Source organism: Lactuca virosa, chromosome 5, assembly GCF_052849685.1.
Source record: "Lactuca virosa cultivar CGN04683 chromosome 5, Lactuca_virosa_CGN04683_v6, whole genome shotgun sequence".
Classification (NCBI taxonomy): Eukaryota; Viridiplantae; Streptophyta; class Magnoliopsida; order Asterales; family Asteraceae; genus Lactuca; species Lactuca virosa.
Window position 1 is genome coordinate 71,294,803 of NC_136430.1, and position 72,089 is coordinate 71,366,891.

Sequence of the window (72,089 nt, forward strand, 5' to 3'; positions counted from 1 at the left end):
GTTTAGCGTTCCAACGGACCTTCACGATGGGAATACGACTTTGTTTCGTTCGTTTGATTTCCCGATCCATGATTTCGACTGGTTCCTCCACGAAGTGGAGATTTTCGTTAACTTCGATTTCGTCGAGTGGTATTACGAGTGTCTCATCAGACAAACACTTCTTTAGGTTCAACACGTGAAATGTGGGATGTACTTTGTCGAGTTCCTGAGGTAATCGAAGTTTGTATGCTACTGGCCCAATCCTAGCAAGGATTCGAATGGCCCGATGTACCTTGGATTTAGTTTCCCGCGTTTACCGAATCGTATCATTCCTTTCCAAGGGGAAACTTTTAGTAGTACACGATCACCCACCTGGAATTCCAAGGGTTTGCGTCGTTTGTCTGCGTAACTCTTTTGCCGATCGCGAGACGCATTCAGTCTTTCTCGAATTTGAACGATCTTTTCTGTGGTTTCCCTTATGATTTCAGGGCCAGTGAGGGTGCTATTAGAGACTTGCCCTCTAGCTAGCTGTGTATCCCCCACCTCAGCCCAACACAGGGGTGATCTGCATTTGCGACCGTAAAGAGCTTCGAATGGAGCGACTTTGATGCTAGTATGATAGCTGTTATTGTAGGAGAATTCGATAAGCGGTAGATGGGTATCCCATGCTTTACCGAAGTCTATCACACAAGCTCTTAACATGTCTTCCAACGTTTGAATGGTTCGTTCGCTCTGTCCGTCGGTTTGTGGGTGGTAGGCCGTACTCATGTCAAGCCTAGTTCCCAATGATTTTTGTAGAGACTGCCAAAACCGTGAGGTAAATCTACTATCTCTATCGGAGATAATGGATATCGGCACACCATGGAGTCGTACAATCTCTCTGATGTACGTTCTAGTCAGCTTCTCCATCTTGTCGGTTTCTTTTATCGGTAGGAAGTGTGCTGATTTGGTCAATCTGTCTACGATTACCCATATGGTGTCAAGCCCGCCCGATGTCTTAGGCAGCTTGGTTATGAAGTCCATGGTTATTCGTTCCCACTTCCACTCAGGTATATCCGGCTGTTGCAATAGCCCGGATGGTTTCTGGTATTCGATTTTGACCTTGGCGCAAGTCAGACACTTGCTCACATAGGTAGCAATCTCAGCTTTCATGTTCGGCCACCAGTATAATTTCTTGAGGTCCAGATACATCTTATCTGACCTGGGATGGATGGAATATCGAGTCTTGTGTGCTTCATTCATGATGACATCTCGGAGTCCACCGAACTTCGGTGTCCAGATTCGATTCATGAGATAACGTACTCCATCATCCTTGACTTCTAAGTTTTTATCCATTCCCCTTAATGTCTCTCCTGCCACCTTTTCTGGTTTCAAAGCTTCTAGTTGAGCTTCCTTGATTTGTATGGTCGTGTGGGAATGGATCTTCATTGTTAAGGATTTTACTCGGCGGCCCGAGTACTCCTTTCTGCTTAGAGCATCAGCCACTACATTGGCCTTGCCTGGATGATAACGAATTTCGCACTCGTAGTCATTCAGCAACTCTACCCATCTCCTTTGTCGCATGTTGAGCTCTTTCTGATTGAGGATATACGGAAGACTTTTGTGATCAGTGAAGATAGTGCATTTCGTGTCGTAGAGGTAGTGTCTCCAGATCTTCAAAGCGAATACCACTGCTCCTAATTCCAGGTCGTGCGAAGTATAATTAACCTCGTCCGTCTTAAGCTGTCTTGATGCATACGCGATAACCTTCCCTCTCTGCATGAGCACACATCCGAGGCCTTGATTCGAAGCATCACAGTACACTACGAAGTCCTCGGTTCCCTCTGGGAGAGACAAGATCGGTGCGCTGCATAGGGCTTGTTTTAACGTTTGGAAAGCAGTTTCTTGTTTATTTTCCCACTTGAATATCACACCTTTCTGCGTCAAGGTGGTGAGTGGTTTCGCAATCTTGGAGAAGTTTTGTATAAATCTTCGGTAGTAGCCAGCAAGCCCAAGGAATTGTCGAATTTCGGTTGGCGTCTTGGGTGCTGACCAATTCTCGATTGCCTTGATCTTGGAGGGATCCACATGTATGCCTTTCTCACTTACCACATGGCCAAGGAAATCCACTTCTCTAATCCAGAATTCACACTTAGAGAACTTAGCATAAAGCTTCTCCGCTCTTAGTGTCTCTAGCACTTGGCGTAGATGTAGGCGATGCTCTTATTCGCTTCGCGAGTAGATCAAGATATCGTCGATGAATACGATTACAAACTTGTCTAGGTAGGGTCGACACACTCTATTCATTAGGTCCATGAATACCGCAGGTGCGTTTGTTAAACCGAAGGACATCACCACAAACTCGTAGTGCCCATAGCGAGTTCTGAATGCAGTTTTGGGAATATCTTCTTCTTGAACTCGTAGCTGATGGTAACCTGACCTTAGGTCGATCTTTGAGAAGAAATTTGCTCCTTGGAGTTGGTCGAAAAGTTCGTCGATTCGGGGTAGAGGATATTGATTCTTGATGGTGAGTTTGTTTAGTTCCCGATAGTCGATGCACATACGAAAGGATCCGTCCTTCTTCTTTACAAAAAGGACTGGTGCTCCCCAAGGTGAGAAGCTTGGTCTGATGAACCCTTTGCTCAAAAGCTTGTTCAACTGACTGGACAACTCTTGCATTTCTGTTGGTGCGAGGCGGTATGGAGCTTTGGCTACGGGGGTAGCTCCGGGTATTAAGTCAATTCTGAAATCGACTTGTCATGCGAGTAGTACACCAGGAAGATCTTCTGGGAACACATCCGGGAAGTTACACACTTCGGGGATGTCTTTGATGTCTTTCACGTCTTGTTTCTTGTCTACTACGTGGGCCAAGAAGGCGTGGTACTCCTTCTGGAGATACTTTTGGGCTTTGATGCATGAGATGATTTGTAAATTCGCACTAGGTTTGTCACCATAGATGAGAAGGGTTTCGTCATTTGGTAGACTGAGGCGAACGGCCCTTTCGTAACATAAAATGTCGGCACGGTGAGGAACTAACCAATCCATCCCGATGATTACGTCGAAGCTTTTTATGGTGACCGGCATCCTGTCAATTTTAAATGTATGGTTGTCTAGAGTGAGAGTACACTCTGAGTATATATCGCTAGTGCGTTCTACTTTCCCATTTGCCATTTCTACTACATAAGTATCCTTTAGTTATTGGGGATTTTGTTCAAGTAATTGTTTATATTGGTGGCTCACGAAACTCCTCTCCGCTCCACTATCGAATAGTACGCATGCATAAGAGTTATTGAGGAGAAACGTACCGGTAACCACCGCGGGATCCTCAACTGCTTCCCCATGTCCTATTGCCAGGATTCTTCCTACTCCACCAGCATTAGGGGCTTGTGCTTTGGGGCAGTTTCTTTTGAAGTGACCTGCGTCTCCACAGTTGTAGCAGGTTCGGGTTGCCCCCGTACTGGCGACTTGGTTGATTGGTCGAGCCGGCGCTTTACAGAAACGAGCAGTGTGCCCCTTCCTGTCGCAGTTGATACAGTGCATCTCCCTACAAGCACCATTGTGGTGAAAGTTGCACTTGTTGCACTTGGGTAGGGTTCCAGCATATGGCTTCGGTGGTGCAGTAGTGGCAGCATGGACAGCAACAGTTTGTTGCTTCTTAGCGGGGTCCTGTGCTGGTTGGCTCTTCTTTTGGTTCCAGAACTTCCTTTTGTTGTTTCCCCCTTTTGATTGATCAGTGGTGGTGGTTGTAGTATTATGACCGGCTCGGTGGTCAACAAGTTGTTGTGCCAGCTCTCTGGCACTGTCAAAAGTAGTTGGCCTTGAATCCAGGACACTACTTTGCACTTGGGGAGACAGTCCCCAAAGGTATCGCTCCACCTTTTTCTCCTCCGGAGTAACCATTGTTGGGCAGAGGAGAGCCAATTCATTGAATCGGGTGGTGTAGGTTTCAAGGTCGGAGCCCGTCATCCTGAGGTTCCAAAGTTCTTGTTCCAGCTTTTGAATCTCACCTCTCGGGCAGTACTCCTTCATCATCAACGTTTTTAGTTCTGCCCAGGTTATGGAGCTAGCCACTTCGAGAGTAAGTGAATTAATCCGGCAGTTCCACCAAGTAAGGGCCCGGCCGGTGAAAGTGAAGGCTGCGAACTTAACTTTGCTCGCTTCGGGGCAAGAGCACACCTGAAAGACTACTTCGGTCTTTTCAAACCATTGCATTAAAGTGATGACTCCCCCGCTCCCATTGAAGTTGTCGGGTTTGCCATTGGTGAAGTCTTTGTAGGTGCACTCTCTTGTGCGCACCCATCTGTCACCCTGGTTAGAGGGTGTAACACCTGGTCCAGATCCACCATTTCCATTAGAGACAATTTGGGACACAGCTGCCGCTACTGCTGCTGCTATTGCAGCTTGGAGTATTGCTGGATCAAATTGTGGAAGTGGCGGCAGAGGTGTTGGTGATGGTGGTGGAGGTGTCGGTGATGGTGATGGTGGTGGAGGTGTCGGTGATGGTGATGGTGGTGGAGGTGTTGGTAGTGGTGGTGGAAGTGTCGGTGATGGTGGTGGAGGTGTTGGTAGTGGTGGTGGAAGTGTCGGTGATGGTGGTGGAGGTGTTAGTAGTGATGGTGGAGGTGGTGCTGCACTGCTAGATGGTCTAGTCTCCTTCCTTGGCGGCATGGTTCTGTCATAAGTTGTAAACCAATGTACTTTTAGTACAAGTATATTTATAGGAAGAGAAATCTTTTATACATAAAGTATATTATTACGTTGTTTTCCGATATGTTTACGATACATACGATTTTATACTTTTAATTGACCCAATACATTGGGCTATGAGGTAAAATGAAAGTCTAAAATATTTTATTTGAGTTTCCTTGTTTCCAAGTATATGACCATTTGTAAGAGTTTCCCATATGCTAATTTAGTCGGGACATAATTAATATATTTATTATAGTAACACAAAATACTCCTATAGTATTTGTAAATATTTAGTTTTGAGTTCTTAAAGTATCCTTTGTAGTGTGATATTAGGTTGTTAGATTTGTTGCCCATCCTGACCATCCCCCGGTATATGCAAGTCAATTCTCGGACTGATATAGTTGATCAGGCTATATCCTTCCCAGAATTAATCCACATATACTAAGGCATACTCAAAATGTTCAACTCTTCTTCTTTTGCTTTATGTTTTCTCTAGTCATGATATCATGCGAGCATGTAATGTATGTATGTATACTTTAATCAAGAAAATCATTTATTTTCTAAAAGTATATTTATTTGAAAAATGCACAATTCAGAGACTATTAGTCCCAATTGTGTTTATAGTTTGTATATCTTATGTGGTTTGATATACTTAATTCACTATAAACTGTGCTCTGATACCAATCTGTCACACCCCCAAACCAAGGATGGCGGAAACGTCCGGGGGTGGAGGACTTCATGTATAGTATCATAACAACAATTGTAATAGTAATTCAAGCAAACACAACCAACATATATATAATTGAAAAAGTTACATCATTGTATGAATTACATGTTTACGAATCAATTACAATATGTTGACAAAATATGAAATAGTAGACGCCTTAGCGTCCCATCCTCAAAAGCACTTGGTTACCTGTTTAATGATTTCCTGAGAATACAAGTTGTTTGGAAAAGTGTCAACACAAAGGTTGGTGAGTTCATAAGCTTTTGTTTGATATTATTAAAAGCCTTTCGTTTGTAAAAGTAGTATTTGTTTTAGAAAATCCAATATTTTCCTTAAAATGTATATGTAGTCTTAAATTCAAAGACCGAAATGTATAAGTAACTTTTCTTACTTATAATAAATAATGTAAGTTTAAATCGACATAAACTCGTTTAATTTTAATGAAGTTCCCGTAAATTCCAATATTTATTAATACTTTGTGTGAGTTTATTATAACCATGCTATGACCAAGGTTGCCTAAAACGACGTTCTTCGGGCGTCGGAAATGTTATGACATTTGTCACCCCAGACCTATCGTTCTAACTGTTGCATGCAGTTTAGGTGTGGGTTTGTCAAACCCAATATAGATCTATACACAACTATCACGCTCTCCCTCAAGGAGACTCTGGTTACAATACAGGACTTAATGGTAGTTTGAAGTAAATGTCTCACAAAGTCATTAACGGAATTACGTGTTATGAAAACTTGGTACCGTATGGCCGTACCTTGCTTAATGAAAATATCCTTTGTATAAATGTACCCTTTTTAAATGTATGTGTTATCTAATGTATCATAAACTATACCTATTATAGTTTATCAACCAAGGGTAGTACGTAGTAATGTATGCAAACTATATTCAAAATAGTTTATTAAATGTTTGAATGTATCGGTTGTACTTTGATTATAATCACTTGTTATTCTTTATATTTTATATGTCCAAATCCATTTGTAAACTGATGTGTGTCTAAATATTAAGATAAAATGTCATATATTGCAATAACATATAATCACATAAAGATATACACCTTGCTCAACATGTTACAAGGTGAAATGAAATTGACAGCAACTTTTCGTTGAATACAGTTTCTGTTACTGTTCTTAGAAAATTTATAGAAAAATCATCAAAGCTCTAAATCCAAATCCGCAAATTCTGAGAGTTTGGAATATGAGTCTATTTTGTTCGTAAATTTTATCATGATTTTTAGTGATCTCTAACAGAGGTGAAAATGTTCATAATCACAGACTGGTCCGGGTTTGCCTCTGAAATGACAGGCAGTTTTGTAAAAATCACCATAAATTGTAGAAAAATCATATGGAGATGTGCAAGTAGCCATTTTAAAGCTAAGAGTTTGAACTACTTGCACCTGGAACAGTTTTGAAAACTAAAATATTTAAGTTGGCCAAAACAGTCCGTGATCGAAGTTCATCTTTTCTGATGTAATCTGATAGAAAAAGTTTAATTGTGTTCTTGATGATTTTACTTGTATTTCCCCCCTTAAAACTTAAGAAAAACATATAAATGTAGGGGTATGAACTCACCCTATGTGGTTTCAGTAGATGAAAGTGAGAGAGAGGAAGTGTTCAGCCCAAGGACACTAAGAAGATGTCTTGATGATTCGAGAATCTAACATCGAATAAGATGGAATTTGTGTAAGATATCAATGATTTGAGTAGAATGGAGTGTAATAATTATATGAATGATGAAGATACTTACTAATTGAAGAAAGAAATCCCTGAAGAAAGCCTTGAAGTTCTTGAAGTTGAGAGAAAAGATGAGAGAATTTTGGAGAGTGTCCTTTGGTTGCTAAGTGTAGAATGAAAGAACTTTATGGAGAATGAGGAGAGAGGATCAATCCTCCAGCTCTTAGAACGTGGGAAGAGATGGAGATTGGGTGTAAAGGTCCACTAAGGAGACAAGGGGTAGTGGGAAAGAGTGGCTGATCATAGAGTGAGGTGGTGGTGGTTTGCTTTTGCCATAAATTAAGGAAAAGCAAATATTCCCTCAATAATTAGTTCAACCACTAATTCTTTTAAAATATTTTTATAAAAACCCTGGAGATTTATATATTTTGGGGCCTTAGTTTATAAAATAAAGTTTTTGGTGAAAATCCCACGTTAAAATAATGAAAAATGGAGTTAAAACGAAGTCGTAGTCGAAAAACCGGTAAAAAGGGGCCGTCTGCGAGACCTCTCGCATGGAGGCCAGATTCGGACCCTCGCATGCGAGGCTGCTGTCTGATGGCTTCGGATTCGGTCTCCTGAGAGGCTTCAGCTTCGGTCCTGATGAGAGGCTTCGGATCCGAGGCCTCGGATGAGAGGCTTCGGTCCTGAAGCTTCAGTTCCAGGTCCTTAAGGCTATTTTACCCGTTTTTACCCCGTTTCAAGCGATTTTTGACCCGGTTAAGGGTCGATATGACCCAAATGATTACAAAAAGTTAAAGTAACTTTTGAGAGAGATTTGGGAGAGATTTGGGAGAGATTTCAAATAGAAAGAGATAGAGTGAAAACGATTTAGAGAGGTTTCGTTTGTGATTAATTTGAGTGTCCGGCTTCACAACGCAAGGTTCATAAACCCCGTTAAACCGTGTTTTAGTGTCGTACACAATCCCGATGATTGTGCAATAGTGTTTTATCACTTTGGTTCGTTGTTTAGCACTGTTAAGGCTAAGGAAAATCAAACACATGAACTTTCCAAATGATGATTTCTCATTAAAATAGCGAATTGTATAGTGATTACATAACGTAAACCCTAACATACAAGGGTTATTGGAGTTGACCGGTTTGACTTGTTGACTTTTTTTTGACTTTGACTTGACCGAAATTTGACGGTTGTCACATTTTCCAAGTTATTGCTCCTCCATTCAGGGTAAAGACCTAGCCCGACTGAGAGTGGAAATTATCTCTGTCGGTCTAGAAGATGGCGTCACCATACCCCACCACTCTCAAGTCATCACTCCCAACGAGGGTAAGGACCCAGTCCTTAGTCCTATGCAGGTACTTGAGAATGTTCTTTACCGCGGTCCAGTGAGCCTTGCCATTAAGGAAATCGGTTTTGACATCCATTTGCCATATTTCATAGTCATGAAATGCGGCTATGGCTAGCATAACCCTAATAGACTTAATCTTCGCTACTGGTGAGAAGGTCTCATCATAGTCAACTCCTGGAGTTTGAGTAAATCCCTTCGCAACCAATCGCCCCGTATAAGTGTGTACCTTACCATCCATGTCGGTCTTCTTCTTGAAGATCCATTTGCATCCGACTATCTTACGGCCCGATACAATGTCAACCAAGTTCCAAACTTGATTGTCATACATGGACTGAATCTCGCTGTCCATAGCCTCTTTCCATTTAGCAGACTCGGGGCCTGCCATGGTTTCCTTGTAGTTGTTAGGTTCATCCAAATTTACTAGTGTGCTATCACTGATAAATGTATCACCTTCAGTAGTAATATGGAAACCATAAAACTCAGGTGTATTTCTAACTCTACTGGAAAGCCTCAGAGGTAAGGACTCGTCAATTGGATCGACAGGAGTTTCCTCCTCGGGTTGATTGCTAGTGTTTGAGGTTCCTTCACCGCTTGACTCTTGAAGTTCTTCAAAGTCAATTTGCCTCCCACTGTCTCCTTGGACTATGAGCTCTCTCTCGCGAAAGATTCTTGTCCTCGTAACGAAGACAACATTGTCACTTGGTCTGTAGAAGAGATAACCAAAGGATTTATGTGGGTAGCCGATGAAAATACACCACTCACTTCGAGGTTCGAGCTTGTCATGAGTCTCACGTCTCATGAAAACCTCACAACCCCAAACCTTGATGTGGTCTAATGTGGGAACCTTCCCAGTCCACATCTTGTGAGGTGTTTTGGCAACCTTCTTAGTTGGGACTAGATTAAGGATATGGGCGACTGTCTCTAAGGCATACCCCCAAAATGAGATAGGTAACGAATCTCGACTCATCATGGAACGAACCATGTCCAACAAGGTTCGATTGCGCCTCTCAGCCACACCATTAAGTTGTGGTGTCCTAGGTGGCGTCAATTGTGAAACAATCCCACATTCCTTAAGATAGTCTAGGAACTCGATACTAAGATACTCACCACCCTGATCGGATCGGAGCATCTTTATCTTCCTGCCCAAATGATTCTCCACTTCTTGTTTAAACTCTTTGAATTTCTCAAAGGTTTCTGACTTATGCTAGATTAAGTAGACATAGCCATATCTACTGTAATCATCAGTAAAAGTCACATAGAAGCGGTTAGCATCCCTTGTGGCGGTTCTGAAGGACCCACACACATCGGTGTGTATGAGATCCAACAAACCTTCACCCCTTTCACAAGTACCAGTGAAGGGTGATTTAGTCATCTTTCCAAGCAAGCAAGATTCGCAAGTGTCATCCGACCTTAAGTCGAATGACTCCAAAACTCCAGCCTTTTGGAGTTGGCCTATGCGCTTCTTGCTGACATGTCCAAGACGACAATGCCACAAGCATGCTTTATCCAATTCATTGGAAGAATCAATGTGCAACACATTATTTCCTAAGTTGTCTACAACCATCACAGTTTCATATACACCATTACAAGGTAATGCTTTAAAATAAAAGACACCATTATAATAAGCATTAATATCACCACATTCATTATGAAATGAAAAACTAAATCTTTGTTTGTACAAACCATGAAAGGAAATAACATTTCTCGCCATTTCAGAAGAGTAGCAATAATTATTCAAATCTATTTCTAACCCACTACTCAGCAATAAAGAGTAAACTCCAATTTTGGTGATAGGTGAAACCTTCCTATTCCCCATGATCAAGTTTATCTTTCTGTGCTCCACATCCTCGCTTGTTTTTAGGCCCTGCAAATCAGAACAAATGTGAATTCCACAACCTGTATCAAGGACCCAAGAACAAGAATGTGATGAGTTATTAGATAGAATAGTATAAATACATGCATGGGTGGCCTTAACCTTCCCATCTTTGACATCTTGCAAGTATTTGGGGCAGCTTCGCTTCCAGTGCCCTTTATCGTGACAATAAAAACACTCTGCTTCCTTAGGAATGGAAGAGGGAGCAGCAGAACCAGCCTTGGTCCCACTTGAAGAGGATCCATCAAGAGACTTTCCCTTGCGGCTCTTTGAGGGAGCCTTCCTCTTCTTCACTTTCCCTTGCCCAATTGCCAGAACAGGGGCGGTGGTAGGAGTAGTAACAACCGATTTACCTTTGAGACCACTTTCGGCAGTCCTCAAAAGCCCTTGAAGTTTGTTAAGTGTGACCTCCTTCTTGTTCATATGATAGGTCATGCAGAACTGATCATAACATGGAGGTAAGGAGTGTAGAATGATATCTATAGCCAGCTCTCAGGAAAGTTCACATTCAACTTTAGTAATCGGTCCACAAACCTTTGCATTTTCTGCAAGTGGCCCGTGATGGGCTCACCATCCTTCATCTTAGTTGTTATCATGGAAGAGATGATTTCATACCTCTCTTGACGAGCACTCTGATGGTATCTTTCCATCAGGTCCTGGTGCATCTCAAAAGGGTAGAAGTCATCATAGGACTTTTAGATTTCAGCTGTCATGGTGGCCAACATGATACAAGACACCTTAGTGGCATCCTTCTCATGAGTCCTAAAGTCAGCAATCTCCTCAGGAGTAGCAGAAGACTCATCGATTTCCTTAAGCTCCTTGTCTAGGACATATTCCTTATCCTCATAGTGAGTGACCATGCTGATGTTCCTAATCCAATCATTGAAGTTGGAACCATCAAAGATGACTCTCCCACAAAGGTTCATGAGAGAGAAGGATCTAGTAGGGTTTGAGCCAGAATCAGTGTTGGAAGACATCTGAAAAGAAAAGAACAAAGTTTAGATTAGATAAAGAGTCCTTAATATAACACCCAAAATGAAATATTAAGGCTAGGACCCAACACAATATTTTACAAATTGGAAGAGGGATGTCGTAATCCAATTCGCAAAATATTTGAAGGTAGGTAAATGACGATTTACCAATTTCCACCCTGAAAAACGAAATTGTTATTAAGTTTTAATTGGATTGAAATTCCTAGATCCTTTGAGATTCATTGAACAATTCAATGGCATGTTTAAATATCGATTATGCCCTTCAGGTTTGTGACTGGGATACCGAGGATCACAAACAAGGTGTGAATAACCATGCAAAATGTGCTTGCTACTATCGACTTTATCACACAATCAATATGCCGGTTAACCACACACGCTCCATTGATCTTATGATAAACATCGAGCCACCCTTTGCCATCCTTACTAGTCCAAGTTAATGTGCCGGTTAATCACACACGCTCCATCAACGACTTGGTAAGGTGCAAAGTGCAATTTTCATAGATTAGCATCAATTTCACATTTTCCTAAAGTAACTAAGATTGGGAATTTATAAAAGGTTTAGTTACTTTATTACTATCATTATACTTAATGAGAATTATAGTCCTATCCTCCCCGTTCGGCTAACGACCCTCCACCAATCAAGGAAGCAGTGAGTGAGAGTGGACACCCTTTAAACTTCCATTTTATAGACAGTACTATTATACCCCTTATAGACCGGCTTCGTGAATGAGGCCTACTAATAGTAAGACTGACTTGATCTTATATATATATATATATATATATATATATATATATATATATATATATATATATATATATATTATTAACATATAATACTATAAAGTATAAGGGGTGAATTTTAAACTTTTAAAATTCTAAGGTTTGGAATTAAAGTATTTTAAGTGTAACTTTACAAATTCCAAAACTTGAGGGCAAGTTTTGAAACATGTCAAAAATTCTCATTTCCATAACATATGAGTTTAATGATCTCTTAAAAGAAAAACCTTTCATTTTCCATAACTTGAGGACAATTTATGGAGTCCATTAAAAGCATTTAACCAATTATTTTAATTAACACAATAATCAAATAATTCATACATGATTCGGTTAAACTCATATGAACAAGATAATTCATATCAAACAAATTTCATGAAATTAGCCTAATCATATAAACTAATACAAAACATGAAACTTTGACAATTATCTTTGAAATTAGATAAGCACAATCATTACCACATCAAAAACAAGTTTATTTTTTCAAAAATAGTTTAGGGTAATGATTCTAGTCCAATTCTGGCTTGAAAACTCGAAATTCTGCATTCTGGAGCACCAACTCGTCGAGTGCATGAACTGACTCAGCGAGTTGGCTAGTTTTTAGGGTGGACTCGGCGAGTCTGTCAGTGGACTCGGCGAGTTCACTGTCCAGAAAGCAGAAAATCGATTTTTTCAAGCTTTGAAAACAAGTAGCATCAAGTATAAGGGAAAACAAGCCTAGGCTTTGATACGACTGAACGTTTTTTAGCATTCTAACACTCCTATGGTGTACACGCAACCCTAGATGCCACGGATCTATGTTTTCTCTATTATACATGCAAACTTTCAATTTTCCAAGGCATCATCCTAACTAGCATACTATGAAGTATATACACTACAAAATTTAGCTAGATGACTTACCTTTGTTGTAGCTTTGAAACCTTAAGCCTTTAAGAGCCTAGCACCCCAAGTGTGATGCCTTAAATGCTTCACACAACACCACCAACAATGGAGAACTTGAGAAAACATTGTCTTGCACACAAAATCGGCTAGCCCTCTTGTATGTCATTTAAGTGCCGATTTTGGTAGCCATGAGGTTTCTTATATAGTGTGACAAAACTAGGGTTACACCATGTAAACCCTAATGTGTATGACATTCCACATTCCTTAGGCTCCATGGGCTTTAACCTCCATAGAGTATCCATGGGTCACCACATGGGTTTAGCCCAACATAAAGAACTATGGATCATAAGCCCACTTCATAAGAATGAATGATCTACACAATCAATCCCCATATATTTAATTAGTCTCTTTTGATCACAAAATTAATTCTTGATCAATACTAATTAAATAATGTGATTTCATATTAATATATTAGAACTTATAATATATTAAAAAATCATAAATGTCCTCTTCTCCAAAGTCCATCCTTACAAATTGTTTCGGTGCCATGCAACCCAAATGGACCATGCTACTCTCGGGTCAAGTACATACCAATTATAGTTATGAGCTTAGACACTACATCCAACACTTTAAACATTGCTAATAATAGAAATATAACCACCAATTTTCATAAATACCATTGCATGGAAATACATAAAATTCGAGCCAATTTAAAACTTTTTAAATCATTTAAAACCACTCAGTTATTACAATTTGTTTTCAAAATAGTTTAAACATCAGAGTTCCCATAAATCATAATCATCAATCGAGGAAGTGTACGGTCACGCCTTCGCCTTCCCGCGGTCATCCGCTGAACCTGAAACAATAAACTGAAACTGTAAGCCCGAAGGCTTAATGAGTTATCCCCAAAATACCCATACACACAACAACACACATACAATAACAAACAACATACTATGGGTTCAATCATCCGTCGGGATGGAATACCCAGACCCTCAACCATCGGTTTGGAATGCCAACATACCGATACACTTCACGTATCACATATACAAATAACAACATGTACTGGGTCCACAGCTTTACAGACTGGATTACCCCTGGGCCCACAGTGTAAGTCTGGATTGCTTTCCGGGCCCACAACTCACATCTAGATTGCCATCGAGCCCACTCAGCTCGCATCTGGAATGCTCCCGAGCCCACAGTACGAGTCTCCCTCAGCCCGTATCTGGAATGCTCTCGGGTTTGTTAGTTACCACATGGAGCAGTGTCACCTCAACCCACCCCACATAATATGTCAACATATAACACAACTAATGCGCATACATATAATCACATAACAACACAGGTAGACCTACAAATCTACCTAACTGGCATAGCAATTAGCATGCAGACAATCATACCAACTATAGGTCACTAAGCATAACCACATCCAATCTACCAGGATACCGATCTAACAGATCATACTAACATATAACCATCCTATCTACCAGGATACCGAGCTAACAGATCATACTAGCATATAACCATCCTATCTACCAGGATACCGAGCTAACATATCACAACAGTAATAATTCATATAACAAAACAAAGGGCTGGCCTTGGTGCCTTAGACCCTTGAGTACAATGAGGATAACTCACCTGGCAATGTCGATCTGAATTGAAGAATCGAACTCCCAAATCGCTATCTCGCCGGAAATCCCGAACTATCACATAATAAATACCAAGTCATTACACAACATAATAATATTGACTAAGGATCCCCACAATCCATCATGTCCATTCTCTTTACTGGGCCAAGGCCCAATGCCAAGTCCATAACCTTGAAAGTCCTTATGCAAAACCCATTATTGGCCCAATTTACCAAATTGGGACCCACTCCCTAATTGGGCCTAATTCCAAGATCCCCTTAACAAAACTTGGCCCAAAACATAATATCTATAAAGTCCAGCAAAGGCCCAAATCCAATTAGTCCATAAACAGCCCAAAGCCCGAAGCCCAATTGTCAAAGGCCCAATAGAGGACGTACGCGGGCCGTACTCGTCTTGATGTTGACCACCATCAGGGTGGTTGACCCAGTACGCTGGGCGTATTGGATTTACGTTGGGCGTACGCAGGGTTTCACCAAAACCCTAATAAGTGCTTAATGGCTTAAGCACTTAAGCCCAAACTCCAGATCCATCGACCAAATGTGCCATAGGACTATAAAGTCTCGAACTTTATCACTTTGGACGTCCAGAAAGTTCTTAACACATGGTCTTAATCCATTAAGACCTTCCTGATGGGTTTTGAGCATTCTAACACTCCTATAGTGTACATGCAACCCTAGAAACCTTGGATCTATGTTTGACTAAGATACATGCAAATAATTATTTTTCCAAGGTTCTTATCCTAACTAGCATGGCATGGGGTACTTGAATCAAATAAAACTAGTAGAATTACTTACCTTGTAGTAGTAGTTGATTGCTTGGAGTTTGAGAGCCTAGCACCAATAATGTGGATGCCTCAAATGGAAGTCACAAATCACCACAAACTTGGAAACTTGAGAGAATAGTCACAAACTTCCTGAAATCGGCCCTCTTAGTTTACACACATCAACTAGTGTTATTTCAAGAACCAAAGCCTCCTTTATATAGTGTGGTGGATTAGGGTTACATCCATGTAAACCCTAATACCCATGTCTTTTCATTTCCATGAGATCCATGGGTTAAAGCTCCATGGAGTATCCATGGACTTTCCATGCAAGCCTAGCCCATTCCAAATAAGCATTAGCCCACACTATATAAATACAAGAGCCCATATTTAATTAGTCATACTTTTGATCTCTAAATTAATTCTAAATTAATTATAGATCAACACTAATTAAACAATATGATTTTATATTAATATATTAGAACTTATAATATATTAATAAATCATAACTTATACTATTCTCAAAAGATTATCCGTAAATTGTTCGGGTGAAGTCCAACCCAAATGGACCATGCCGGGTCGGGTCAAGTACATACCAAATATAGTTATGGACTTAGGCACTATCTCCAACAGTCTCCCACTTGGATAAGTCTAATAACTATAGTTGCAAGTATGACTTCAGGAACCGATCAGCAATCGTAGCTCTTAAAACTCTGTTGAACTATGAAGCGCCATTTTAGATAAGTGATCATATAATCCTCTGTTCTAGATATCAGTCGGACAAATACATGGAACATGGTCTTGCTTATTGTCCAGCATTTGTTTCCCGATTTCCGATTTGTTTGACATAGAACTTAACTGAACACATCAATTTAGTTATGACCGGGCCCGGTACATAGGTCAAAACAAAATCATCGAGGGGCCCAGATATCGCTTCTAATCCTAGAAGGAACAGATAAACTTCGACTCATATGTTTGCTCTACTACTTGTTGAATTACACACAAAAGGACGGTTTATAACATCGAGTTACCAATGCATTTTCATGCAATCAATGCATAACCAACTCATAGGCAACAAATCATATCTCTAGGTTTGAAGACTTATATGATATTACCGTCTCACGATCACTCGAGATAAATTCCATGAAGTGATACAAGTGAGCGTAGGTTGAATCCAATACTCAGAACTTATGAGCTCTTCAAGCGAACCCATGACAGTCTTGATTCATATCTACTTCCAACATATGACCGACTGTGGAGAGTTTGAATAATATGATATAAACCATAACATAATTATTCTGGAAGTCAAAACATGCAAAAAGAAATAATAGTGAACGATTGACAAGAGATAGCAACACTTTACTCATAAACAACAGCTTATATTTATCATCAAATGTCAATTACATTTTACAAATTTCAAGATTATCTAACTACTAAAACTAATATCATCCTTCAGCCCTATGCTCCGAGCATGCTGGAGATGCTTAGCCCGAGTCAGTCCCTTCGTGAGGGGATCTGCTGGGTTCTCATCCGATGATACCCTCTTTGCCACGAGGATTCCTTCTTCTATTCGATGTCTAATGAAGTGATATTTTTGTCAATGTGTCTGGATCTCCCATGATCTCTTGGTTCCTTGGCTAAGGCAACCACACTATTGCTGTCATAGAAAATCTCCATTGGCTCCTTTATAGCTGGTACAACTCCAAGGTCTCCGATGAAGTTCTTTAGCCATATAGCCTCCTTTGCTGCCTCGCTTGCTGCTATATACTCTGATTCACAAGTGGAATCAGCCACTGTCTCCTGCTTGGAACTTTTCCAAGTAATTGCCCCTCCGTTTAGAGTAAAGACCCAGCCCGACTGAGAGCGAAAATTATCCCTGTCAGTCTGAAAGCTAGCATCACTGTACCCTACAACTCTCAATTCCTCACTGCCACCGAGGGTAAGGACCCAGTCCTTAGTCCTCCGTAGGTACTTGAGGATATTCTTTACCGCAGTCCAGTGTGCCTTGCCAGGGTTCCCCTGATACCTGCTAACCATGCTCAAAGCAAAGGCTACATCAGGTTGAGTACACGTCATAGCATTTATGATCGATCCTACAGCTGAAGCATAAGGTATTCGACTCATTTCTGCTATCTCAGCCTCAGTACTAGGGCTTTGTGTCTTACTCAATCTGGCGTTACTCTGGATTGGTAACTCTCCTTTCTTGGAGTTATGCATGTTGAACCTTTTCAACACTTTGTCCACATAGGTGCTTTGACTAAGTCCAATTAGTCTTTTACTCCTGTTTCTCAAAATCCTTATCCCTAGGATATAGGCAGCTTCTCCAAGGTCCTTCATAGCGAAACACTTCCCAAGCCAGGACTTTACTTCCTGCAGGGTTGGGATGTCATTTCCTATGAGTAGTATGTCATCCACATACAGTACCAAGAAGCTTACTATACTCCCACTAGCCTTGATATAGACACAAGATTCATCTTCACTTCTTGAAAAGCCAAATTCTTTGACTTTCTCATCAAAGCAAAGATTCCATCTGTGAGGTGCCTTTTTCAATCCATAAATGGATTTCTCGAGCTTACACACTCTATTGGGGTACTCTGTACTGACAAAACCCTCTGGCTGAACCATGTAAACATCTTCAGTCAACTTTCCATTAAGGAAAGCGGTTTTGACATCCATTTGCCATATTTCATAGCCATGAAATGCAGCAATGGCTAACAGAACCCTAATAGACTTAATCTTGGCCACTGGTGAAAAGGTCTCATCATAATCAACTCCCGGAGTTTGAGAATAACCCTTTGCAACCAGTCGTGCCTTATAAGTGTGTACATTACCATCCATGTCGGTCTTCTTCTTGAAGATCCATTTGCACCCAACTATCTTACGATCTGGTACATTGTCAACCAAGTTCCAAACTTGATTGTCATACATGGACTGTATCTCGCTATCCATAGCCTCTTTCCATTTAGCAGCCTCAGGGCCTGCCATGGCTTCCGTGTAGCTGTTAGGCTCATCCAAATTTGTTACTGTGTTATCACTGATAAGTGTCTCACCTTCTGCAGTAATATGGAAACCATAATAATGCTCAGGTGCAGTCCAAACTCTGGTGGAACGCCTCAGAGGTATAGATTTTTCAGTCTGCTCAACAGGAGTTTCCTCCTCAGGTTGAGTGCTAGGGTTTGAAGTTCCTTCACCACTTGACTCTTGAATTTCCTCAAGGTCAATTTGCCTCCCACTGTCTCCTTGGCTCATGAATTCTCTCTCTCGAAAGAATCCTCTTCTTGCTACAAAGACCACATTATCACTAGGTCTGTAGAAAATGTAGCCAAAGGATTTCTATGGGTAGCCGATGAAAATACACCTTTTGCTTCGGAGTTCAAGCTTATCATGAGTCTCACGTCTCACGAAAGCCTCGCAACCCCAAATCTTGATGTGGTCTATATTGGGAACTTTTCCAGTCCACATCTCGTAAGGTGTTTTGGCAACCTTCTTTGTAGGGACTAGATTAAGGATATGGGCGGCAGTCTCTAAGGCATACCCCCAAAATGAGATTGGTAGCGAAGCTCGACTCATCATGGAACGAACCATGTCCAACAAGGTCCGATTGTGCCTCTCAGCTACACCATTCAACTGTGGTGTCCTAGGAGGTGTCAATTGTGAGACAATCCCACATTCCTTAAGATAGTCAAGGAACTCAGTACTAAGATACTCACCACCACGATCGGATCGAAGCATCTTAATGTTCCTGCCCAAATGATTCTCCACTTCTTGCTTAAACTCTTTGAATTTCTCAAAGGTTTCTGACTTATGCTTGATTAGGTAGACATATCCATATCTACTAAAATCATCAGTAAAAGTCACATAGAACCGATTAGCATCTCTTGTGGCGGTTTTGAAGGGTCCACACACATCCGTGTGTATGAGGTCCAACAAACCTTCACCCCTAGCACAAGTGCCATTAAAAGGTGACTTTGTCATTTTACCAAGCAAACAAGATTCACAACTATCATCTGACTTTAGGTCAAACGACTCCAAGACTCCATCCTTTTGGAGTTGGCCTATGCGTTTCTTGCTTACATGTCCAAGACGACAATGCCATAAGGATGCTTTATCTAAGCTAGTGGAAGAGTTAATACACAATACATTATTTCCTAGATTATCTACAACAGATACAGTTCCATACACGCCATCAGAAGGTAATGCTTTAAAATAAAGAACATTATTAAAGAAAGCATCAATACTACCATTATTATTATCAAAATAAAAGGTAAAACCTTGTTTATACAATGCATGAAAGGAAATAACATTTCTTGCCATTTCTGGCGAATAATAACATTTATTCAAATCTAATGTAAACCCACTATTTAGCACTAAGGAATAAACTCCTATCTTGGTGACAGGTGAAGCTTTCATGTTTCCCATGATCAAGTTTATCTTTCCCTGCTCCAAATTCTCACTTCTTTTTAGTCCCTGCAAATCACAACATATGTGAATACCACAACCTGTATCAAGGATCCAAGACTTAGAATGAGGTGAGTTATTAGACAATATAGTGTATATACCTGCATGGTTGGGTTTTACTTTCCCATCCTTCAAATCTTGCTGGTACTTTGGGCAGTTTCGCTTCCAGTGCGACTTTTCATGGCAATAGAAGCATTCAGCCTCATTAGGGTTAGCAGAAGGAGTGACAAAACCTTTCTTGGTTTTGCTTGAAGAGGAGCCTTCAAGGGTCTTACCCTTGGTACCCTTAGAAGGGTTCTTTCTCTTCTTCCCTTTGCCATGCCCGATTGCCAAGACATTGGCCGCAGTTGGAGTAGGAGTAGGAGTAGTAACAACCGACTTACCCTTTAGACCACTTTCGGCGGTCCTCAAGAGTCCTTGAAGTTTTCTGAGGGCGATTTATTCCTTGTTCATGTGATATGTCATGCGGAATTGATCATAACACGATGGCAAGGAGTGCAAAATGATGTCTATTGCTAACTCCTCAGGGAAGTTCACATTCAGCTTCAGTAAACGGTCCACATACCTTTGCATTTTCTGCATGTGGCCCGTGATGGGTTCACCATCCTTCATTCGGGTTGTTATCATGGAGGAGATTATCTCATATCGCTCTTGACGAGCACTTTGATGGTAGCGGTCCATCAAGTCCTGGTGCATCTCAAAAGGATAATAGTCCTCATAGGACTTTTGGAGCTCGGCTGTCATGGTGGCCATCATGATGCATGCCACTTTTGTAGCATCTCTTTCATGTACCTCATATTCAGCAAGCTCTTCAGGAGTAGCAGTTGGCTCGGGTACCTTCAGCTCCTTGTCGAGAACATATTCTTTGTTCTCATACCGAGTGACCATCCTGATGTTTCTAATCCAATCTGTAAAGTTGGACCCATCAAAGATGACTCTCCTACAAAGATTCATGAGAGAGAAGGAGCTAGTAGGGTTTGAGCCAGAAGCATTGTTATTGGAAGACATCTGAAAAGAAGAGGGAATAGATTAGATTAGATATAAAGATAGTCCTTAACAAAACACCCAAATGTAATATTAAGGCTAGGACCCAACATAATATTTTATAACTTAGAAGAGGGATGCCGTAATCTAAGTTATAAGATATTTGAAGGTAGGTGAATGACGATTCACCAATTTCCACCATGAAAAACGAAATATTTAATTAGGTTTTAATTGGTTTAGAAACTCCTATATTCTTTGAGATTCATTGAACTTTCTTCAATGGCATGTTTCAATCTCGAGTGTGCCCTTCAAGTTTTGTGACTGGGATGCCGAGGATCACAAAACAAGGTGTGAAGTAACCATGCAAATTACTTGGTACCCTTAATGTATTACCCCTCAATCGATGTGCCGGTTAACCACACACGCTCCATCGATACTCTGATAAACATTAAGTCACCCTTTACCTACCTTGTTAAGTTCAAGTTAGTGTGCCGGTTAACCACACACGCTCCACTAACGACTTAAACAAAGTGTAAAGTGTAATTTCATGGATTAGCACCTTATTCACATTTTCCTAAAATAACTAAGATTGGGAATTCAATAAAGTTTAGTTACTTTAGTATTATCATTATACTTTTAATGAGAATTTATAAGTCCTTGTCCTACCCGTTCGGCTAACGACCCTCCACCGATCAAGGAAGCGGTGGGTGAGAGTGGACACCCATTAAGTTGCCATTTTATAGGCAACAACCTTATACCCCCCTTATAGACCGGCTTCGTGAATGAGGCGTACTAGCGGTAAGACGACTTGATCTTATACATATATAAATATTATTAAACTTATAATATTATAAAGTATAAGGGTTGAATTTTAACTTTTAAAATTCTAGGGGTTGGAACTAAAGTTTTTAATATGACTTTACATGTTCCAAAACTTGAGGGCAAGTTTTGTAAACTTTCAAAACTTTTCATTTCTCATAACTTATGAGTTAATGGTTATTAAAAATGAAGATTCTTCATTTTTTGTAACCTATGTGTTCTTTTAATGGTTATTTATAAATGTGACTTTTGGTTATCCATAACTTAAGAACTAGTTATGGACTCCATTAAAACACATAAAGATCAAGAATTAATCTAATCAATTATTAGCACATAATTTCTATGATCTTCTAAACTCATATGTTTATGAATGTTCATATCAAAAATTTCAAGAATCGTAAGTACATATACAAAACTTGAAATTTTGATACGAGCTTTTGAACAAAACTTCGATTTTCAAGTTTTTTTTTTCCATCAAGTATCAAATAAACAAACCAGGTTCTGATACCACTGATGGGTTTTGAGCATTCTAACACTCCTATGGTGTACATGCAACCCTAGAAACCTTGGATCTATGTTTGACTAAGATACATGCAAATAATTATTTTTCCAAGGTTCTTATCCTAACAAGCATGGCATGGGGTACTTGAATCAAATAAAACTAGTAGAATTACTTACCTTGTAGTAGTAGTTGATTGCTTGGAGTTTGAGAGCCTAGCACCAATAATGTGGATGCCTCAAATGAAAGTCACAAATCACCACAAACTTGGAAACTTGAGAGAATAGTCACAAACTTCTTGAAATCGGCCCTCTTAGTTTACACACATCAACTAGTGTTATTTCAAGAACCAAAGCCTCCTTTATATAGTGTGGTGGATTAGGGTTACATCCATGTAAACCCTAATACCCATGTCTTTTCATTTCCATGAGATCCATGGGTTAAAGCTCCATGGAGTATCCATGGACTTTCCATGCAAGCCTAGCCCATTCCAAATAAGCATTAGCCCACACTATATAAATACAAGAGCCCATATTTAATTAGTCATACTTTTGATCTCTAAATTAATTCTAAATTAATTATAGATCAACACTAATTAAATAATATGATTTTATATTAATATATTAGAACTTATAATATATTAATAAATCATAACGTATACTATTCTCAAAAGATTATCCGTAAATTGTTCGGGTGAAGTGCAACCCAAATGGACCATGTCGGGTCGGGTCAAGTACATACCAAATATAGTTATGGACTTAGACACTATCTCCAACACTTCCTACTTCATGCATGAGACAAATCTAGCTATTGGGACACCATTTTTATCATTTAGGATCTCTTCTAAGGTCTGAAAGCACAACTCATTTCGTCCAAATCATAACATGCACCATTTTGGGACTTTTGGGACAAGAATGCTTCCATAAAGCTAAAATGACTAGATCTATCTCCTACAAGTATAAAGTTCCAAGCTGTTTACCTTCTGGAGCTTCTAGGGCACAAACCAACTTCAGATCTACAAGCTTGATCTTCTTCTCCAACTCCTTGATGCAACACCTTCTTCTTAAAACACTCAAGAAAAACTCAAAAATCTCAAACACTCAAAGAAATGGCTAGGTTTTGGGGAAAACGACTCTAAGCAGTGGAGGTTGGGGTAAGGGACGGTTTTGTGCTCATAATGTTGCTTATATAGTTCCCAAACCCTAAATATTAGGGTTTCCTTCTGCCATGAGTACGCCCAGCGTACTAGGGCGCGCCTAGTACGCTTAGCGTACCCTTATGTATGCGCAGCGTACTCCTCCTGATCCCAATAATTGCAATTTATCCCTTAGACTTTTCATAGCTTCACCCTTCCATCCTCAGGGACTATAAATGACAAATATTGAGATGTTAGAGTCACACAACTTGACTTTACAATCTCTAAGATATTTTAGGTAGTCTGGGCAGCTTCGCATCCAATGGTCCTTTTAATTGGCAATAGAAACAAATGGACTGAAGAATTAATTAACATTAGTCATGAATTAATTTAGAATTAATTTTGTGGTCAAAAGAGGTTAATTGAATTAAAGGGACTGAAGTTGTAATTAAAAGATAATTACACAATGGGCTGAAGAACCCTTTGGAAAGGGGTTGGACGAAATCTTGTGGGAGCTCATAAGGATTTCGTCCAAGGGCTAACTAACGTTTTGGAAGATTCTTGTGGGCTACTTAGAGCCCAAGCAACCAGATGAGGTCTTTAACTGAAACCCTAATTCTTCAGCTATATAAGGATCCCTTTAGCATCCAAAAACCGGCCACTTGAACCCTAGAGATCATAGAGCTGTTTTTGAGCCTTTCCCCTCTCTCTCTCCAAGATCATCCAATTGCTTTGGTGTTTGTGATTCATTATAGGCATCACATTTGAGGTGCTAAGTTCTCAAAAGCTCAAGATCTTCAAACTACAATCAAAGCTAACATTCTTACAAGTTTATTTATGTTGATTTCGATTTTTTGTAGTATGCTAGATTAGGGTTTGTAAGTCTTGGACAATTATTCATGTACAATTAGAAAAACTAGATCCAATCATTAGGGTTTGCATGTGCACCATAGGATTGATGTAATGCTCATAACCCAACAGTTGCACCTCTCTATACCCGTGGGTCGAAGACACCAATGCCATCTCACTAGTTTTGGTTATCTGTTAGCAGAGGGATGCGTTAGGGACTATATATAGTCATGTAGGATAGACCGAGGAATCTTGATCTAGGCTCTTTTACCTGTTCCTTGTTTGGTTGTGGTTCTAGAGTAGGATCACCTGTCCCGGTGTCTATCTCACCTCTTAGTATATACGGTCATGGCTGATGGGTTTTGAGCATAACAACAATACATATGTGTGCATGCAACCCTAATGCTTTGGATCTATGTTTTCTCTAATTGAACATGTAAACTTGAACACAAAAAGAAGAAACCCTAGGTTCTATGTATTATAATCAAAATTCACATAATAGGATCAAAATACATACCTTGATTGTTATGTAGTAATAACAATCTAAAACCTTGTTTGAAAGACCTATGGTAGCAAGCGCCACAAGTGTCGCACCTATAATGGCTCACAAACAAACCTAGCAACCAAGGATTACTATAGAGAGAGAGAAGGGAAGAATAATTTCGTCCAAGAGGGATGCCTTAGGGACTGTATGTAGTCCTGTAGGATACACTAAGGACTCTTGATCTATGCTCTTTTACATGTTCCTTGTTTGGTTGTGGTTCTAGAGTAGGATCACCTTTCTGGGTGTCTATCTCACGTCTGAGTATATACGGTCATGCATTCCTTGGATTGTTGATATTTAATATGCCGATATGATGTAGTGATCCGTTAGATCTGTATCCTGGTATTGAGTATGTTGCTTTGTTGTAGTGATCTGTAGAACTATATGTTATATGTACTTGCTGGTTATCATCTAGTGGAGTGCCCTAGGGTTTGTTTGTGGTCATGTAGGATAGCCTGAGAACTCTTGATCTAGGATTTCTTCCCTGTTCCTTGTTTGGTTGTGGCTATAGAGTAGGATCATATGTTCGGGTGGCTATCTCACCTCAGGTTACTTATGGTTATGCATTTCATGGAGTTTAGCTAGTAGCGGGACTTTATGCTGTGAGAGGACTAGTGGGAGATACTGAATTGTATGATTGAGGTTTGCCTATATTATGTGCCTACTTGATACTTGATTGTGTACGTGTCGACATGTTGTGTTTGGTTGGGTTGAGGCGGTCCTGCTTTGTGCTGAAGGCCAAGATACCTGGTGCAGGTCGGCTGTAAGTCGTAGGCACGGAGGCTCGGGATGAGCGGTTGGGTTGAGGTGGTAAGGCCAACAAACCCGGTATAGTTAGGCATTCCAGTCCGATGACTGATTGGGCCTGTTGCTCGTTAATCAGTTTGGTTATGTGTAGTATTTTGGGGAGACTCACTAAGTTTATGCTTATCCAGTTGTTTATTGTTTCAGGTATCATCGGTGTCTATGGGAAGGTGAAGGCGGGACTGTACACACTCATCAGCAGCATTGAGGATTCCACGTTTTCTATGATACTCTGATTTTAATAAATGTAATTTGGAATAAACAGTTTTCTTAATAATGAATTTATAAATTGGGAAGTTTTACATTAAGAAAAATGAAAAATTTTGGTTGTGAAAAATGGGACGTTACATAATTGTTATTGTATTATTGTGTAGAGTATTTTGGGGGAACTCACTAAGCTTTGTCATACAGTTGTGGATTTTAATGTTTCAGATATTTCAGATGACCGTGCGAAGGCCAATGCATGATTGTGCACATCATCCTTGAATATTTTATTGATAAATGACTTTGGGATACTCTGATTAATGATTATGGCTTTTGGAGCAATGTTTTGAATGATTTATGGATTAATAAATGGTTTTGAAAATAAATTTTTTTACTATCATTATTGGGATGTTACGTAAACATAACAAAAATCACAAGGAATAGGCACCATTTTTGTATTTTACTCTAGTTTTTATTTTAAAATTTAATTAATGAATATAGTTTTTAATATGAACTTTTTCAGGAAGTTGAATGAAAGATTTCACTTAATAACATACAATAGTCAGGATGGTTTCAGAAATCTGCTTATTTTCCATTTAAGATTTGATTATATTTTTTTTTAAATATCTTATTTCTAGCTAATGAAAGGTGAATAATTTGGGAGTGATGCCAATTATATTTTTCACTCTCCTGCCACTCTTGGCACGGTTTACTGGAAAATAAAATCCACCTTTCTATTAATGTGTCATTTTTGCTGCATAAATCAGTTTATATGTTTACTTGCGTCATTTTTGCTATCAAATTGTTTTTTAAAATGTTTACCACCAGGAAAAAGAACTTCAAAAAAGTCAACATATGTAAAGTGATGGAAAAGTTTATAAATGATTTTAATAATCAAGTATATTTAAAGGTACGATATGAAACTTGTCAACATATGTAAAGTGATGGAAAAGTTTATAAATGATTTTAATAATCAAGTATATTTAAAGGTACGATATGAAACTTCACGTACATCTTTCGGTTCCCATACATGAAGCAGTAAACATACATTAACAGTATCATCGTTTGACAGTATCATCGTTTGACAGTGTTTTTGCCACATCACATAACTTCACACCAATGTAAGAGGCTGAATATTTAGAATTTGCATTTCCCTATCCCCTAAAACCCAACATATAACCTATAAACAACGCAAAAGGGGAAACATATATAAATCTACAAACGGAAAAAATAAAAATAAAGCCAACAATAAGAAGCAGAAACGATTTTTGAGTAATAATTGTGAAACGAGTGTGACATATAATTTCAAAACCAGAAAACCAATTGTCAAAACCATAAAGTAATTTAGATTTAAATAATTTTTTACAAAAGTAATTATTTTAAATATTAATTCTAAAAATAAAAACTATAAGATATGTATTATATAATGAAATTTGAACTAAGTACGTAAAGAAAGGAGGAAGATTGAGACTATCCAGTAATAGTTCATAATGTCTTCATTTATTCCTATTACAACCGATTTTGGAGTAAAGTGAACTTCATAACTAATAGTTCCTAATTCACCAAAATCTGAAAAAAAAAAAAAAAAAAAAAAAAAAAAAAAAAAAAAAAAAAAACAGAAGAAAGGGACTTCATTTATCTTCACTATGCTTGTTAAACTTCAACCTGCAAAACTTTCATGGTTGTTGAAACTTGATAAGAAACTATCTTAAAAGAAGGTTGTCCATGTAGTGATAATAACGTTGAGATTCAAGAAATCAACAAAAAAAACATAACTTTTCTGCTTAAATAAGCCAACAACCATATAAATAGTGTTCATTTAGGCATTTTAACAAACAACCGGTGATTTATAAGCTTACCTACTAGCCCTAATAAATATTGGAGGTGGTTTTGAAGTATAATCAAGAACATACATAAGATCTTGTTGCATATTTTTAACAACAACCCAAAAAACCAGTTAAATCGGTCTAAAATTTTATAAATTAGAACGAAGACTATCACTTATTACCGGTAGCCATTATCATTGTTGGAACCAGTAGTGTAACATCCCAAAATTCATGACAAAAAATTTCATTTTAAATTAGGTAATGCATAAAAATAGTAGTCTGAAAACATCAATAGTATCATCTCATATCATAATCAAAACCAATATCTTAATAACCAAAACATGTCATAAGAAAACATCATGAGAGTACAACTCCCAAAGATCTCAGGTGCGGAAAATCATAGTTTGATGCGCTGTGATCATGCCGGCTCCTTTCCTTTCGAAGAAGAAGTACCTGAAACCAAAACTGAAAATCGTAAGCACAAAGCTTAGTGAGTTCCCCCAACATACCACATAATCACATATTGCCAGGCATATCTGGGTGCCCAGCCTACCCTGTCAGGCATATCTGGATGTCCGACCTACCTTGTTGAGCATACCTGGGTGCTCAACCTACCCATGTCAGGCATACCTGGGTGCCCGACCTACCCCTGCCAAGCATATCTGGGTGCTTGACCTACCGTGTCAGGCATATATGGGTGCCCAACCTACCTTCCGTTCTATTCCAACCGATTACACCCCTACCAATATCACATAATAACATATCATAAAGATACTGTCAGGCATATCTGGGTGCCCGACCTACCCTCCGGTTTATCTCAAACGGCTACGGGGACTATTTCACCCATCCTACCACTACCACATAATAACATAGCACACAAGCACATAAATCTCTACAGATAGTGGCATACCATACAATTATCACAAAGACAATCATCTCTACTATAAACACTACTAGTGGGTCGACATTGGTGCCTTCGATCCACTTCTACAGGAAAGTAACTCACCTCAACTGTGTATGCCAAAATCGTACTCCTCGGGGTGCTCGGGACTCCTCTCCCTAAAGCGTAACAAGTCCCCTAGTTAGTTATTGGGTCCAAGTATAACTCTCTTATGGCCCAACTTCTAATTCATGTCCCAAGGCAAGGTCCCCTAGTCCTTGCCCTAATGGGCCTTTTCCCCCCAAGGTCCAATCTATAATCAATATAAGGCCCAAGTCCATTACTTTAAGTTTTAAAGCCCAATAAGGCCCAATACCATAAATCTCAGTCCTAGGCCCAGAGGTCTTACTCCATAGTGGGCCATGAGGCCCAATCTTCTAAGGCCCAAAAACCCATGTTAACCACTCTGTATGCGTACGCGCAGCGTACTGGCCGACTTCCTTAGAACTCCATTAAGTTCTAACGTCCAAAACATAGATCCAGGTCCTTTAAGACGTCCTAAGCCATAAAGTTACAAACTTTATGTCTTTGCATGCATAGATAGGGGTTAAGACATGAATAAAGTCCTTAAACACACTTTGTGACCATCTAACACTTGCATGGTTGTGGCTTAACTATCAAGGCTCGATTTTTATGACTCTAAATGCTTCCAAGAGCTCAAAAGGACAGCTCTTATGGGCTGGAACTACCAGAACACAATAAACCTCAGCTATGGAGTCAAAATATCCCATAAAACACCCCAAAACTACAACTAAGCATGCAATGGTCAAGTTTGAAGTTTGATACCTCAAATGAGTCAGAAAAGAGGCTAATACCCTAGATCTACAAGCTCTCTTCAAGTCCTTGCTCCTTCTTCAATCTTCTTTCTCTTCAAACCACCAAAACAACACAAAGATTCTCAAAGTAAGCTCAAGATATATGCAATGGAGTTAGGGTTCGAGTTGGGCACTGAAAGAACAAGGGAGGCTGAGAGAATAAGGGTTTAGAGGGTTATAAGTTGTTTAAATAGGGTGCAAACCCTAAAATTTAGGGTTTTCATCAGGTCACCCAACACCCAACATACGCATGGGTCGCTGAACGTACGCATGGGGGTTCCCCGATCCGCGCCTCATATGTGTACGCCTAGCGTACGCTCCGCCCCAAAAATGCGAACATTTTAATAATTATAACTTGAATAAAAGCAATACAATACCTGGTAAATCCCAGACGTTACAAGTAGATTGTGGTGAAGCTTGGGTTGAGGATAAAACAATCAAAAGGTTAAAAACAAATCCGCATGAAGATAAAAGAAAACTTACTATTTTCTTTATTGATCGAGCATTAACGATTTCAACATCACAAAAAAGGACGCATGATGGTGGATGGTGCAGACGATGGTAACAGTGGCCCTGTTTTATTCTCCCTCAACCTTGTGTCACTGTAGTTAGGAATGGGTTCGTCTGAGATGTTGGAGCAACATTTAGCCAGTTACAATGGTTGTTGTGTGGCCGACGACTGTTAGGGTTAGAAGGAAAGAGAGACGATAATGACTGGAAATGGGGGAGACGTTTCTTTTCAACCCCGTACTACCAAAACTCTTTTCAAACCATACCCAACCCCACGTCACTAACTGTTCTTCAGGGATATGAACAGGTGGTGGTGGGGTGACTACCAGGGTTCATGAGTGAGAACAAATAGATTTCTTCACGAAGCGTGTGAGAATTTTTGAGGGGATGGTGGGGAAGAGGGAATATGAGAGAAGAGCTTTCAAGCACAATGCAAAGAACTGATGGATTTCTTTAAGATGTGTATGTAAGAGAGCTTTAAAGAAATAGTGGTGGGAGAGGGAGTACCAGAGAAACAACAAAGCCTTCAAACTACAATGCAAAAGCACTGTAGTTTGATGTGCTCTTATCTAAATTATTTAACATGTTAACAAATGTTAATATTTATAATGAGAGGAATATCTAATGTAAAAAAGAAGAATTAAAAAGATCACTACATAAACATGAAATATATGTAGTGGTATCGGAAGTAACTAAAACTAAAATATACTAGCTAAATGAGCGGAGGAAAAAATGGAAGGAACTAAAAAAATAAACCAATAATTAATATGAAGTTTTAGAAGGGAATAATAGAAAGGTAAATATCATCATCAATCAATTCTAATAAAAGACACTTCTTATTCTTACGTGGCATCTTCTCAAACTAAAGAAATTTCAAAGTAAAATGCCTAACATGCCCTTCAGCTTTTAATACTATCTACTCATCGTTTACGTTTATTCCTCAAATCACGCTCCAATTTCATGTTCTTGAGTTTGGAAACTCGATACCGATTCAAAGATAGCTTACAATAGTGTGAAAATTTTAATTACAGTTTTAATATCATGTTCTTCCTACACATGGCTGAAGTTTTTTAACCCTAGAAGCAACCTATACACTTTTTCTTGACAAATATGGTGGTTTTTGGAACATAGAACGCTGCCAAAGATTTGAAGAACACCAAACAAATTTCTAATTTCAAACCCCTCACTTTCTCAACCCGAAGGCTTCCAAGATTTCACTGTTACTGCCAAGATTTCAAACGATTTCACCATTTCCATATGCAACAATCGTACATACTACGTAAGACTAATCACACTCTCCCTCTTTCTCTCTTTACTACAAAATCCTCGTTTTTACCGTTTTTAGTTTTTGTTATTGCTCTTCCCTCTTACTGATATCCCCTTTCTTTCTCCATGTTACTCTTTTTGGTTGTGTTTTCTCCTAAAACCTAAGATTTTGGGCTGATTTGAATTAAATTATGTTTTTTTCCTTATCGTAACATCCATAAAATTTTAGTAAAATTTAAACTTCTCAAGGCAATCCGTTTATTAAAGAAGTTTTTACAAAACCGTTGTTTCCAAAACATTTATTTAAAACCGGAATCATTTACACATAGTTTTCAAAACATAAACGTTATCAGAGTATCCCGGAAATCATAAGTCCAAAAACGAGAGGATGTGTACGGTCACGCCTTCGCCTTGTCAAAACTTCTAAAGCACCTGAAACAATAAACTGAAACCGTAAGCACAAAGCTTAGTGAGCTTCCCCAAAGTACCAACACACACACACACAATAACACATATACAAATAACAGCATGCTATGGGTCCAATCATCCATCGAGATGGAATACCCCAGACCCTCAACCATTAGGTTGGAATGCCAACATACTTTGAGTCTAATCATCCATCGGGATGGAATACCCCAGGCCCTCAGCCATCGGGTTGGAATGCCAACATACTATGAGTCTAATCATCCTCGGGATGGAATACTCTCGGCCCACAACCATCAGGTTGGAATGCCCCGGTCTGTTGGCTCTCACACAAAGTAGAAAAGCGTCAACCACCAATCAAACATGTGCGCATATATCAGATAATCACATAACAGTCTACAGACAGTCAAACCGATCTACAGATCACTAAGCATAACAACATTCTATCTACTAGGATATCGATCTAACCGATCATAACCACATATAACCATTCTACCTACCAAGATACTGATCTAACAGATCTCACTAATAATAAAGCATGTTAACAATACAAAGGGCCGGCCTTGGTGCCTTAGACCCTGCTAGTACAGTGAGGAAAACTCGCCTCAAAATGTCGAACTGTACTGAAAAAATCAATATCTCGAATCACGACTCCACACTCAAACACCTACAACCACCATAGGACTAATTCCATCAAAATCCCAAATTACCAAAATACCCTTAGAAGTCAAACTTGGTCAAAGTCAAAGTCAACGGTCAAGGTCAACAGTGCATGTTGGCCCAACTCGTCGAGTGCAGCTTACTGACTCGTCGATTTCCTTCAGAACTTAAAAAACGGGAAAACTCGAGTCAACTCGACGAGTTACCAAACAACTCGTCGAGTCCATGTTGTGTCCAGAAGATCGGGAAAAACCTTGACCAACTCGTCGAGTTACCTCACGAACTAGCCGAGTTCACTCACAATCCAAAAAGCGGGAAAACCCTTATCCAACTCGTCGAGTTGGCTAAGCAACTCGTCAAGTTCCTTTAGCCCTTTTCTCATTCAGACGCTTTTTAGTGAACCCAAGGCTCCAAACTGTAGATCTAGCCCCCCTAGGGTGTAGTTACCACGTAAAGTTGCCAACTTTACGTGCATGCAAGGCCTCCAGAGGCTAAAACACCCAAAACTAAGCTTATGAAGAGGTTTAGGGCATGGAGAAGGGCCAAGACTAGATAAAGTCGACAACTTTATGTCTATGGGTCCTAGAGGAGTCCAGATATGAGACCATGTCCTCATGACAAGCTCAAATCCGAGAATAACTCCATTTTGCTCCAAAAATGACCATATACTTTCATAAGAGGAGATCTAAGAAATGGAAAGCCAAGGTAAAGACTTTTTACCTCCAAATGGTTGCTAACACAGAGTAGATGTCGGATCTATTGCTTCTCCCCTTTGCTCAAACCTCTTCAAGCTCCAAGTTCCTTCACAACCACACCAAAATCACACTCCAAGGGTTACACACACACTCAAGAAGGTATAAGGCTCGAACTAGGGTTTCTTTGGACTGTAAAGTGATAAGGGAGGCCGGTGAGGGGACTTAAGGTCCTTTAAATAGGGTGCAGACCCTAAAAATTAGGGTTTTCATGCACAACCTCAACTCGTCGAGTTGGAGCCTTCCAACTCGTCGAGTAGGTCTTGAAAATACGCGGCCATTATTAACTCAATACGACAAGTTGGAGCCTTCCAACTCGTCGAGTTGCCCTGAAATATATTCATATAAAGCTTAGAATTCATCCTTGAAGATTGGGATGTTACACTTATTCAATGGTGGATTTGAATTCAATGATTTAGGTTTTTTTTCATCCAGAATTATTAAAGTGCTAAAGTTGTTTCAGATTCCTTGCAAAAGATATTAAAGTGTCAAAGATCAAGTTCTCAAGTTCTATACTAAAATTGGATGCTTCATGCTGAAACCAAGTGCTTATTTGAATTGTACTTTTCAATATGTTTCAGTTAGCACACATCAAATCTCACTTATAAGTAAACATTCTTACCCTAGCTCCATTTTTTCTAATTATCACTGATGAAGTTTTATTTTTAATGTATGTAGTATTTGTATTTAATACTTCAAAATTGATTGCCATTTTCAGGACTTATGTTTGTCAATTTATGTTAAGTAAAATGCAAGGTAATTAACACTTGAGCCAACATGTTAGCTAAAGATGACATAAGAGTACTATTTTTCTTTATATTTAGATTCATATCTTGAATCTAATAAACATCTTGATTGCAATTTTTTTTACATTAAACAGATGCTTATTTCAATTCTTCATATTTCAAGTTTTTTTTTATATAAACTAGGTAAAGTAATCACTCTTCTCGATTATAACAATGTACTTTAAAATTACATTGCTATTTTATGCTAAAATCAATAGAAGAGGACCACATTAAATTAAACTACATTGCCTTTTCTTTTAAGAAAAAAGTCCCTTTTTTTCAACAATCATCATGTAAAATAACCTATATAATTTTGTATTTGTGTGTCTACGTTTATGGAAGATTTGAATTTTAAGCACGTGTTAGGTAAGGGTAATATGGGAACTCCATTAAAAATAGCATTATTCAAACTTTTTGCGTCTGTATGTTACTGTATCTATGTGTATGCAGTTCACTCAATATCATTAAAATAATCAATCCTAAACACCCTTAAAAAGCCGTTTCTGCATATATACAATATAGATAATGCTAATAATGTTACTTAACGACATACATTACTGTTACATTTAGAAGCCTCCACATGACAGCAAAATTAGGCATACGATATAACACTTTAGTTGAGGCATGTCTATCAATGTCCATCGCTTTTTACTATAAAGTATGTTGAAATTTTAAATTTGACTTTGACTTTATGGTACAGGTCTTTGGCTCAATGGTGACAAGAGTGCAACAACATGTAATGTTGCGGTAGTTAAATAATACTTATAGTTCTTAAACATGATACATTTATACCAATATGGAACTTGGAAGAGGTCAAATACAGAGGGACATTGGTCGGTAATACTACATTGATCTCATAAATATAGCCCTTTCTAAAGAAGTGGTAGTCTCCTCCACTTTGAGAACTTTAACGAATGCATTATAGTTTAAAAAACCTATCCAATTATAACATTGTTCCTCTAATTGTTTCAACGGGTTATCTACTCTAATAAATGAAGGTTTTTTTTGCCACATGACATGCTCTCATTCAATTTGTCAAATGTCATTTTGTGATTATTTTCAATTAATTTTTTTTTCACATGTCATTTTATGAGTTTTCTATTTTATTAAATTCAACATAATACTTTAATTTAATAATTGTAATAAATATAATAATAAATAGATATCAATTTCATTAATGAACTTACCTTTTAATTTCAAAATTCTCAAATTAAAGCTCATTAGTTTCTTCTGTTTATTTATTTAAATTATTTGTTTAAATTTAAAAGATAAAAAAAACATTTCATTTATAATAATTCGTTATTTTTCTTATTTTATTATAAATTCAAAGTTTGCAAATATTTTGAATTTTATATTTAACTTTTATTTTAAATTAACCCATGTAATACATGGGTCTCACAACTAGTTACTAATAAACAAAATACTAACTATAGTAATGACCAGCGAGGGCCGCTAAAGAACTTTTTAGCGGCAAGGATATTGCGAGGATACTATCTGTGACAACCATCATCGCTATGATCTTTAGAGACAAAATAAATATTTCTCAAAGGATCACTTTTCTTCAGGTGATTCCACACGAAACAATATAAAACAATATATTTTGCAAAATCGTTCACATAAAACTTAAAATTCAATTCACAAACATCCATTCATATCACAAATTAAGATTATGCTTACACATTGCAAAATCCTAGAAAGTGAATGGAAGAAACGACTCTTTTATTTGTACTTTTGTCAATCGTAATTTGCCTCACTATTTATAACATGGGTATTGAAAACTTTGAATATTCAAAACTTACAATATCTATGCTATTTAGAATAATAAAAAGCCACATTGCGATCAGAAAAAAAATTACATATTAAAAAGCTAAAAACTAATATCCGTTAAAACAGTTAAAAAACTATAAGTGCCATTTCTGTTAAAAGTCTCAAAAATAACTTATGTTTTATGTATTTTGTCCTATCTTAAACAAACTCCAATCATGTGAACGAAACTATGATACAAAACAAACTTAGAATTTAAAACCACATGCTGCCATGAGACCCGTGGTTACAAGATCTGCAACAGATCTTGCACCATGCATGCAAATGCAACCTAAAGAGACAACCCCAGATGAAAATGACTCCACATTAGTTCAACTTTACCAATTTTTTTGGGGATCAATCATTTTTCTCATCATTCACTCCCCCTCAAAATTGCCCTACTCTTTAGATGTTGATAGTTACTTCTGCCCATATATATATATATATATATATATATATATATATATATATATATATATATATATATATATATATATATATATATATATATATATTTGGGCCACTCCATAATATGCCAATACTTTATACAATGTTGCTTAATTTCATCTACTCCTCAGTCTGACACACTCATACATAAATGTTAGCTGTTGCACACCCTTAGACTCACATAATTAATGACCTGTAAAGCCTTTGGATGTATAATGTATTTCATTATCCAGATAAGTTGTGTTTATAACGTTTTATACTCTGTTGAATCTTGATAGCGTATGTGAATTATGCGGACCTTCTTGTAATTAATTCACTGGTTAATTATCAACTCGGCCATAGTACTTTTCCATGATAGCAACTCGAGCCAATATTAATGGTACGTATTGAGTTAGTTTATTAATCTAGATATGGTAATTTAGACCATGCAATTTATAAATTCAGTGGTCGATTCATGTTTTACAAGTGTAACATCAAAAATTTATGTATGAGTGTGACAGACTTAATAGTAGATGAAATTAAGCAACAGTGTATAAAGTATTGGCATATTGTAGAGTGGCCCATATATATCTCTAACATAAAAACATGTCAAATGGGTCATTGCTTAAAATGTACCTAAATTCTAAATAGTTGAACCTTCTAAATTGGTTTATTCAAAAGAGTTAGATAATTGTTATTGTTCTAGTAATAAAATTTAATTAATTAACATGATAGATTATTTATAAAATTACAATAAGTAAAAACAAAAAGGATTGACAATTTAGTACCAAAATTATTACATCTTCTAATTAAATATAAAGGAGTTTGCTAGCCACTTCCTAGTTTTAATAAAAATTTTCGTCTTTTTATAGTAAATTCTAATATTAATATTAATGTATAAATTTTCATATATATATATATATATATATATATATATATATATATATATATATATATATATATATATATATATATATATATAGGAGTAGGATCAAATGAGAACACCCAAAAGGTTGAGAACGCGAGAACGGATCTAAACCATTTAAAAAACTAAATCTAAGGTTATTATCGAATGGACTATTTATGTAAAGTTTTAAAAGTTACAGGTATTAAAGTGTAACTTCAAATGGTGATAAGGGTATTATAGTAATTGGATCTTTACCATCGTTAGTTAATTCCTATAATTCCTCAATCACTCACTTATTTCATTCCATTTCCCGTCTCTCTCTTCATCTCTCTGTAAACCTAGGTACGCCTCCACCGTACATCATTGATCCACCACCAAAAGGGAATCGATGAAGCCAAAAAAAAGGAAAGGGAAACAGGATCTCCAAATTGTTGTTGATCGGAGGAGAAGGATTCACGAACGGAGCAGGGATCGGGAGGCATAATCGATTGGGGAATGTTAGATCCTCGTCTGATCGAGTGCCAATGAACGGCTGATCTACTCATCACTGGTGCAGAAGATGCGTCGACCTTCCCCTGATCTACTCCAAATCGATCGACGAGTATTGTGCCAATCTGTCGATTTCCAAAGTGAATCTCGATTTCCAATGTGTCGTTTGAATCGCATACAGGTAATTCGATACATAAATTGGATGTCAAATTCGATACATAAATCGCATACAACTTATCTTCTTCCCTTATCCGAGTAAATACTTGATTGCATATCGTTTTGGTTACAAATATTCCAGACCTACATCTAGATTCAAGAGGCGACATTCTTTTGCATGTGTATGTTTCTCAGGTATGGTACTTTACTCATTTAAATCAGCTAATAGGGGAAGAAGATAAGTTGTGCACATAAGGTGCTCGATGAAATGCCCGATTTCAGAAAACTGGAACTTGAATGCTTGTTCGATTCTTTCTCAATCTTTTCTTTGATTTCTTTTTTCTAGCGATATTCAACGAATGAAAATCAAAGCTAACATTTTGCTACACCCTCACTGACAAACAAAAACAATAGAACATTCAAATTTCTTTGTATTGATGCAAACAAAATTACTTAAATATTTCTATCTGTTTGCCATTTGTTTTTTTTCTTCCTTTTCTGCAATAATCATACATGAATATAGCTATAATTATACATAAATATAACTATAACCATATATACAAGCGTTTGTGAATAAATGAAGATGTATATATGCATTCCCTATACATTATTATAGTTTGTGAATTGTTTTTTTTTAATATCATCGAACTCATTTTACAGGTATGAATTTAAGAATAACAATAATCACAAGTGCCTTTGTTTTTTGGTGTGATGTTGGATACTAGCAGAAAATCATAAATCAAAGCTTGTTGAGTCGCAGTCTAACTAATAGTAGTTGGATATAAGAGGCATATAGATCAAGAGGGTAGCATGAGACGATAAAAGCAAGATTTTGATGCACTACAAAATGCAAAAAGCACCAACATCATTAATCGTTAATGATTACTAGCGATCCAAAGATTAAGAGGTAAGCGTTGAGTCCCTTTCATTAATGATTATAACACTTTGATGCATTAATGATTATAACACTTGATGTAGGTTTTGGATACTAAAGAAGATAAAAGAACCAACAAGATTACTCAAAGATATGGTTTTCAACCTCACCAATTTCTACTAACAGTACAAGTAAGATCATATCTATTTAAAAAATTTCATACTTCATAGATAATGGTCGTTGATAAAATTTTAAAACTGATGAATTAATCTACTGATTTTTGTGTTAGGTCCATTGAGAAGAAATAAGGAAACAAAATAGCAATTGGAAGCAAATTTTCAAGAAAAGGGAGCTTGATGTTTCATATATGTATTCTTTTATGCTGATAGAAAAACAACTAACTTATGTATTGTAATTTCATTTTTGATTAGAAGTATATTTCATTTGTGATTGAAATGTATTCAATATTGATTAGAGGTGTTTGTATCTTGGTTGAATAAATGATAATGAACATATATTCGTGTTTATCATTTTCTTTTAGATGTAATTTATGTACTATTTTGTTATATTCATTTGTGATTAAAACAATATCCATTTGTGATATTTGTGAATAACAGTGTATATTCATTTGTGATTGTGAATAGAAGTGTATTATAATGGGATCGTAAATAAAAGTGGATTCATTTGTGATTTGAGTTGTACTGATTTCCTTTTAAAGAAAAAGAAACGGTCATAAATTATTTTTCGGAAAAATCATTATAAAAAAAAAATTATATATATATTCCATTAACTAAAGAGAACTATTAATTGTTTTAGGTAATTAAAATCATTATCCCTAGATTTTAGGAAATCATCAATTAATATTTATATAAAGTTAATAATATACCCTTATAAAATGATTGGTCCAGAACTGTTCTCGCGTTCTCAACCTTTTAGGTGTTCTCAATTGATCCTCTCCCTATATATATATATATATATATATATATATATATATATATATATATATATATATATATATATATATATATATATATATAGAGAGAGAGAGAGAGACTAAAAAAACACTATATAAAATAAAAATGTGACAATATTATTTTTATAATATTATTATGATATAAATTTTGTATATGTATAGTTTTGTAGTAAATTCTAATATAAACATATCAATTTTATTATATATATATATATATATATATATATATATATATATATATATATATATATATATATATATAATGGAAACATGACAACATTATTTTTATAATATTATTCATTTGTGTAAATTTTGTATATGTATAGTTTTATAGTAAATTCTAATATGAACATATGAATTTTATTTTATATATATATATATATATATATATATATATATATATATATATATATATATATATATATATATATAGAGAGAGATTTAGGTTATGTATAAAACATAATTATTGTGTGATTGTATGAACAAATGTGGTCCAATCATTTTTTTGTAGAGATGATTTTGGAATTTTGCTAATGAATTATTTTATATCCAAAATTAAGAAACCTATTATCAAGGAATATTAAAATAACCTATAATTAAGGAAGCCTCGTTGAATTATTTTGCCTCACACCTTCTAGACCTAATCATCTACAAATCCTACCCTTCAAAACACCATCACCTCTACCACATCTCCAACATCACAACCTTTATCACAATCGTTATCTTATTGCAACCAAACAAAACCACTTCAAAAAAATAACTCAAAAGCGTAGAAAGGCATGTGACATCATGCTGGAGAAAATCTCTGTGACTTGTAACTTGGATTTGGTGGATCTCGGACAGAATATTGAGGAGATAACCAAAAAGAAGGTGGACTTGATATCTCTGATAAATGACGGTGTAAAAAGCAACCGACCTTCTAGCGACATCAGTGAATGACTAAGAGGAAACAAAAAAGACAGTTTCCGGAGACAACAACGTGGTTGTAGTTTGAACCTAACCTCAGCTTAACTTCAAATTCATGTCTAAATGCAATATTTTTATGAAGATCGGTTTGTAGAGCTAAGAAAATATGGAGAGAGGGGAGTTTTTATTTGCAAGCGGACGATAACAAAAAAAAAATAATCTTTTAGATTCCATTGTTTTGCTTATAAATAAAAACTCGCACCTCTAATTCTCATCCCCTCTAAAAAAATTGCAAGGAGACAGTAACAAAAAAGTTCTTATTTTGCTTATAAATAAAAAATTGCAAGTGACTATAACATTAATTTTGCAGTAATTCCAAAGATATCAATTCATGGTATATGTTGCGGGCCTTTTCTTCTAACATGGAAATGATTCATGATTATACTTACAATCCCCATTATTATATATTATAACATGTTGTAAGTTTTATTTTGTTAGTTTTTAGATCTATTGATGCTATAAAGAAGTATGAGATTGTGAAGCACTGGAGCATGCATTTTATTTTATTCTATTCATTATAGCCGTCATTAGGTCAGATGATTCTTTTAGCTAAAATACATTCTTTTCATAACATTATGTTAAAATTTTAGAAATTTAGAGATATATACTTATAGATTGTTTATTGTGGGATCGAGACCATTGACTTGTAAATTACTAGGAAGTAATATTTGTATTTATTTAAGAATGTAGAATGTACATTCGAGGTTTAATTGATTTTGTTTCTAGTCTAACACATTCTTTAAAAATGTATTTATATTTACCAGCCACACATTCTTTAATTGTAGGTTCAATTAATTATGTTTGTAATCGCACATATTCTTCAAGAATTAACACCTACTAATAACATACTTTATATCATAATAATTTATTATGTTTATAAATTTATTTACAACATATTGTTAATAATATGATACTTAGATGACGTAAAAATTAATAGTTGTAGATTCAAGTAATTTTGCGTGTTAATAGATTTATCAGACACATGTTAATTTTTATATTCATTTACGTGTTTCTAACAATTATATCCAACCACTAATATTTTGCAGAGGTAATATCACAACCAACTAGCATCAACAACAACCTATTCTTCAAGAATTCATCAACAATATTTTCTTGAAGAATGAATCAGCATATTCTCAAAGAATGAATCAGCGACATATATTATAGAAGAATGCATCAATGACAGATTCTTGAAGAATAAGTTGTATTCTTCAAGAATGAAACTAACATACGTAAGAATGAACTAAAACAGAGATTTGAACATGTTGAAGCATATTTAACAAAACATGATTTAATTTATCTGTTAAATAAAGAAAAATTTTGATTTGATTTTTATTAGATAATTTGAATTAGTTGCCTAAAATATAGATAATTAATTTCTCTCTCTTATTAAAATATAACATTTACCTTTATAATTAATTATGAGTAATTATATAGTACATGCTATCATATGTTGTTATCTTATACCCTAAGATCATAACCTTTCATTTCTTTTAATTAAATGGATAAGAATTAGTCCTACATTCAGACAATACTTACAATTCACATTTGATCCTAACCATATATATATATATATATATATATATATATATATATATATATATATATACTAAAAAAATCAATATAAAATGAAAACATGACAACATTATTTTTATAATATTATTACATCCTACAATAGGTTTAGAGGCTTTTTAGCTTAAATGGGTATTGCACTAATAGTCAAACAATACTTTATTATATATATATATATATATATATATATATATATATATATATATATATATATATATATATATATATATATATATATTTCTTTTTCTTTTGATTTTGTGTGAGAGAGAGAGATGTATAACATAAACTATGTTGTGTTAATGTGTTTAGATTGTGTAACCCAAATTACTAATATTACTAACGTCGGGGAGTGGATAACCACCTCCCCAACATCAGTCGTCCGATTTTGTTGAGATTCAATTATGGCCGCAATAACTCTCCATTTACAGGTTTTTGGCGGTTCCTTCTTCTACCACAATCGCCGGTGTCTCCTCCCACATCTTCAATCAGTTTCTCTAACACGCTCCTATGAACGGTTCCTCACCCCCAAATTGTATAAATAGATAGGAAAGAGAACTAAACACCAATTGCACCTTTATAAATATTCAATCGATTCCTCCTCTAGATTAAATACGAATTTGTTTTTAGGTTTCGTCGTCAAATCATCGATGGAAAGGTATGCAAATCCGCCATTTAACGGAGTATAACGACTGGAAATGACACTCACGATTTCTTATTCTATTGATCATCAATTCTCATCTCTAATGCTTCCGTCTTCTGAACACATATGGAGCTAACATAGCCTGAAATCTCTGCACCAAAGGTAAAAATCGTTCACCTTAGTATCTTTTAAGTTTTCAAATTTCTAGGTTTTTAATATCTGAATTCAATTTCTATTTGATGGCATCCCTACGTTCTCTAGTCATCGAATAGCCAAATCAGAGATACTATAATCTGCTTCTTCCTTTTCTTCTGAGTTGAATCCTTTCATTGCTTATGTGATTAACTATGGACGAGAAATCAACCAAACATATGGATGAAGACAAAGAACACCCACCCTCGGTAATTTATTCAATCTCTCTCATAACATAATTAGCTCCATCGATTTCATATCATCCTTGTGTATATATATACCCTAGAATGAATGAACTATATCTTGTGATTCATTTACCATTCTACTCAATTGATGACAGGACTTGCAGTTGCAGCTGCTGCTTAAGCTGGTAGATATGGCATCCAAGCATGGAAAGATTTCAAGAAAAAAGTAAATGGTAAGTAGGAATGTATTAAATTTCAATTAGTTAAGAAGTTATGAAATCTTTCTTCCAAGTTATCCCAAATCATACAACATCAAATCTCAGGTTCGTACCAAGTTACATGGAATAAGTTTATCTATGATTTCTTCATTTCCTCCAATTTATTCATCTAGTCTCTAATTTGTCTCTCTTAGGTTCCTACCGTGAGTTGGTCGTGTAGGTTTGCACTGCCTAATAACTTTACTGAATGTTTTTTTGTTTGGTAGAACAAATTGGGTAGAGGCCACCGTGATAAGGTTCAACAGTTTATGGCAATTACATGGGCAAAGTGGTCCACTCTCTCTTTGAAGGATCAAGATTCCCTTTCATCATCCCCAAGAATCTTCTATGTTTCTCGAATCAAGTTTCTCTTGTAGTTGATCTTCTCATGTACGTTCATCACTTCTTTTATTATTTGAGATTTGTTTCAAGTCATTTGGGTGCCCAAATCGTTAGGGCATATAAGATATTTTTCAGCGAATTTGAAATTCTCCCATAAATCCACAAGAACATTATATATATATATATATATATATATATATATATATATATATATATATATATATATATATATGTGTGTGTGTGTGTGTGTGTGTGTGTGTGTGTGTTTATGCGCTTCACTAAGAAAATCAATTGTATTCCCTAGCTGACTATCCTACCAACACCATTGGTGTTCATAGGAGAAAACATTAAGGAAAAGCCAATCAGGTCATGTGAATTATTAACAAACACACTACAACATTTGTATGAAATCATTGGTGGTTGTGATGTGAAAATAATAATCTTAAGGTGTTTGTCATTTTTCTACATATGGAATAAATAGGACATGACTTAATCTTTTATCAAAACTATTTCACCCTAGAAATACTTTGTACAACCAAATACCACTGGTGTTATACAACCTAGGGATGCAAGTATAAAAGCAAAATTAATTACATTTTACACCATCAATTGAGCTTGAGGATTTGGAGACAACCAAATACTACTGGTGTTATACATGTATACATATATCATATATGATATATCTACTTTGCATTTGCAAAGGTCTGTGGCATCATCAAACAGAAGAGCTGCAATTCGTTTTTCAGACCTCAAATAAAGAAGATATTGGTTTCGTCTAATGGTATGTAGTTGTTATTTTATATACATGTTTTATTTTCAAAATAATCTCACTTTTTATATAAGCTTATGGAAACTCTAATCCTTATTATTCTGCAGATAGTATTTGCCTTAGTTGTCCTCCAATAGCTAACTGGAACCAATGATGTTCTCTTCTATTCCAGTACCATATTCCAATGTGCAAGTAAATTTTCAACACTTTAGTGGATGTAGTGATCTATAATTATGTAAAAGTTATAATCATGAACCATTTTATTAAACATCCAATTTTATTAATTAGATAGTTGCTTTTCAGGCTGATTGTAAATGATTGCTCTTATTTTCCTGTTATTTGTTTTTACTGTCATTGGAGCTTTCAAAAACTGAACATTGGTGGAGCCATCAAAAAATAAAATATGAGTAGGAAGATATAGATACCAATGAAGTAGGGAGGTTTATCCAGGTAACATCTGTTTAAAACCAAAATTCAATTCATCTTGATTTAAGTAGGAAGATATAGATACCAACCACTTTATCACACCATGTTTCCCTAAGCAAGAAGAAAAGTTGATTAGACCAGGGGTTGTTGATGTTCAATACCTATTTTCTTCTCTTCAAATGATTTTGTATTCTTCCTTTATCCTTCTTTGTGTTTTCTATATTAAATTTTTGTTTTCTAAAATGGGTATGATTGTATTGAATTATAAAGGTTTCTAAGGAAGGATTTGATGGGCATGATGCTAGAAAGTGGTCACTTCTTTTTCAGTATGGTCGCTTCTTTTTCTCTACTTACGGACTTCTATTCTGAGATCTCTTCTTCTTTTAAGGGATTCTATGTAAGTTGGATGATACCAAGTTACCCCAAATCCGACAACATCAAATCCCAGGTAATGTTATTTTTATTTATATAAGGATGTTCATCATATGTTTTGTATTTTATATCTTAAGCCTGAAGAATCAGATTGCAAACGTGGAAAATTGAGAAATCTAGAAATTAGGTCCTAATCCAATACAAATAAGTCAAAGTTCTTTATGTAGGGTTGGTTAATTGCTTCATTAAATGTTTCTTTCTCTCTATCATGAATAAATGTCGATTTATTTTATTGTATTTTTGTAACGCCCGGACTCTGGTACACATTTATTTACAAATTATTCATGTTTGAAAAGATACTTGACGAGTTGGAATCCCCAGACTTGTCACAACTAGCAAATTTGGCTAGGAAATTCCATCCTTATGTAAGCATTATCAATAATTGTAACCATGACTTGAAAACATGATGTTTATTCAATAACAACAAAATTCCATCAAACACTCTATACAACACTTCAAATAGTCAACAAAAGATTGGAAACCCTAAAAATCCCGGTTTAAGTCCAATAAGGACTAGGATTTTCTTATTGGGCCTAATGGACCAATATGTCTCCAATTTGACTAGTTTGGGCTTAGAACTCGTAATTGGGCTCTAATTAAACCCACTTTCATGAAACTTAACTTTTTGGGCCATAATGGGCCTAAAATGGATTAGTTTACCTTAATGGGCCTTGTTGGGCCATAACAAATCCAATAAGCCCTAATTGGCCATAAAATTCATTCTTTTATGCAATTTGGGCCGTAAACTAACCTAAGGGTCCAATGGGCCGAAAACCCTCAAAATGGGCTTCATATTATTGGACTCAAGCACTAAAGGCCCAAAATTCTTTCTCTTCCTTTCTCCCTCTCGGCCCAACTACATATAAAAAAAAGGGAGAAATAGGAAGAGTTGACTTTAAGATTGCCACCTCCTTATTACCCTTCATATTTCCATGCATAATCCAACATATATCCATAATGGTCATTTCACTCCTTTCTCTCTTCCCTCTCTCCTTATATACGGCCGATAGCACCACACACCACCACCATTTTCATTTTTGATCAAACTCCTACAAGAAAACTCTCAAGAACCCTTCCCTTTTCTCCAAATTTTCGAACATTGGTGTGTGTCTTCAAGGAGTTTTTCAAGTAATATCATCATTCTTGGTAAGTCTTCACTTGAATCCATGGCTTAACTTCTATACTTCATCAAATATCTCATCTTAACTCATGCAAATTCATGATCATGCCTCTTAGAAACCATCTAAGCCCAAAGACCTCTCAAGAAGCTTGCTAGGGCCGAGAATCACCTCAACCTCTTCCAATTCTTCTTCAAACCGAGAACAACTAAGCAAGGTGAGTTCATACCCCCTTGTTTTTGGTTTTTACATGATTTATGGGGGAGAATACAAATAAAATGTGTAGATCCATGTGTTTTTGTATGATATGTGTGATTTCTTGAATTTATTTGATGAATATGTGTTAGAAACTTGATCTATTCGAGATCCTTAACCTTGTTAAGGAGATATGTGACCTAAGATATCTTATACATATTATTATCAAGGCAAAAGTATAATACAAGTCCAAACTAAGTAAAACAAAACACAAATTCTATTTATTAACCATTTTTGACAAATAAGCAAAAGATGGAGGAAATGATGTCATTTACGATTTTTATAAGGGTCAAAAGGGTCAAGTCACTTAAAATATGAGTTATTATGAAAATCACGGTTTTTAAAGGACTAAAAGTGTAAGTTTTAGCCTAATGGGCAAAAGTTTGGGCTTTTCGGCTTTTAGGCCAAATTTGCGAAAAATATGAAACTTAAGGGACTGAATTTGCAAGTTTATAAAAATATGAGTCAAAAACGCAAATAAACAGATTTCAGGGGCTGAAAATGTCTTTCTTACCAAATAGGACTAAAAATGCAAAGTTTTTGGATTTTGGACTAAAATTGTAAAAATTGCGAAAACTTGGACTACAAGTGTAAATCTTTTTAATTAAAGGGCTGAAACTGTCCAAAACTTTATTTTGGGCTGAAATCATGATTTAAATGAGCTTTTGGGCCGAAAATGTCAAGAAACATAATCTAAGGACCTAAAATGTCATTTTTCATAAAAGGGGTAAAAATTTGTCATTTTTACTAGAAAAGGGGCTGAATTGGTCAAACAATTATTTCTGGGTCAATTATGTCAATATTAAAATAATTGGGTCAAAAATACATAATTTTAATAACTTATGGATTTAAATAGAAAAATGTATATATATATATATATATATATATATATATATATATATATATATATATATATATATATATATATATATTATAAATCTAAATATCATTATAAAACAATTTGGCAAATGTGGTGATTTTTTGATTAAACAATTCGTGTGAAACAAACCTTACGACATTAATACTATACAAAACAAGTAAACATTATATCGGTTGGGCTTTAATATTTTTAATCATGCTTATTGGGCCTTTGTGACTCATTAACATGACTATTGGGCCCAACATAAATAATACATGTTTATTGGGCTTCCGGTGGCCCAATTACATGCCTAATGGACCCTCAATGGCTTTAGATGGTATTGGGCATTAGTGGCCCATTGGCATTGTTAGTATGGTCCAAATCAATTATATGCTTAACGGGCCATCGTGTCCGTCGCATACTCGACAGTCTGTAATAACATACATGAGTAGTGGGCCATAGTTGTCCTCATTCGTGTTTGTTAGGTTTTATTTATATTCATGTAAACATCAAACGGGTTGTAATCAATGTTATTCAAATTCATGGGGTAATAATAGGGATTTAGTGAGAATTATCGGTTGGCACCAATAAGTGTCGGCCGTAGCCTGTAGTTGTAACCAGAGTCTCCTGGAGGGAGGGCGAGAGTTTGTGTATAGATCTATACGGGGGTGACTCCCCCACACCTGAGCTGTTCGCTACAGTTAGACTCGGCCAGTCTAGGGTGAAAAAATGTTAATTCAATACCGGTATTCGCAAGAATGCCAAGGCAGGCGAAATAGTCATTATTATGGGAAATCATATTCATACACGGTGCCGGTGCAAAGCGGTTTATACAATAATACAAAACTGTCATACTATTTAAATTGGAAAACATCGGGTTTTTCCGGGGAACGACATTATTCACTTCTACATACAACAACTACAATAAAATGAGTAATCATGAAAGTCATTCACTCTTACATGTTTTGAAATCAGAAACAATTATACTTATGGGATCATTACATCTTTTTCGTAAACAGCTTTTGTTATAGAAAATGTCGGATTTTCTGGGTTTTACAAACAATACAAACCATTTTATATCAAACATGCTTATGAACTCACCAACATTATATATGTTGACCGTTTTCAAAATAACTTGTATTCTCAGGTAACAGATAAGCTGAAGAAAAATTGCCAAGTGTGTTAGGATGTTATGTTTTGTGACTCTCAAACAATTTATGCTATGGATTATGTAATGTAAACAATGTACTGGATGTGAACAAAGATGGTTGTAATGTATTAATGCATGGGGATGTTTATGTTATGTTTCATGTATATTCATTGTGATGATATTTCAATTGATAATCACACTAGCCCTCGGACGTTTCCGCCGTCCGGTTCGATGGTGTGACAGGTTGGTATCAGAGCTCTGTTTATAGTGAACTAGCATATCTAACCACACATTGATATGCAACTATAAACCCAAAGAAGGGACTAAATAACTATGAACAAAACAAATAAAATATACTAATAAACACTCTTACCTGTGCGACTTAGAAAAATGAACATAATAACAAATCAAAGAAGATGATTGGGAGAACCTGACGTCTCGATTAAGCCAGGACTGTTTACAATTGTATTAGGGATAAATGTAGCCTGATCAACTACATTTCTTCAGAATACAACTATCACATGCCCTGGGGCGATCGCGATGGTCAGCAAACCTAAGGCATACCCTCTTGTTAAACAGGAGTAGAACATCAATCCAATTTTATAACAACTAAAAATATCTTAGGAATAATGATAGTTTCTTTATATACCCTCCTTACGTGTTCCTCATCACAGTCACCATGGAAGAGGAGCACCAAGGCATTCAGTTTCACCAGGTCTTGGTGGACCACAGAATGATTGAAGACGACCCCGAGGAAGGACAAGGGGCACCACATGGCATTGGGCCCGACGAGTACACGGACACGGACTACGAATTTGATGGGACCGATGATGACATGGAGGAGGAAAGAATAACAAGCGGAAGGGACGACAAGGCACCGAGTCGTCAAAGAAACAACAGACAGTGACAGTTCATGCTGCAACCACCCAAGTTCCCTCCACACCACATGCTCCAGCCTCATCCACCCCAAGTGCTCCTAAGCAGTATTCTGGGAATCTCCCAAAGTGCAACAAGTGAAATCTCCATCACAATGGTGAATGCAGGGAGATGCATTGTACTAGTTGCAACCGAAAGGGTCACACGGCAAAATAGTGTAGGACGTATCCTCCCCAGAACCAGCAACAAGGAAACAATAACAACCGCAACAACAACAACAACACCAACAACAACAACGGCAACAACGCTGGGGCTAGCCACACTTGTTATGGATGTGGAAGGACTGGGCATTTCCGTCGAAACTACCCCAATATCAACAACAAAGGGAATGGAGGAGCAGGGAGAGTGCTGACCATGGGTCAAGGAGAAGCGGTTCAGGATCCCGCTGTTGTCACTGGTACGTTTCTCCTTAACCACACATATGCATGCATTTTGTTTGATACCGGGGCAGAGCGAAGTTTTGTGAGTAATAAATTCAAACATTTGCTAAAACAACAACCCCAGAAACTTAATTAAACCTTTACGGTGGAAATGGCTAATGGGAAAACAGAATCAACCGGGGAAATCTACGTAGGATGTACCCTAACCTTAAATCACCACGCCTTTCAAATAAACTTGATGCCTGTAACTATTAGGAGTTTCGATGTGATTATCGGCATGGATTGGTTGAGCCCCCATCATGCCGAAATTATGTGTCACGAGAAGGCCGTTCGCCTGCACCTCCCTAACCACGAAACCCTAGTTATATACGGAGACAAACCCAGTACAAACCTTCATATCATCTCGTGCATTAAGGCACAGAAGTGCCTACAAAAGAAGGACTTGGCGTTTCTGGCTCACATAGTGGATAAGTCCAAGGAAGAGGTCAATATTCGAGACATCCCAGTGGCTTGCGATTTCCCGGATGTCTTTCCTGAAGATCTTCCGGGGATACCCCCAGAAAGACAAGTTGAGTTCCGAATTGACCTTGTGCCGGGAGCTACACCCATTGCCAAATCGCCCTATAGGTTGTCTCCTGCGGAGATGCAAGAACTGTCAAGCCAACTCAGCGAACTCTTGAGCAAAGGATTCATCCGACCTAGCTTCTCACCCTGGGGAGCTCCGGTCCTTTTTGTTAAGAAGAAGGAAGGATCCTTTAGGATGTGTATCGATTATAGAGAACTGAATAAGCTCACTATCAAAAATCGCTACCCACTTCCACAAATCGACGATCTATTCGACCAGCTCCAAGGAGAAAATTACTGCTCTAAGATAGATCTGCGATCCGGCTACCACCAGCTCAAGGTCCGGGAAGAGGATATTCCCAAAACCGCTTTCCGAACCCGCTATGGACATTATGAATTCGTTGTAATGCCCTTCGGTCTAACGAATGCCCCTGCCGCATTCATGGACCTGATGAATCGAGTCTGCCGACCATTCCTCGACAACTTTGTCATCGTTTTCATCGATGATATCCTGGTCTATTCCCGAAGCGAGAAAGAGCATAGCCGATATCTCCAGAAAATCTTGGAAACCTTACGGACCGAAAAGTTATACGCAAAACTCTCTAAGTGTGAGTTCTGGCTCCGTAGCGTAAACTTTTTGGGTCATGTTGTCAGTCAAGAAGGGATACATGTGGACCCTTATAAGATCAAAGCCATTGAAGGATAGGCAGTCCCAACGACACCCACATAAATTCGTCAATTTCTGGGTCTCGTAGGCTATTACAGAAGATTCATTCAGAACTTCTCCAGAACAGCCAAGCCACTTACCCTGCTTACACATAAGGGAGTACCATTTGAATGGACGGAAAAGCAGGAGGTTGCCTTCCGAACTCTGAAACGAGCTCTCTGTAGTGCACCAGTACTATCCTTCCCAGAGGGAACTGAAGACTTCGTAGTTTACTGCGATGCTTCGAATCATGGTTTAGGCTGTGTACTCATGCAGCGTGGGAAAGTGATAGCTTATGCATCCCGACAACTAAAGACACATGAGGTGAATTATACCACCCATGATCTCGAATTAGGAGTCGTGGTCTTTGCTTTGAAGATTTGGAGGCACTACCTTTATGGTACAAAGTGTACTATTTTCACTGACCACAAGAGTCTCCAACACATTTTAAATCAAAAGGAGTTAAACATGAGGCAGCGAAGATGGGTTGAGCTGCTAAACGATTATGAGTGCGAAATCAAGTACCACCCAGGCAAGGCTAACGTGGTAGCTGATGCCTTAAGTCGGAAAGAATACTCAAATCGTCGTTTGAAAACTCTTTCAATAACCATTCAATCACATATGTCCTCGCAAATTAAAGCAGCCCAGTTCGATGCCATGAAGACCGAAAACAGAACAAGTGAGGCGTTACGTGGAATGGAAAAGAACTTCGAAGTCAAAGAGGACGGAACATATTATTTCATGAACCGAATTTGGGTCCCTAAACTTGGGGGATTCAGAGAGGTAGTCATGAATGAGGCTCATAAGACACGATACTCCATCCATCCGGGATCAGATAATATGTACCTGGATATTAAACAATGTTATTGGTGGCCTAACATGAAGGCAGAGATTGCCACTTACGTTAGCAAGTGCCTCACTTGTGCTAAAGTGAAGGTAGAGTATCAAAAGCCCCCGGGACAATTACAACAGCCGGTAATACCCGAGTGGAAATGGGAAAGGATTACTATGGACTTTGAGACCAAATTACCCAAGACAACGGATGGAATGGATACCATATGGGTAATAGTTGATATGTTGACAAAATCCGCCTATTTCCTGCCAATAAAGGAGACATACAAGATGGAGCGACTAACAAGAATCTACATCAAGGAAATTGTGAGACTCCATGGAGTGCCAAAATCTATCATCTCAGATCGGGATAGTAGGTTCACTTCACGCTTTTGGCAATCACTTCAAAAGGCTATGGGAACACAACTCGACATGAGCACTGCTTACCACCCACAGACGGATGGTCAAAGTGAGCGAGCCATTCAAACGCTTGAGGATATGCTTCGAGCATGTGTGATAGACTTTGGGAGGTCATGGGATACCCACTTACCTTTAATTGAGTTTTCGTACAACAACAGTTATCAGACAAGCATCAAAGTTGCTCCTTTCAAAGCATTATATGGTCGTAAATGTAGATCACCGTTGTGTTGGACTGAGGTAGGCGACACTCAGCTAGAAAGAGGACAGACACAAAACAATGCATTAACAGGACCAGAAATCATACGCGAAACGACAGAGAAGATAGTTCAAATCAGAGCTCGACTTCAAGCATCACGAGACCGACAGAAGATATAAGCTGATAAACGACGAAAGCCATTGGAGTTTCAAGTCGGGGATCGGGTGTTGCTAAAGGTCTCTCCCTGGAAAGGGGTGATTCGTTTCGGGAAACGGGGAAAACTAAACCCACGGTACATTGGACCTTTCGAGATTCTTGCCCGAATTGGTCCAGTGGCTTATAGACTGCAGCTACCTACCGAGCTCAGCAGTGTACACCCCGTGTTCCATGTTTCCAATTTGAAGAGGTGCTTATCCGACGAAACTCTCGTCATCCCATTGGAGGAAATCGAAATCAACGAGAATCTCCTGTTCATCGAGGAACCAGTTGAAATCATGGACAGGGAAGTGAAGCGTATTAAGCAAATTCGCATTCCGATTGTGAAAGTTCGGTGGAACGCCAAACGTGGACCGGAATTCACATGGGAATGCAAAAACCAGATGAAGCAAAAGTACCCTCACCTATTCTCGTATTCTCAAATATAGCTCCAAAAAGAATTGCGGGACGAAATTCCCTCTAACGGGGGGATGATGTCACAACTAGCAAATTTGGCTAGGAAATTCCATCATTATGTAAGCATTATCAATAATTGTAACCATGACTTGAAAACATGATGTTTATTCAATAACAACAAAATTCCATTAAACACTCTATACAACACTTCAAATAGTCAACAAAAGATTGGAAACCCTAAAAATCCCGGTTTAAGTCCAATAAGGACTAGGATTTTCTTATTGGGCCTAATGGACCGATAAGTCTCTAATTTGACTAGTTTGGGCTTAGAACTCGTAATTAGGCTCTAATTCAACCCACTTTCATGAAACTTAACTTTTTGGGCCATAATGGGCCTAAAATGGATTAGTTTACCTTAATAGGCCTTGTTGGGCCATAACAAATCCAATAAGCCCTAATGGGCCATAAAATTCATTCTTTTATGCAATTTGGGCCGTAAACTAACCTAAGGGTCCAATGGGCCGAAAACCCTCAAAATGGGCTTCATATTATTGGACTCAAGCACTAAAGGCCCAAAATTCTTTCTCTTCCTTTCTCCCTCTCGGCCCAACTACATATAAAAATAGGAAGAAATAGGAAGAGTTGACTTTAAGATTGCCACCTCCTTATTACCCTTCATATTTCCATGCATAATCCAACATATATCCATAATGGTCATTTACTCCTTTCTCTCTTCCCTCTCTCCTTATCTACGGCCGAGAGCACCACACACCACCACCATTTTCATTTTTGATCAAACTCCTACAAGAAAACTCTCAAGAACCCTTCCCTTTTCTCCAAATTTTCGAACATTGGTGTGTGTCTTCAAAGAGTTTTTCAAGTAATATCATCATTCTTGGTAAGTCTTCACTTGAATCCATGGCTTAACTTCTATACTTCATCAAAAATCTCATCTTAAATCATGCAAATTCATGATCATGCCTCTTAGAACCCATCTAAGCCCAAAGACCTCTCAAGAAGCTTGCTAGGGCCGAGAATCACCTCAACCTCTTCCAATTATTCTTCAAACCGAGAACAACTAAGCAAGGTGAGTTCATACCCCCTTATTTTTGGTTTTTACATGATTTATGGGGGAGAATACAAGTAAAATGTGTAGATCCATGTGTTTTTGTATGATATGTGTGATTTCTTGAATTTATTTGATGAATATGTTTTAGAAACTTGATCTATTCGAGATCCTTAACCTTGTTAAGGAGATATGTGACCTAAGATATCTTATACATATTATTATCAAGGCAAAATTATAATACAAGTCCAAACTAAGTAAAACAAAACACAAATTCTATTTATTAACCATTTTTGACAAATAAGCAAAAGATGGAGGAAATGATGTCATTTACGGTTTTTATAAGGTTCAAAAGGGTCAAATCACTTAAAATATGAGTTATTATGAAAATCACGGTTTTTAAAGGACTAAAAGTGTAAATTTTAGCCTAATGGGCCAAAGTTTGGGCTTTTCGGCTTTTACGCCAAATTTGCGAAAAATATGAAACTTAAGGGACTGAATTTGCAAGTTTATCAAAATATGAGTAAAAAACACAAATAAACAGATTTCAGGGGCTGAAAATGTCTTTCTTGCCAAATAGGACTAAAAATGCAAAAATTTTGGATTTTGGACTAAAATTGTAAAAATTGCGAAAATTTGGATTACAAGTGTAAATCTTTTTAATTAAAGGGCTGAAACTGTCCAAAACTTTATTTTGGGCTGAAATCATGATTTAAATGAGCTTTTGGGCCGAAAATGTCAAGAAACATAATCTAAGGACCTAAAATGTCATTTTTCATAAAATGGGTAAAAATTTGTTATTTTTACTAGAAAAGGGGCTGAATTGGTCAAACAATTATTTCTGGGTCAATTATGTCAATATTAAAATAATTGGGTCAAAAATACATAATTTTAATAACTTATGGATTTAAATAGAAAAATGTATATATATATTTTTTTTATAAATCTAAATATCATTATAAAATAATTTGGCGAATGTGGTGACTTTTCGATTAAACAATTCGTGTGAAACAAACCTTACGACATTAATACTATACAAAACAAGTAAACATTATATCGGTTGAGCTTTAATATTTTTAATCATGCTTATTGGGCCTTCGTGACTCATTAATATGACCATTGGGCCCAACATAAATAATACATGTTTATTGGGCTTCCGGTGGCCCAATTACAAGGCTAATGGACCCTAATGGCTTTAGATGGTAATGGGCCTTAGTGGCCCATTGGCATTGCTAGTATGGTCCAAATCAATTATATGCTTAACGGGCCAATGTGTCCGTCGCATACTCGACAGTCTGTAATAACATACATGAGTAGTGGGCCATAGTTGTCCTCATTCGTGTTTGTTAGGTTTTATTCATATTCATGTAAACATCAAACGGGTTGTAATCAATGTTATTCAAATACATGGGGTAATAATAGGGATTTAGTGAGAATTATCGGTTGGCACCAATAAGTGTCGACCGTAGCCTGTAGTTGTAACCAGAGTCTCCTAGAGGGAGGGCGAGAGTTTGTGTATTGATCTATACGGGGGTGACTCCCCCACACCTGGGCTGTTCGCTACAGTTAGACTCGACCAGTCTAGGGTGACAAAATCTTAATTCAATACCGGTATTCGCTAGAATGCCAAGGCATGCGAAATAGTCATTATTATGCATGGTTATAACGACTCACATAGAGATCCATTACCATATCATCATTCATGGGAAATCATATTCATACACGGTGACGGTGCAAAGTGGTTTATACAATAATACAAAACCGCCATACTATTTAAATTGGAAAACATCGGGTTTTTCCGGGGAACGGCATTATTCACTTCTACATACAACAACTACAATAAAATGAACAATCATGAAAGTCATTCACTCTTACATGTTTTGAAATCAGAAACATTTATACTTATGGGATCATCACATCTTTTTCGTAAACAGCTTTTGTTATAGAAAATAACAGATTTTCTGGGTTTTACAAACAATACAAACCATTTTATATCAAACATGCTTATGAACTCACCAACATTATATATGTTGACCGTTTTCAAAATAAGTTGTATTCTCATGTAACAGATAAGCTGAAGAAAAATTGCCAAGTGTGTTAGGATGTTATGTTTTGTGACTCTCAAACAATTTATGCTATGGATTATGTAATGTAAACAATGTACTGGATGTGAACAATGACGGTTGTAATGTATTAATGCATGGGGATGTTTATGTTATGTTTCATGTATATTCATTGTGATGATATTTCAATTGATAGTCACACTAGCCCTCGGACATTTCCGCTGTCCGGTTCGAGGGTGTGACAAGACTCGTCGAGTATAAGTTAGTCTTGGACGCGGGATTTCAGCCACCTACTCGACGAGTCAAGAGACCTCGACTCGGCGAGTAGGCATGGTAGAGTGAAACCCTAATTTCTGGGTTTTGCACCCTATTTAAGCATCTTAATCCCCACCCCTCGGCCTCATTTATAGCCTCCTTGTCCCAAACCCTAATCCACGAAACCCTAGAGTTTTCCTTGAGTGTGTGAGCCATTTTGAGTGATCTTGGTGCACTTTTGAAGCTTGTGGAAGAAGAAGATAGAAGGCTCAAGAGGGAAGGAGTAGATCTAGGAACTACACTCCATTTGCTACATTTTCTGGTAATCAAGTCTCTAACTTGATCATTCATTTCTTAGATCTATTTACTTCCATTTTATGAGGGTTTTGGTTCAAGAACCTTGGCCTTTGGGATTTGGACGTCCCAAGTGACTTATATTTTAGATCTGGGATCTAGAAGGGGTTCCATGGCATAAAGGTGCAAACTTTATGACCATGGAAGCCCCATGCAAGCTTATAAGCATTTATATGGCCTTTTTAGCCCTAAAGAGGCCATGCATGGAAGGAAAGCTAGGAACTTTACGTGTCTAACTGATGTTCAGAGCCTAGATCTAGTACAGTGTGCCTTGGTTTAGGGTATTATGGCTTGTGGACCAATATCTATGTTCTAGAGAGTTAGGGTTTGAGCTAAACCCATTAAGAAGGACTAAGAGCATGTAAAGTTGGAAACCTTACCCTTAAAAGTGTATTCCCAATGTGTAGATGAAGTTTGGAGTTTGGATCTGAAGGGTAGGAGCTTAATTCATTGAGATGACTCAATCAGACAGGGGAACTCGGCGAGTCCATAGAGGGACTCGACGAGTTGATTTGGTTTGTCCCGTTTTAGCTTAAGGTAGAACTCGACAAGTCGGTGAAGGGACTCGGCGAGTTAAATCGGTAGATCACGATTGTGAGTAGCCTGGAAACTCGACGAGTTAGATCGTGATTTTAGGATGTAGGACTCGACGAGTTGATGGAGCAACTCGACGAGTTGGGTCAACCAGAAGGTTGACTTTGACCCAAGCGTTGACTTTGACCAGGGATAAAATGGTAATTTTACCCTAGGAAGGATTATCAGATTTTGATTAAGTGTTATTATGAAATTGATAGCCGGGGAGTCGTCGGAGCAGCAGTCAGAGATTCCTCACTCGAGTTTTCAGCAGTCAGCCTTACAAGGTGAGTTTCCTTCAGTAGAAATGGGTCTACGACACCAAGGCCGGCCCGCAGTATGATTATGTTAGTAGCTGAGTGTGGGCGAGGCCCGTATCTCCCAGTTAGCTGAGTGTGGGCGGGGCATGTATCTCATAGCTTAGTTTGATTATGGATATGTGCCTGATTTATAGAATTATTTATACTTGTTGTATGCGTGATACTTGTATGTATGTTTAGTAGCTGAGTGTGGGCGGGGCCCGTATGTGACAACCATCAAAATTCGAGTCAGTTCTAGATTTGACTAGACTTAGTTGCATATATAGGCACTACACATACTAGACTTAGTAACTAGAAGCTAAGTTATAACCTACTAGAAACTTGGAAACAATTAGAATCAATGGATAGTGTACTTAGATTTCACATTGATATGTGAATTCTACATCTACTGAGTTGTAGTGACTATCTATATTTGGGTCACTCTTTGACTCGAACAACATTTCATGAATCATATACACACATCATGCACTTGACCTAGAAGTAGAAGTTAGTTCAAAGTCTCATATAAACTTAAGTCAAAGTTGAAGAGTAGGACTAGTATACTTGATTCCTCAATTTCGCTTGAATCTCGGAATCACTACATAGAGTGCCAATAAACCGGTAAAAATAAACTAGAAGCATTATTTCTAAGTTGAATAAGAGTTAGAAAACCCAAAAATAATTTGAAGTCTCAAAAATTTAATTAATTTTGATATCCAAAGACTTACATACTCTCAAAAACCCTAAATGCCCTAAAAACTCACATTTATAAACTTTAACCTTAAAAATTCTATAAAAATAATTATGAAACTTATAATATGATCTTATAATAATTAAAATTATGAAAATGCATTTAAGGAAAAGAAAATTTAAGTCATTAACAATTGGCCTAAATTTATAAGTCAAAAATCAAGGTTTCATGAGCAAAAACTTGGTTAGGGTGTATATTTTATAAAAAGTTTGATATTTTTATAAAAGAATTGCATTTTTTTATAAAATTAAAAGAGAGGGAGGGCATTTTACACTCAAAACCGTCCACCCTCTTCCCAAGATGCTTCCCCTCTTCCCAAAACACATAATCACTCCTCTCTCACACTCCATCTCCTTCACTTCTCTCTCTCTCTATCTACACTCTCTCTCACACTCCACCATTTACCACACTCAAACTCTCTCTTTCCCTCTCTAAAACCACGAAATTCTCCAGCCAAGAACATCTCTTAACCTTCAAATCTTCATCTTCTAGGGTTGTTCTTCATGGTAATCACGAAAATCCTTCAATCTCCTTCACTTTTCTTTCTAGTTTTAAAGGTTTTTCTTGCATTTCCTTGTTCTTCTACACCATTCTCTTAGAAAATTTGTGTGAATGTTCATTCACTTCAGTTTTGATGATGATGGTGGTAGATTTTCACCAAAAACATCTTGCATGTTACAAAATGGTGAAGATCCATGACCTAAACCTAAGTCAAAACCATGGAAATGCACTTTTCTACACGTTTTGGTGGAAAATCACCACATGCATCCAAAGTTTTCTTTCAAAAACGATTTTTGAATATTTCAAACTCATGAATGGTGTTCAAACAAACATGCATTTGATGATCTTCAAGCTTAGATGCTAGATCATCAAAGTATGTTGTTAAAAGCTTTCAAAGATGTTCATGAAGGATTCATTTCCAAATAAATATCTAAAACTCCTTTTCTGACCAAATCCGATTTTTCCCAGATTCCCATCAACAAAATAAGATGCTCTGTAAATTTCCAGAAGATAATTCATTTATCTCGAATTACTATAATTAATGCAAGAAAATAGGGCAATAAATCATATAAAATACTTTCTGGGGTCTATAAATCCTATTTAAATTCGTGGATCACCCCTATGCTAAATAATGATCCCTCATTAAGTTTCATCGATTTTTGCAACTGTTTAATATGATTTTGAATTTTCTTTTTGTTTGGCTCCAATAAATCATAAAAGCACTTTAGAAAATCTTAAAATGATATATAACAATTTTCGCAGTTACTACCAGAGGTATAAGACTTAGAAAAATATTTTCAGAATTTTTCATAATGCATTCCTATTTTTCCCCGATTTTTGTATTTATAATGGCCTAAAAATAGAAAAAACTAGTTCTGCTCACCCAAAATTCATGAAAATTTACCAGAACACTTTGTAGTACATTAGGAGGCTACATAAAAATTTTGATGATTTTTCTCTTTTGTATACTATTTTTCTCCTATTTTCTAAGATTAAATACACTTAAATACACAAAATCGGATTTCAGTATATAAAAACCACATTTGGTATTTTTCCCAGATTATTTACTCTGTAAATGAAGTGTACAAAAATTTTGGTAATTTACTTTAACTGTTTAATAATTATTCTTTAATTAATGATTATTTAAGAGGATAAAACAAAGAAAAATAGAAAGACTAATTGAAAAGTATATTTTATATTTTTCACAGCTTCTACATGTATAATCAAAGTGTTACAAAAATTTTGGGCAATTTTGGAAACTGTTTTCTATTTATTTCAATTTTTATTAGAATAAATGCTCAAAAATCATAAAGTTGGGTTAAACAGTTTAGAAATCAATTTTTATATTTTTTCCAACTTAAGAATGTTTAATAACAATATCACAAAAAGTTTGGGTAATTTTGGAAACTGTTTTCTATTTATCCTATTTTTATTAGAATAAAAGTATAAAAATCATAAAATTGGGTTAAACAGTTTAGAAACCCCTTTTTATATTTTTCCCAGCTTAGGTATGTGTAATGACATTGTTATAAAAAGTTTGGGGTATTTTCATAAGTGATTTCTATTTTTCATGAATTTGTGTCTATTTAGAGAATTAAATATGTGAAAAATGGTTATACATATTCATAATCCATGAAAATTTATCTAGAAGTCTTTTAGTACATTTAGAACCAAAATCTGAAGTTTGGTAATTTTTATTAACTGTTTAGTATTTTTCATGATTTTATGGTTATTCAAGAAACTAAAATCGTGAAAAATAGTCAGACAAATCAAAAATTCAAGAAAATTTATCTTAAGATCTTTGACTTGAATTAAAACTTAAATGCAAAGTTTGGGAAAGTTTAGAACTAAATTGATTTAGTTTTGAATATTTAATCATCGGAACACCTCTAAAATGTTAAATATTAACATTTCAATAATGGAAATTTTCCACTTAAATTGTTATATAACAATTGATTCTTTGAAACTTAATTTCCACAGAAAAATGTTTGTAACTTATCAATATTAAATTTTGACACATTATTGGCATAATTCTATTGTAGTAGTAAGTATACTAGTGTTAGATTTCGATTAGAGACTCACTAGCGAATACCATTATTGTAGGAATCGGTAGTGGTACACGTGGAACGTAGTTCAAGGCACCATTTGCATCATCTAAATGCATTGTGAGTATTCACCACTCCCCTATTTTCGGTTTTTAAATGTTTTGGGGTGGAAAAGCATGTCCGAAACTATTTATATTCGTTGTATTTATTTGACTCGTATAAACTTGGTTACTATATTTTATATATAGTGAGTATTCACCACTCCCCTATTTTCGGTTTTTAAATGTTTTGGGGTGGAAAAGCATGTCCTAAACTATTTATATTCGTTGTATTTATTTGACTCGTATAAACTTGGTTACTATATTTTATATATAGTGAGTATTCACGCACTCCCCTATTTTCAGTTTTTATGTTTTGGGGTGGAAAAGCATGTCCCGAAAAACTATTATTTGAATGTTGTATTTAAATTGATTTGTATCAAACATGATTGCTATTTTATTGCTATGTCTCTCTATGTATGTCTATGCAACACGGAACATGAGAACTTATCGTACTAAGGCCCTTCCCTTATCTCTAACCATTAACTCTTTGAGCCAATGGTCATTATGGATAGCGCTATTAGGAATTGACAACTCCTCACTCGCCCTATTGCTGGAGTGCATGATACCATATTCATCTATGGAACGATAAGCATAGATCTTGATAGGGCTTCAGTCATAGGTTTGGTTGAGACTCATTGTTTGCTCATACACATACAAACTCGTTTCTCGTTATAGCAATAAACTTGTTATTAATTATAGCAATGAACTTTGTTTCTCATTACAACAACAAACTTTTATTACTGAAAACTTATATACATGTTTTAGCAATAAAATTGTTTGCTCATTGTAGCAACGAAATTGATTGCTCATTTTAGCAATGAAACTTGTTTACTCGTTTGAGTAACGAACTTTATCTTCCATGAGAATATGAATGTTGCATCTTATTTGGGCAACATACTTTATCTCTCATGATGACAAAGAACTTTGTTTTTACAAACTTATTTACTCATTTTAACAATATACTTTTATTATTGGAAACTTTTATCAAAACTTTGATTTCAATTCATGGAACCAATATTATTTTGTTTATCTGTGAGTACTCACCAACTATTTTTATAGTTGACGCTCGTTTTACATGCTTTTTCAGGAATCATCGAGTAAGTGGCACTTAGGGACACTTCACTTTTAGGAGCATTCGCATGTGTCGTATTTCAATTTACATTGTAATTTCTTTTAAAAGTTGTTCAAACCCATTTAAAATTGTAATGATTTTTAATACTATGGTTGGTGTTGTCTTTTAACTTTTGCTATGAAACCCTTTATACTGCCACGCCTCGTGTTTCCGCTTTAGCGGGGTGTGACACCGTATCTCATAGCAGCTGAGTGTGGGTGGGGCTCGTATCTCATAGTAGCCGAGTGTGGGCGGGGCCCGTATCTCGTAGTCGCTGATTGTGGGTGGGGCCCGTATCTCGGAGTTAGTGGAGTGTGGGCGGGGATCATATCTCCTAGTTAGCGGAGTGTAGGCGGGGCCTGTATCTCCATGAGTGTGGGCGGGGCCCGTATCTCCTAGTTTCATGATATGTGTATGTTATGTGGTAGTTTGGAGAGACTCACTAAGCTTCGTGGTTACAGTTTTTAGTTTTGGTTTCAGGTACTTCTGGTAGCAAGGGGAAGGGCTCAGGATGATTACAGTGCACACACCATTTGTTCAGCATGGGATGTTTAACTCTGATATTTTGATATACATTGATACGATGTTTGAGAAATTATGACATGTGTTTTGGATAACTATGGTTTTATTAATAATTAAAAACGAAATTTTTGGTCTGTATTGTTGGGATGTTTCAATTTTTGTGTGAATATTTATACTGATGATCATTTTGATGGATACAAAAAAGGGGCTCATGTGATATGTAAAACTCTGTGAGGTGTGATCCTGAAACTATATTGGCTTAAAACTTTATAGAGATTTGAATAATGTATGAAGAGATGAAGAGATGAAGTTTACAATTGACAGTGTAACGATTATGTATATTTTTCTACAATTTATGGATTTAATCTGATAAAGTTTTGTCTTTTAAGATCTTGTATGTGTCGTTTATATGTATAACCAAATTGTTTTCTCAGAGTAAGTATTATCCTTTGCCTTTTTAAAAAAAAAACTTATCTTCATAGTAGCTAGAAGTATATGCCTTTGCCAACTTTTACATGTTTTCATGGGAGATTTACTGCAGCTCTTGAGATGGTAAATTACGAATTTGGGAAATCACGCAACATCAGACTTATCTCATATGCATGGTATTGACTATAATTTGTTTTCTTTCTTATTTTTTTCTTCCATTTCCCGAAAGTAATACTTTCTCTAGACAATAATTAATGGGAGAAAAGAAACATGTTTCAAGTACGAAGTAAGGTTTTATTTCATAAATTTTTCATTTAAATGTTTATAGTTGATCAAATTATCATGTAAATGTCCATGTTTGATCAAGTTGTCATGTAAATGTCTATGTTTGATCAAATAGTCATGTAAATATTTATATTTGACTAAACTGTCGTGTAAATGTTTGTATTTCATCAAATTCATCACCTACATCGTGTTTTACTAATTGCAGGGGTTCTTTTCACAACTTTATGAACTGGCCTAGGGTACTTCTCACTGATTTTGGTGGTTTTCATATGGTAATTCTTCATGGCTTTGTGTGCGAATATAGAATCATTATGATACCATTTGTTTCGACAACATTCATTATACTCACATTGGTTGGTTATCATATAATTTTATTTACATGATGGAATTTAATGTTCTTTTTTTTTGTCTTTTTAAAGTTGGTCATTATAAAACTTTAGTGTACATCATTTTCAGGTCTCACTATTGCATTTAGCTGACATTAGCAATGAAGGTGTCACATTTCAGGTTCTCTCTCTCTCTCTCTCTCTCTCTCTCTCTCTTATACAAACAAACATGAACATACACTTTAGAAGCTCTATATGGAATTTAGTGTTCCTAATTCATTTTAATTGTGTTCCATAACTAATCTTTTATACTTCATTTTGCAGTGTGTAGTGGATGGTAAACCTATGCTCCTAACCCCTGGAGAATCAGTCCAAATCTAAGTATTACCTTTGCTGTGAAATTAGCTTGGTTGAGTTTGGGTTTGCTTACTTTCTCACATTATTAAAATTTTAATTGTTTTTGGGTAGATGTTAGGGTTCTTAATAGTGTATTGGGTGTTATTCTTACTACAACCTTGCGAATTTGTAGAATATATGCATGGGGAATTGGTTGTTTCTTTAGTTATTTTGGTTTCAGATATTATTTTCATCTCCAAATTAATCCTATGTGAGTTTACGTCTGGTTTGGATGTCACCAGAGTGTTATTTTTCATTATGAATACAAAAGTTGAAGTATTTTGGGCTTGATTTGAGTTTTTGACTTCTTCATCTTTTTTTGTAGGTCTACCTACAGTGGTGCACCCAGGGGTAAGAAAGCCACCCATTCACTTTTGAAAACTTTGAATCGAAAAGTGTCCAGTCATGTTTTAATATATCTAAAACTTTGATCAGACACATCTGAATCAGTCACTACTATTAGTGGTAAATTTACTGGAATCTTAGAATGTCCCAATTAGTGTATGTTTATGAACAACTTCCTTCCGTAATTATTATGATTGTCACATTGGGTATATGCAACTCCACATGAACATGCTTATTTTGATTCAGTACTCCCTTATGTTTGAAAATTAGAATTTACTTATTAAACTTTGTTAAAGATTCATGATAGATGTAATTGTATTGTGTGCTAATTTCACTCAGTTTTTTATTCAAATATGCTTATTTGATTTAAATATGGCACCCCCTTATGTTTAAAAATTTGAATTTACTTACTAAAGTTTGTTTAATGTTTAAGATTCATGATAAGTGTAATTGTATTATGTTTTAGTTTCACTCAGTTATAAATATTCTCATATTGACAATTAGAATCTACATATAAAGGTTGTTAAAGATTCATTTTTTAAATACCAAAAGACATTGGCCAAAAGTTTAATTTAATTAAATATCATTGGTTTTTTTTAGAAAAATCTCAATATTTTGGTTCGTTTTGCGAAATAGTCCCAAATTATTATTTGAGTTTTGCATAACACTGTTGAATAAGTTATCTAAATAAGGTTGAAAGGGCATAATCAGAAAGTTGAAGATGGTTAAGGATGTTTTAGAGGCAGGGTATAAATGGAATGTCAAATGTTACATTGGGGATAAGGGCATAATCGGAAAGTTGAATATGGTTAAAAACATTTTAGAGGCAAGGGCATAAATGGAAAGTCGAGGGTTGTTTGGCGCTTCAAGAACAACTTCAATGCAGTATTACTAGCATCTCACCAATGATGGGATCGAGACATCGAGTTCTAGAGGACTTGAATTTTCTCTACCTATTACTCTCAAGAACTAAGCCAAGCCACTTGGCATGGGTTGATTAACTGTTAAATGCAAGAAAGAAAGAAAACTATGAAATGATTATTGCCTTCTAAATTGTATTATAATAAATGTTTCCTTCTACTATGATATTCATTTTAAACTTTTCTGAGTTTTAGGTCTACACTTAGATGAAATGGTAGGGGTAAAACTGTTATTTTTATAAAATTAGAATGGGCATTGAAATTGGATGACTTAGGGACGAGAAACATTTAGTTTTGATTTGTATTGATTTTTTATTATGTTGCTAATGTATTTTATGTTGAAATTCATATTTGAATGATTTTTTGGTGATGAAAAGATTTATTTTTGAATAAAGTGCGGCAACAGAATTAAAATGCAAGAATTTGTACAAGCCATCAAAATTAAATTTACGATAATTTGAGTTTTCATAGTTTTCATATAATGGTGTTGGTAACATTGACAATATAAAATTTACAATAACATGATTTTTCCCAATTATGTTGGCCTTTTACTCTTTTGCCCTTCTAGACATTATTGAAGTAGAAACATGTAATTCATCATCGTTTGTATAGACAATGAGATTATATAAACAATGAGATTATATAATTGAACAATGTTATTTGTTTTATTTTTTAATTTGTGGGTGTAATTTAAGCCAACAATAAGATTATATAGCAACATACTTATCTTTTTGTCAAATAGTAATAGCATACTTTTCTTTTTAGCCTATAATAGCAAAATATTACCTTTTAATCCAATAATAACAATGAAGTTATCTGTTGTTACAAATAATAGCAACATACTTATTTTTTAACAAATAATAGCAACATACTTTTCTTTTCAACTTATAACAACAACATACTTATATTTTTATCTAATAATAGCATCATACTTATCGTTTCAAGTAACTATTGTTTATTTAACACCATGTAATGCATCATCAATTGTGTATGTGTGTGTGTGGGTGTGTGCGTGCGAGATAGTTTACCAAAGGTCTTCATAACAACTAATTTATTCGTGGGGTTAAGATAGAAAGTAGGCAATTTATTAATAAAATAGATCGATTATTTGGGTTCATGTTAATTTATCTACTTCAAAATTTTGTGTTAATTTATCTACTAAACGCAACATACAAGATTCATTGTGTTCATCACTATCCTACCATCTCACGCATTGAACTGGTAAACCCCCATTTCTACATGTTTTAATGACTAATATTTTAAAAAATTCATACTTTTTTATTAACTTATAATTTTATTTTTTAAAAACAACCATAAAATGTTTACATTATATTAAATTTCTTTGGATATAGCTAATATTTGCAATTTTTAAAGTGTTTAACATTTTCCTAATTTTAATAATTTGGCAACTCTAATGATAAACGTGCATGTAAAAAGGTTAATACTTTTTTGGTTTATATGCAAGAAATAGAAACTTACTTTCATTTTTTTTTCTTTCTACTTTTATTTCTTCCTATATTTTACAGTTTGTTTTATCTAATCAATAGTGTACAGACCAGAAGGTTCTAGAAGACGATGAAGGTACTCAAATAAAATACATTTCTTCGGGCGATGGAGTGTGGATGCTGAATTTTACTTTTATGGACAATGGTTCTTTGATTGAAGGTCGGTTGAAGCTCTTATGGATTTACTTTACTGGTGCATGATGAATATAACTTATTTTGTAATATTACTTAATAAAAAGGTGAAACACTCATCTTTACTTTTATAAACAAAATGGGATTCTTACGTAACAAGCTCCAGATGCATTTGTTGTTATTAGAACATTATACTTTCTTTATACTTTGTTGTGCTATTTGTTGAAAATTTTCCTTTTTTATAAACTTCAATCAATACTCGAGGAATGGATCAGACACTACTTAAATTTCAAGGGCTTCCAGAAAATCAAATGATTTTTTCATTTAAAATTTCCATATACGTTGAGAGTTATGCTCTTTTTGCGCTTGATCTAGCATGAAACAAGAACATTCAAATGGGTATACCTTGAGCAACATTTCAAAAGGTTTGATTAACAGTATTAGGCTGCTATTTAGAGGGAGAGGTAAAAATAATTAAATAACATAAAAATATGGTTTCTATTAATGGTCTTCTACGACAGGTTGGGGTTTGGATAGAAAGATGTCCAGAGTGTCCCCCTCAAAACTAGAAAATGATTAGTGGTAAACTTGATACTACCTTTCGTAAGTTTTTTGCTTGAGTGAGCATGGAATGCCAACAATACAACATTATCTAATATATTTCTGGATGTTTTATTTTTTTTAAGTTGAAAAAAATGATTAAAATTTTTATGCATAAGCCATGACTCGTGATCAAATAGATGAATATAGCAGTATGACCCTTGTGGGTTTGGAGGAAAAGACACATTGAAGTATAAACTACTAAAAATGATATACACCATTCAAGATTTAGTAAAAGACACCTTACGTAAATATAGAGTATATATTCGACTGGAAATTTTATAACATGGTAATTAAAAAAATATAATTTGATAGTTTAATACAAATTTGGTTTTTTTTCTTTCAAAAAAAAAGAACCTTCGCTTGTACGTATATATATGTGTATATGAGTTCTATCATACTTGCTCCCAATGCATTGTCTATAAAAAAATAAACAACTTTATGTGAATAATATAACTATAATTCGGTAGATTTGTCATAGTACAATGCTATAATGGAGAACAAATGAAAGTTCGATGCTACAAAAAAAAGATACATTTGTTTTACATCGGTCAACCCGTCCACCGGACGGATATAACACTAGTTATACTTGCTATTAAGTATCTACTAATAAAAATCAAGTTTACACTCAATAAATTAAGCAGGATTTTACATCATTGATGTACCAAACTTCATTAGAATCATGTCAAGTGATCCTTTAATGCTCGAATGAAATTGAGAAAAAAAAAACGAGGTCATTTTCTTATATGAACAAAACCATAGAACTAAACAAGTATTTACACTTCCTCTGATGATTTGATGGACCAACAAAAGTAACAAAAAAGGTCATGTATATGAAGCCAGAAACACAAGGATTTTCCTAATTAATAACAATGTTCCATAAACTACATCAAGATTTCTAGGGCTTTCAAAATTACCTTCTAATTTCAACAAATCAGTGGAGATATGAGTGATTTGGTGTATTTCCTTTTGAATATTGAAGATTATGACCACCACCATCCTTCACAGCCCCTGACACTGCTCCAGTCGCCAAAATTAAGTTTAGAATGGTCCTCTACCAGCGGCTCCTTTCCCTCTCGTCGAGCATTTATGAAACACTCCCTCCTATAGCAACTTTAACTCTACATTTTCTTGTCCATTGACATTTCCCATGTCTATTTTTCTCCAATCAACTATTCCCGTTTCTTTCTTTGTTTCTGAATTGTTTGAATAAGCCAGAAGATGGTGTATGTACATGTATAATCGGATATACCGATCCCTATTCTGAATTTCCCATTTGTACACATAATGTCCCTCAACTTTAATTTCTTTGTACAACAAAGACCACCATTATATAACAAAAATACATTTCAAATGTTGTGTATAAAAAAGTTTTAGAAATTTGTAAATAGTTTTTAGAATATTATTTCCTATAACATTTTTTTATTATTTTATTGTTAATTTTCATTTGTAATTTCTTATATTTTTCAAACATGTTTATTTCAACACTTAATCTTCTTATTTGTCATATATCAGTTTTAATTTACTTCACTTATCATGGTTGTTTTATTTTTATAATTAATTTAATATTTCATTACACAATATCATTTGTTTTACATTAATTCACAAATAATAATTGTCTCGTATATCTTGAAAAATAATTTTACATATTTATTTGAATCAACGATTATAGTTTTACATAAATAAAAAAACATAAATCTCTTAATTAATATCTTATTTAAAATAATTTATTAACAATTATGAGCATTTACTATAAATATTTTAATTATAAAAAATAATTGTGGTTACCACGAGCTATAACCTTGTGTGTGTGTGTGTGTGTGTTTGTATACACACACACACAGAGCTAAGATCAAATGTGGATGACATTTATTATGCGGACGTGTGTTGACATTGCTATTATATGAGAATGACTAAGAATATATGTTGTTTGGTAATATGAATACGTTCAACCTCACATAACTACTGATATTATCATGTATTCTTATTAATTGTCATTCTTTTTTCTTTACATGCATCGTTATTCATTATTTCTCCTTCTTACTGAGTACGATTATAAGGAACACATTCTGACAACATTTTGATAGAATGAGAATCATAACAAATATCCTTATAGACGATTTAATTAGTGAGAATGTGAGATAATGATAATAGTTATGTGAGGTTTAATGTATTTGTTGGGTGACAACAAAAAAAGTTAAGCACTTCAGACAAATATCAAAATTAAACTTCGGCGAATTAAAAAAACTTTTGAAAAACATAATCAAAAGAACACAATATGCAACGTGGTTCGATCAAGGTGACCTACGTCCACGGGCGAACGAGAGAAACACAGAGAGAGAGAGAGAGAGAGAGAGAGAGAGAGAGAATTTTATTAAATTTATGGAACTATTACAAGCACTCAAGACTGTATCTCACATTGAGCTCTCACAAAAATGTAGCAATTTACAATGATGGGGGTATGAGCTTATTTATACTTGAGGGATAAGACTTAAAATCAAAATGAGGCAAGCCCATTGGCGCATAGGCCCATGAATGGTGACACCAATCATAGCATCTCCTAGAACATTCTACCATGTCATACAACCCATGAGCATCAGCAACACACATGATGGAGAATCGTGATGTACAAGTGGCGCATCATGAACACTAATGGCCCAACATCCATCATGGTGGTACAACATGGTGTAATCCTTGAGCAATACCAACTTTTAAGCATCCTTTAATGATATTGAGACTCATAGAGGAATTCATATCATACTTGGCTCATCAGGGATACCATGGTTCATCAAGGAACCAAAATGATCCATCTTGCACCATGATGGCGCAACAGACTTCAAGTGTGGTGCAAGAACTTCTAGGTTGGAGCAACATCACCACCTTGACGCAACAAGAACATGCTTGGCGTAACATTATACTACATGTTGCAAGAGGAAATTCCATGGCGCAAGAGGGATACCTCATGGCGCAAGAGGGAGCAGCATGGCACAAGAATGGATGCTTATGGCGCAACAACATCCTTCTTGGCCCATCCCTTTATCAAATGACGCAAAAAGGTCCCCTTGTTGCTCCATATCACTCCCAAGTGTTCTAGACCTCTTCTAGGTGCTCAAAACCCCCTTTATATGATCCATTCCTTTGACACTTGATCCTTTCATTTGTCAGATGATCCATTCCCTTCTGAAATGATCCATTACTTTGTGACATGCTCCATGAACCCCAAGTGCTCCATTGTGATCTAAGTGCTCTATGTTGGACAGGACTTCATATCCCAACAATCTGCCACTTGAATTGAACAACTTCATCTGCCATTTAAATTTCACCATTCCTCAAAGTACTCTCCCTCTCTCTCTCTCTCTCTCTCTCTCTCTCTCTCTTTCTCTGCCAAGCCCTTCTCTTCAAACTTCTGAAAGGCCAGTTTAAGCCATGCAAACCTTCAAATTCTCAGTGGTAACCACCTTGGTGAACATATCAGTTGGATTCTTTGTTCCAAGGATTTTCTTCAAGTTTAGAGTTCCTTCGTTGATTAACTCTCGAATAAAATGGTACCTCATCTGAATGTTTTTCGTTCTACCGTGAAACACTGGATTCTTTGCTAAGTGAACTGCACATTGGTTGTCACAATACAGTACACAATCGTCCTGCTGCATTCCAAGTTCTGATAAGAAACTCTTCAACCATATGAGCTCTTTGGCAGCTTCTGCAAGTGTCATATATTCTACTTTTGTGGTTGAAAGAGCAACACTCTTTTGTAACCTTGACATCCAGCTGATTGTTGTACCACCAATTGTTAACACATAACCTGTTGTGCTCTTTCCTGGATCTGCATATCCACCTAAGTCTGCATCAACAAACCCTTCTAAAACTTTTAATTTTCTTCTAAACCATAAGGAACACTCAAATGTTCCCTTTAAGTAACGTAGCTACCATTTCACTCCTTCCCAATGTTGCCTTCCTGGATTTGACATGAACCTGCTCACAACTCCCACTGCATGAGCAATATATGGTCTGGTTCATACCATTACATACATTAAACTACCACCTGCAGATGCGTAGGGAACTTTAGCCATGTATTCTTTATCTTCTTCCATTTTTGGGGATTGTTTCTTGGTAAGTCTCAACTGACTCCCTAATGGTGTACTTCTGGATTTCGCATCTGCCATGTTGAACTTTTAACAAACTTTCTTGATGTACTTGGCTTGTGAAAGTTTTAGTGTACTCGTTACTCTGTCCCTGGATATGCTCATGCCCAATATTTGTTTAGCAACACCTAAGTCCTTAATCTCGAAATCATTGGCCAGCTGCTTCTTTAGCTTGTTGATCTCCTGCATGTAGGATCCAACAATCAACATGTCATCAACAAATAACAATATGATGATATAGGAGGACTTGAATTTCTTCAAATAACAACGATGATCCATCTCACATCTATTGTACCCATTCCTCTACATGAAACTATCAAACTTCAAGT